This window comes from Ceratotherium simum, chromosome 18 (genome assembly GCF_057802395.1).
Source record: "Ceratotherium simum simum isolate JZ-2026a chromosome 18, ASM5780239v1, whole genome shotgun sequence".
NCBI classification, from domain to species: domain Eukaryota; kingdom Metazoa; phylum Chordata; class Mammalia; order Perissodactyla; family Rhinocerotidae; genus Ceratotherium; species Ceratotherium simum.
The window spans coordinates 14698560-14770648 of NC_141917.1; the positions used below are offsets into that span (position 1 = coordinate 14698560).

The 72089-nt window shown below is 39.7% G+C and overlaps 1 protein-coding gene across 2 annotated transcripts; it reads left to right on the plus strand.

Moving 5' to 3' along the window:
- Window positions 1-2531: 2531 nt before the first annotated feature.
- BASP1 (brain abundant membrane attached signal protein 1) lies at window positions 2532-57819 on the plus strand. 2 transcript variants are annotated; one of them, XM_004422692.3, is made up of 2 exons: window positions 2532-2701; window positions 56219-57819. In XM_004422692.3, the coding sequence occupies exon 2, from the start codon at window positions 56228-56230 to the stop codon at window positions 56918-56920; it is 693 nt and encodes a 230-aa protein (XP_004422749.1). In that variant the 5' UTR covers window positions 2532-2701; window positions 56219-56227; the 3' UTR covers window positions 56921-57819. The 2 variants fall into 2 exon arrangements, with proteins under 2 accessions (XP_004422749.1, XP_087299285.1); XM_087443159.1 differs by lacking the exon at window positions 2532-2701 and adding an exon at window positions 42232-42318.
- Window positions 57820-72089: the final 14270 nt, after the last annotated feature.

Below are 72089 nucleotides of genomic sequence, written 5' to 3' on the forward strand. Positions count from 1 at the left end.
GAAGACAAAATTGAGGAAATCTGCAGTCTCCTTGGTGTAAGATTTTGCCTCCTGTTTCTACGGTAACCTGTGATCCCTATTCCAATCACACTTTGAAAGGCTTGTTTTCTCCATCATGAAAATTTAGCTAGAAGCACTGGGGGTACCGAACTTTAATTTTTATGTTGTCTTTTTTTTTGGAAAAAGAGAAAATAGAAAGAAGATAATATCCAGAGGCTTATCATGCAAACACAATAGGAACATATATTTACTAATTTTAAGATGATTTACATGCCTGGAAGGTCAAGGGCTAAAAACTGAATGCTAAATGAAATAACTACTCAGATACCCTGACAAATACACTCAGTAAATGTCTTGAGCATAAAATTGCAAATGCTCATCTAATTTGATGGGATAAAAACTTAGAGACTTGCTCACAATGGTTAAAAATGTTATAGCCGAGTAATTTTCAACCTGGAGTAATTTTGCCTCCCAGGGGACATTTTGGATATTTTTGGTTGTCACAACTGGTGGTATGTATGTGGTGGTGGTGGTGATACTGGTGTGTGCACTCTCGTGCTACTGGTACCTAGTAGATAGAGGCCAGCAACGATGCTAAACATCCTACAGTGCACAGGACTCCCTCCATGATAAGAAATTATCCCCCCCAAACAGGAGGCTGAGAAACCCTGCATCAGCCTCATAGATGGTGAGCTGGAATGACGGACATATTTTGAATATATTAAATTATTGAACATTTATGTTCAAATAAATAAAATGCTTTGGAGGCAACCGTAGTTGTAACTTGCTTCCCTGTTCTTGTACCATATTTACTTCTCTGTTATTTTATTTAAATGGCAAAAAGAAAAAACGAAAAAGAAAACAAAATCCCCACAGTTTTCTTACCACCCTTTGGTTAAAATAGGAACAATTCCCAGCTGCATGCATTTGTCTAATCTGGTGCCGCTGCATATGTACTGTAAATACCTGTTCAGTCGGGTAGTCAGGTGTTCCCACTGCAAAATCTCTAGCGTGGTAGTATTGAGTTGACATTGCCATCCCGCTTAATTTAAATATAGTTAAGTTCTAACAAGTTTTTTTTGCTGTTAACCGAAAATGGACTTACCTTTCCCCAGTTGAATGCGGATGCACTTGTCTTTGGCGTCTGTTCCCCAAAATGTCGTTACATTTTGTCACCTTGATTTTGGAGGACAATCCTACCCCCGAATCCGCGCCCAGGTCAGGAGGGCAGATCCACCCTAGAGGAAAACCTGTAACAATCGTTTTTGTGCTGGGATGTAGGCGAGCATGAAAGCGATCCACACACAGCCAGAGGGCGCCAAAATGCTGCAAATGCACGTTCCCAAGGTTCAGACGTGTTTTGCGGGAAGGTAATATTGGCTTTTGTCTAATGAAAGAGCTACCGTTGTAAACGATGTTATGTTATTTTTTTTCATTTGCTTCTTGCCAACAGACAAGGTGAGCACACCTCCCCACCCTGGTGGTTATTTTGTGTCCTGGTGTTAAACAAAGTGGCAGCCCCCCAGGGTAGCCGGACACGCCGTAGCTGGCCACGGCTTTGACCCGTGCGCTTCTGAGTAGCGCCGTGCGGGTTTCCTCGGATAACCCAGGCTTCCCAAGAACTGGTGGCCTCGATGAAAGCACAGACATCAAAAAACCGACGGTCCCTTTCCTCGGGCTCTTGTTTTCCCTCCTTCCTCTCCCACGTCCCGAGAGCATCCTCGCAGGGGCAGCGCCGTCCGCCCCGCCAGCTGGACCTTAGCGGTAGCGCTTGCCCAAAGCCACAGCCTTCCCGGCTCAGCCCACGGTGTGCGGGGGCCGCCCCGCCGAGCGCGCCTCGTCCGGGGGGCGCTGCCCAGACGCGCCTGCGTTTGGAGGCCACCCTCCACCCCGCGGACGTCTGTCCTGATGCGCTGAGGGGAGCCACCAGATCACCCCCCACCTCACTGCCAGCCTGGGTATCAGAATCTTAGCCGGACGTTGCGAGCGGACAGGATTGGGGTGCTGAGAAGGGTAGCAGGTGGCAGGGGGCGTCATTCATCATCGCAAGGCAGCCCCTTAAGTCTGAGCGAGAACCCGAGCACTTCTTATCCAACCGTTCCAAATAAAAGAAAGAGAGAGAGAGAAGTGCCCCTGGACAGCCCCGGCGCAGCAGCGGAGGGGGAGGCGGCGGGGTTGGGGGGAGGGGCAAGGGAATGGAGAGGAGTGGAGGGGAGGTGGTGGGGGGAACCCGCATAGAGGGCAGATGAAGGGAGGCACAAGGATGGAGGGGAGAGGAGGGGGAAAGGGGGGACCACCGTGATGGAGGGAAGAGAGGTGGCAGGGTACTGGGATGGAGGGGGTTGAAGGGAGGCGGGCGGGGCACGGGGATGGAGGGGAAGGGAGGGGGGGAGGCGGGCGGGGTACGCGAGAGGAGGGAGGCTGGGCGGGCGGACGCGCCGGGGGAGGGCACTGGGCAGGAAGGGGAGGGGGAGCGCGAGCGCGAGAAATGCAGAGGCTGCAGCGGCGGCGGCGGCGGCAGTAGCGGCAGCGGCGACGGCGGCGGCGGCAGCGCTCCAACTCGCTCCTCGCTCCGGGCTCCGCCGTCGAGCCGGGGAGAGAGCCTCCGCCAGCGGCCAGGCACCGGGCCGGACGACGCCAGCGACCCGGGGCCCTCGGCGGCACCGCGTTCACCCAGGGGCTGCACAGGCACCCAGAGCCGGTAAGGAGGGCGCCCCGGTGGCCCCGCCACCACCGCGGACCCGGGGCGCCGGCTCCCCGGGGGCCTCCGTTCCCCCACTGCACCCCGCCCCACCCCCGAGGCCCTTCGTTCTCTCTCCACGGCGCAGCGGGGTGGAGGGTGCGGGCCTGATCAGACGACGGGGGGCGTGGGATCCCTCCATGAGGGCCCCGTCGCACTTCGGGGATCTGGGGTGATGGGGGCCCCGAGGTGGGTGTCTTCAGCCACTCACAGGATGGGGAGGATGGGGAGGTGGCGAGTCTGATAAATGGAGTTGGGGGTTGGGTAGCGGGAGGGAAGCTGCTGGTTAAGGAGAAATTGCCGAATGAGAAACCCCTTAAGCGCATTGAGTCCCGAAGAGACAATTTTGTGGGTCTGGAGGGAGCCTATGTCATCGGAACCGTTCGCAGCCAGGAAGAAAGCGCTTGGTGCCAGGGGCGCAGCGGCAGAAGATGGAGGGCGGGGGTGGGGTGGGGCGGGAGTAAGGGGGAGAAAGAATACCGGGAATCTGGTGTGATCAGAAAGAAGGAGGTGGCTTTTTGGTTTAGCAAATGGGTTTCCTTGACCCGTGGGACTCCTGAATCTTGGCTTGGGGTGGCCAAAGAATGCTAAGTTCACACGACAACGTGCCTCCAGAAGCACGTCTGAGAGGATCAAAGCCCTAGCCTCGGACGTGGCTGAATTGCCTTCTCACTAACCTGTGGGCTACCTCTGAGCATTTTATTTTTTGGAGTCTTCGGTTCAGAGAACGCGCCGGGCGCCCCCACTCGTGGCCCTGGCCCGGAGGGTGTGAGCTTGAACCTGACAGCGCGCGGCCCCTAACGGCCCAGCGCCGCTGGGAGCGAAGGTTTGGAGTTTAGCAGGTTTTCCCTAAATCGCTAACCCTGAAACTCCACGCCCAGTTCCTGTTCCCCCTCCGACTCCCACTGGTCCCCCCTGCCCCGAAAAATAAAAACTGCAGAATCCCTGGATCCGATCGCACACAGCGCGCGGCTACAAACCGCATTCTTTTCATGAATATTCATCGAACGCTTGGCTCGGCTCCTTATCTGCTTCCCCAGAGACATTTCCGCCTTGAAACGAACTCCGTGGACGGCCTTTGCCTGTGTAATTTTCACCCTGCTGAAATTAGCATAGCGCACATGGGTGCATTTTTAGTACCTAGAACACGGTTGACACACCTCGGTCTCCCGCGAGGCCGCTAGCACATGTGTGGCGGGTTAAAATCTAACACTAGCATCGAGGTGGTCTTCCTGCTATAGGGGTGTGGATCACCCCCCTCTTTCCCCTGCCCCCCCTCCCCGGGACTACAGCCAGGGCTAACATATCCCCAGTACTGCGGGCAAAATGAATGAATCCGGGCTGTAATTACCTATTCCTTTGTCTTGGCCTCGCGCATGCGCCGGAGAGCAGGGTGTGGAGGGCCCCGGCAGCCCCATCTGATCTCTCCATCACCCACCCACCCAGTCCTTTCCCAAGCCGAGGAACAAAGGCGTTTGCCCTAAATGTTGCGTGAGACCCTTGGACGCAAGTGACAGTCGCTTCCGCCCCCCGTGTGTCTGTTTCTTCTTTTCCAGGCTATCTTTCATCTTTTGCCTTCTTAGTGATTTCAACTGACGAAAAATAAGATTAGCCTTTATGAAGAGAGCAAACTGTGGATTAAATATTTTTTGTAACCGCACACTCTATTTTCCTTTCTAGAGCCCTCCATTGTTCTTTTTCCTGTAACATCTTGCACCGCAGTGATGGGGCTCTCTTAATTTGCATCAATTAACCGTTTGTCTGACAGATTTTTGCTGCGGGTCATTTGATTAAGGGACATTGATCTCAAAACTGGCAGTAGGTATTGCCCCTAGTGTCACTACTTGGAAAAATTAAGACGTTTTGGCGATTATACGAACAAGATGGCCTACAAACCCGGAGCAGAGAAAATGGTTACCTTGTCAGCATCCTAACCCTGTCTATTTTCTCTGGATTTCTATCTCATTGTTTCATTAGGAATCCCAAAAGGAGAACCCCGTGGACATGGAAATCCACTGATAGGGGAAAAAGAAGGCTGCCAGGGTGAAGATCGTTGATTAAGTTCATAATGCTTGCTTTTCTTGGCAATGTCTGACAGAAGCCTGTTTGTATATGTACCTTTGATGGCTGATTTTCTTTCCAATGATATATTACCCAGGACATGGCCCTTTAGATTCCTTTTTGGGCTAGTTTGTTCTACCATCCAAAAGGAGACGTTGTATATATAAAACAGGAGCTAAATATTAATATTTTTGCAATAGTACATTATGCTTAGAAGAATTTTATGCTTAAGTATTCTCAGTATACCCTGGTAGGACAACACATGGCAGGAAAATGGAAATCGTCTCTTTTGTTCCTTTTAATAAAAATTTGATATTGACCAAGTTTAATATTTCAGGGCCTATACTTGGTGGAGTCGCTGCCTGGTACCCTCTCTATTCCTTAGTATTGAGTGGTTTATTGTGGTTTAGAGGGCTACACGTAGTTTTTTTCTTATTTCTTTTCTTTTAGGTTATGTTTTTGAGGGAGGGATGAGTTGGACTACAGACCAAATTCAATAGCAAATATATACCAATATTCTCCATATTCGATGAGTCTTATGTTTTTGAGCGAGATAATTTTTAAATGGAATTAAAAAAATGATCAGTTACCTTATTCTTTTATCCAGCTGGCTTTGACAAGCTGTAGCAGGTGGAGAAAGGGAGCTAATTGGGCCTTTTGACAAAATACGCCAACAATGACTCCATGGACAGTGGCATTTCTGTCCTCGACTGGTGCTCATGCTTTCATGGTGGCATGCAGAAGAAAACCTTCTCTCCCACCAGACCCCCTAATTTGAACGTCCGATGGAAAAGCCCTAAGGGCTTTGGCTTCCTAATCATGGAGCCATCTTTATAATCTTCCTGGATTTACCAGAACAAACCATATTCTGGTCTAAGATGTGATGGGTTCGGCCTCTTTAGTTTTTTAAAAAATTTCACATCAAGAACAATTTCAAACCATTTTCATTCCATGGTCAAGATAACGAGCATGAAAAACTTAGATTTGGGGGAGATTTGGTCACTGTAAAATGGATGTCTGTGTTATTCACTGTAGTTTTGTGAAAAATCGCAAAATCCAAAACCATTTTTTAAAGCAATTAAGATACCATGTATATACACGTGTATACACACACATATATACATATATATGTATATATGAACGTGCTATAAAATAAAATCTTATTAATGATAAGAAAGTAAACTAGTTGGTATGGAATATTATTTTATAGTGCTTCATATTGGTTTTTGGAAAATAATCAATTTTATTTCTAAATATGTATGTAAAAGGCAGAGCCTAGTTAGTCTGCTAAGAAGCTCATTTCCAATTTCTACCCGTGTCCCCCTAAAACAAATGGATTGCATTGAACATCTTAAATTAAGATGTTCATTTACAGGCTTAAAAACTCACATGAAACACTACTGAACTTTAAAAGCTGTAATAAACAATGCTTTCTAAATAAAGGATTTATAAAATTGTTCTGTCTTATTTTTGTTATCCCTTGTAAAATTCTGTTTTGAAAAATATCAGAAAAAAGGCCTGTCAACTATTATTTGTCACAAACAATTGCCTTTGGTGTCTGATTCTGTTGAAAGAAATGCTTTGATTTGCCTAGACCTTGACTTTCTTATGTGTAGTTTTTACCTACTCATTTTACACCTTCTTTACCAAAAGATTAACGTCTTCTTAATGATTGTTTTAGCTGGTAAACTGGACCAGGTAACTGTTGAGGAAAAACCCTGAGTATAGAGATAAGTGGTACATTCTCAGGGGAATGGGTGCAGAATCTGTCATTTTATCAAGTTTTCTCAACTCCCTCAATCCTTTCCATGTATTCCATCTCTGAAGACTAGATAATCCAATGCAAGATGAACTTTACTCTTTGGCTTAATTATGGTGGAGAAACATCAGGAAATAAGTTTGAGGTTGTGAATAGTCAGAATTTTTTTAAAGAGAAAATACTCTTGAAGTGTTTCGGGGAGGTGTTTTTTGGAGAGTTTTCCTAGGGCATAGTGGAAAGAAACTGGGTTTGAAAAATATCTATGCACTGACTAGGCCTCTTTGGGCAAATTACTTCAAACTTTTCTGAATTTCACTTTCTTCAGTTGTCAAATTGTGATGATAATTTCTATTTTCAGGCTATAATAAGGACCACACATTTGTCTAAAAAGTGCTTGAGTGCAATGGCTGGCTCTCATTGGCCCTTTGACCTCAGTCTGCATTTTCAACGTCAATGAGATTGACATCACTAACTAATTTCTGTATATTGAGCTGTATTTTTGTTCCATGTTGATTTATCAAGATCTGAGGGTTTCGGTGTATTCAGTCAGAAATAGAATATCTCAATCTCAAAGATGCTCCAATATCATAATTCCTACCTCCTGTCCTCGTGTATAGACGTGTTTGAAATTTTGTCAGACATTGTATGGGAATTGCCCAAAACTGGATGGAATGAAGCCAGGATGGCCACCCTCATTGAATTGCCCATGGCTGCTTATGTAACTCAAGAGATAATTTTTTTTTTTTTTTTTTTTACTTTTGGGAAAATACAGGGGTAGTCTTAAAACCACAGAAGTTCCCAGCCTGCCAAAGGAAGGATTTTGTTAAATGCCATTCCCTCCACTGCTAAGACAGAGATCTATTAAGTGTCACGTGAGAAAAATTGTCCAGTGAACCATATCAGGAGTAAAAGATAATCATATAGAATCAAATTCTTACCAGGATATGGTTAAATTGTAATTTTGAGAAGACAAAAGTCTAAGAGGCACTGTGATTAAACAGCATTCTCTTTTTCCCTCTGGAAGTCGAATGGGATGCAGAGAGAGTCTCTGAGTGTGTTTTCCTTCTTCTGCACCCTAAGGTTTTAAATAACTTAAAAAATCAGGCTTTCCAAAGGTAATCGATTTTTTGCACAAAAACAGGGAAAGCAGAGGTGTTGTGACTGACTAGAGGGGAGGTTGCGATTGAGCAGGCTTAGAAGTCTAGGAATAAATTCCTGAAAGCTTTAGAGATTTAGATGTAGAAACCATCTACAAGCACAGCAGGGACCCAGGGCATAAGGAAACATTTGACGATAATATAGGGAAATGGTGTTCGGTGGGGAAGGCAAAGCATTTACATGACGTTTCCTCCTTATTTATGAACTTGTTTTTGAGTTGATTTGCTTTTCTTGTACATTTTGGATGACGGAGGAAGGGCTAGGCTTCATTGGTCTGTTTTTTGAACTTTTCTTTGAAATATATATTTCAGCCATTGTTTGTACATTGTATAGGGAGTATGATGTTTAGAAATTGTGATTTCTAGGGCTGGGTGTGGTGGAGTTGGACTTAGGAGCCAGATTCACTGGGTTAAGAATCTTGTCTCAGCCATTAACTAGCTGTGTGACCTTTGGCAAATTGCTTAGCTTCTCCGTACCTCAGTCCTCATCTATAAAATGGGGGTTACGATATAGAGTTATTGTAAGGATTAAGTGAAAACGGCAAACACTTAGGATAATGCCTCACACATATTCTGTGCATGTTAATAATGCCCATTCACCGTAAAGTGGTGAGAGGCCCAGCTTTTTACTTCATCCTTTATGTTTATAGCTACTCATATCACTGTTTCAAAGAGGTCATTATTGCAAGACTGGCCAGTGGTGGTGCCTTGGACAGGAGCCGGTTGAACACGGAAGTCTGTGGTTTAGAAAAATCCTCCAAGTGTGTAGCTATGATACCTTGAATATGTTGCCAGGACACTTGTACTAGTTTCAAAAGTCCAAGGTGGATACAACCCCAGCCTCCATACTGAATTGGTATTAACATGAAAAAAGAAATGTGAAAGTCTTTGGAACTTCAGAGACCTTGAGAGAAAAGTTCCCTGTTTTGATATATTGAGATCTGGACTCAACACTGTGACCTTGGATTTAACTGTATAGACATAATTCATTCAGATTCCTAAAATTACTTGGCTTTCTTGTGTCCTAAATCAAGATGCATTCATTAGCATTTGAAAGGAGTGTCTTAATCATAAGTACTAAGACTGACATGTGTAAACCAATTTAGATATTTAAAATTCTAAGGACACAGTATACCCTTTCACCTTCCCACATCCCTAGCACCTCCATCCCAGGAGTAAAAGTGAAGCTTGTATTATGAAGGAATGTAAAGGTGATGTCACCTGTTGACAAAATCTTTGGAAGTAATTGTCCCCATGAGACCTTAGTCACTGTAGCCTCTTAAAAACAAAAAGAAGTTTCACTGGAATTTCAGATATTGGGGATTGATTGATCTTGGAATCAGTTTGAACCTTTCAGGTGTTTAGTTCAGGGATCTGCCCAAATGATTTGTTTTTGGCTTTCTGGACACTGGGTTTTGCTCTTGAATGAAAGTGAAGTCATTCTCATTTTGGTTGTTATTTTTTTAATAGTTTCTTTAAATGAATTTTGAATCCTATGGATTCAGGAGGGAAATTATATTCTACTTTATCTGTCAGGCAGTCACAGTAGGAAAGAACTTTTGCATATGGTGGTTGTATCTTTTAAAAAATTTCCTCCATCAAAAGGTGTTTTTTTTTTTTTTTAATCTGGAGAAGTTAAGGGATGAAACTGGACATTTGTTGACTATTTATTTTATGTCATATGCTCCAATTGAATTTTATCCCCTCACACAAATTGTAAGATGCATTTTACCTGTGAATAATTGAAAAATAGAGGGTTAAATAATGTACATAAGATCCTGGAGCAAATAGAAAGTAGTAGAATTCGAATCCATGTCTGCTGGCCCCATTGTGCTTGCCAGTGCTACATTGTACTTCCCATAAGCCTTGGCTGTTTTATCTTACATAATATGGACATTTGAGGATAAAATGGATAACTTTCTAACACATTAGCATCTTCAGTATTCATTTAGAGAGAGTTGTACTAAGTTCTTCAATGAAAAATTATTTATCATAGAAGAGAGACAGTGTAGCATAAATATTTAGTTAGTAGATACATTAAGTGACCTATAGATTAGAAATGCTTTTTGTCAGGGTGAACATGGGCTAATATCCTTAAGTCATTTCTTTTCTAGTGTGATGATGGTGATGGCTGCTCTTAATAAGGTATATAGATGAAAGTGGATTTGGATGGCTCCTTCACTGTTCTCATTACACTTCACAGGTGGAAGGAGTTACTTAAAGGCCTTACCTGTAATTCTACATTTGAGACACTAATCAGAGATACTTGTCGACCCTCTTCCAAGCTATGTAGTTAGGGCTGCCTGATTAGAAATACACCGAGTCCTAAATTTGTTAACCTGTTTTCATTCTGCCTCCATGCAGGATTCATTTACAGAAAGTCGGTGGCTGCTTTTAAATACTATCCTAACTACAACCTCAGTCGTTTGTAAATACTTGTGTCATCGTAACGGAAGGTTTGAAAGCTCATGACTAAAACACTTGTTTTGGAACTCAAAAGGGTCTCAGAAAAGTTAGTGGCTTACTCAAGGTCCCATGAGCTGGTTTTGTAGCTGAGTGGAAACCCAGGTTATTTCCCAATAAGGCCTCATTCCTACTGCCCCTCCCTTCTGGCTAATTGAGTCAAACTCTTACTCATTGTCTGCAACTTAAAAAAAACATTCCTACCATTCCTTTACCCTGGTACCATTTTTGAAAATCCAGTCCTGATCGTGTGTCTCTCCCTGCTGCCCTCTCCCCTGTCGTGCAGAGAGAACATCTTCTGCCTTTTGATACACCACAAGTGTCCCTTGTCTCTGCTTACTACGTGCTACTGCTTTATCTACGAGCCATCTTTCACCCTCAACTTATCTCTCTTTGCTTCTTTATAAGCACGTGATTTCCTTCGTATGTCAAAGAACTTACGACATGCGTTAAGTGAACTTTGTTCATACAACTTAATTTTTGTGTCATATTTTTGTTTTCCTCTTAAAATGAACAGCGGTGCAGGGTTGGGGACTGCAAATGGAGGGTACACGTTTGCACAGACAGCCAGTTGGTTTCAGACTAATTTGGGGGCTGTAGAGTGAGTGGAACAGTCAAGCGTCATGCCCTAGAAATGATCAGGAATCTCTTGGAAGATCCAGCATGCACAGTGCGTGGAGAGGTGATGGATGGACACAAGCTTTTATGCCGATCACTAGTGTTGTCTGGCTCATGGGTTTGACAGCTGCATAAAACACAAGGTTTAATCTTTTTTCTTTAGAATTATGGTTTATAATATTTGGGCTGATTTAGAGGATTAAAAGAGCTATAAGTTTCTGAAGTAGCCACTAAAATAGGGAACTTAAAGTACTTAAGTTGTTAAAAATTTGACAGTTTATAAAGCTTAATATTTGGATGTTTGAAACTGATTTTAGCAGTGTAAACTGTTTATGTTCATTGTATTTGGAGAAACAGTGAAAAGTTTAGTTTTAGATGAGACACAATTTTACTTTCATATTTAAAATGATCTATTTAGACATTTCAATAAGTGGAGAATAAGCTTTGATGAATTTACGTTTTTCCAGGGAAACCTGCAATAAATAAATGACTTCACAGTTTTTATAATGCTTTTAATTATTACAGTTTTGCAGGTTCAGAAATGCGTATATTCCTAAAATAAACCCAAATTAAAATCTCTTTTTTAAGTTTATGAAGAAATAGATGTTAGAGAACAGCTTTTCCTGGTTGAGGTTTCTAAATTACAAGTTTCCTGGATTGCTTGGCATAGTGATTTTGAAAAGATCTACATAATTTACCTGTTGACAGCTGTTCAAAACACCATTACCACGTAGACTAATAAAATAGCCAAGTTAAGTAGTAACAAGATCTAATTGGGGAAATAGTATATCAAAAGGGAAAACAACAGTAACCATCTTGTAACTATGAGAACATCCCTATTTCTTAAGGAAATATGGAAGAAAGTTCTCTTCAGAATTGTTGGGTCTTCATGGAGTACTTGTCTTAAGCTTCTTTGAGCTTATCTTGGAAACTGTAGGGGCTATAGGAATATTTTGCTGTCTTTGACTTTTACAAATGTCCTCAACTGTTTCAGTAGAGGATAACAGTGTCTGTATTTGCCTTAGGCATATTTAAAATCATTGGGGAAAAGGAAAATCTAGAGAAATCAGTTATTTACAGGTGGGGAGATTCGAGATGACTTTGTCCCTTCCTCTATCCTGCATTTGGTCAAGAAGGTAGGGTGAGGTTATGTGGCCACTTGAGTGTTTACTAAAGACATTGATATGGTTAAATAAGGTGTTCTGGAAGCTCTGAATGACTCATTTTCCTAAAGAAAAAAAAAAGAATCTCAATTAACAGTTGGTGGTAACAGTAGCTCTTGGGGCTTCTCATGATCCCCCAACCTCAGTGAACACCACTCTATTGACAGGAGGTTTATCGTGGCACTAGGGTTTTATTGGTAACCCTGGTGATCTTTTGTTGAGACCTCAAGCTTTGAATTCCCATGGCTCACCCAACTGGTCTTTAGAAACTTGGTTCCAGAATGTTCGGTGTTTGGTTTTCAGACAAACAGTCACAAGTGTTTGTCCTGATGTTCTCCAGAAGGTTGTTAATACAAGATTGATAATGGTTCCCCAGGTATGTGTTTCTTCATGGGACTCACATCTGAATGTTACTTTTCTGCCTCATCCAATCCAATGGTTGATTAACGGAGGAGACAAAAATGTTAATAGCTTACTCCATTCACCTCCACTCTTTATATTCTTACTTGTTTTGTTTCCACCATCTAGAGAGCTTAGCTTTGATTTAATCTGTATTAAAGTCTCCTGGGTGGTTGGGTATGGGGGGTCATCCTAGGGGAACGCAACTGGCAGCAGTGCAGACAGAAGTAGCTATACAATGGGATTATAACACATGATTTCACTAAGGGAAGAGTTGTAGTTTTCAATGGAATAAAGGAATTCTACTAATATTTCTAAGATATTATTTTAAATTTACTACTAACTCTGAATGCAGAGAATATAACAAAAAGTGAATTTAACAAAGAAGTGAATTTAACTGTCCACAGGCTTCACATCTCTCCCCCTCACCCAACCATGTTAATTAGCCCTTCCTGCTTAAAAATTATCACTTTGTAGTACTTTAAACTTCCATGCTGTCAATAGTAACACATTCTTTGACCATATCTTTGTTTCCAGCAACAAATATTACAATGTTAAGGGGAGAAGGAAGTGGTGGTTAGCGGGAGCAGTTGGCAAATTAGGACAAATGCACTCATGGTACCCATTTAACTTGCCTTCTTTAGACCAAGAGCTACTATTTGTGGGTCTCATTCCTGAACTGATCCCCATTGGCTAGGCATACTACCAAAGGAGGATCCTTTGTCGTTTCTGTAGTGAGATAGCCAAGCATCTCAGATAAAGGGCAAAGAAGTCCAGAATGATGTAATACTGCAAAAAATGCTACTGCTGTTTCTAAGGGGAGGGGAAAACACTCAAGCCACTTTTGAGTTGGGCATGATTCCCAACTCAAAAAGGGTGGAAAAGGGTGTGAACTGGGGGAGATATATCTAAAAAACAAAACAAAACAAAACAAAACCCAAACCCTTAGGGCATTTAGACAGTTGTTAGTATTAGTAGCACACAGCATGGGAAACCAGCAAGCCCTGACATGTTAGCAATTGTTTGCATAGTTTACCTGGTAGAGAAAATATCTAACTGCTAGAAATATGCACTGTGGTTAGTGTGAGGTTTCATTGGCTGGGCACACGTTTCTATTTAAATCTGATTCTGATAACACATTTAACTACCTCCCTACCTAATTAAACAGTCCAGTCTTGAGAGAGGGAGAGGCATCTGTGAGCAATATATTTCTTGTTAAAGATTGAGGTTTGTAAAACCCTTCTGAAAAGGAGGAAATGGCTGCACTTGAGGGAAGTGTCAGCACCGTAATTGTGCAGCCACGTTTCTTTAGAGAGAGAGGGGGACGCCATTCCTTTCTGTCCCCAGGAGTGTCTGGATTCCCCTTGTGTGGGCAGGATTTCTGGTAAGTACGATACAGGAAGCAAAACTACAGGCAGCAAAACTACGTTGTTCTAGATTAGCAGTCAATGACCTCTTGTTTCTCAGCCCCACCCCTCCTCCCTCTAGTGTTTGCAGGGAAGAAAGGAGAATAGAGCGTGAGAGGAGGAGGGGAAGGGATAGGAGAGGGTGGAGATGCACGTGCAGTGATAGAAGTGGTAGAAGGCAGCAGTGCCTGTTCCTCTATTAGTCTACTGGAACTGCCATAACAAAATACCACAGACTGGGCGGCTTAGACAACAGACAGTGGTTTCCTCGCAGTTCCGGAGGCTAGAAGTCCAAAACAAGGTGTTGACAATCCTTGGCTTGCAGATGGCCACCTTCTTGCTGTGTCTTCACGTGGTCTTGCACCTGCACATGCATCCTTAGTGTCTCTTCCAGCGTGTCCTGATCTCTTTTTATAAGGACACTAGTCCTATTGGATTAAGGCCCACCCTAATGGCCTCATTTTAACATAATCACCTCTTTAAAGGCCTTATCTCCAAATACGGTCACATTTTGAGGTACTGGAGGTTAGGGCTTCAACACAGGAATTTTGAGGGGGACACAACTCAGCCCATAACAACTCATGTTTCAAGTTAGGAAAGGTGGTTTATGGTGGAGAACATTTGAAGCTCCTCTACAAAACGCTGCTTCGCTTGTCCCTGCCCCCAAGAAGACGGGAGTGGGGAGAATCAAAAACACTTGAGCCCCTGATTTAATCCTCACAAACCCATGTGGGGCCAGCGTAAGTGTCCCCATTTGACACATGAGATGTGATAAGTTAATTTCCCTAAGAATCACATCACTAGAAAAGGTGGATCCTGGTATGAGATTCAAAGTCATGTTTCTGTGGCTCCATTGTCCTGGAGATGGCAAAGGGTGTATGCAGGCACCATTCCCTCTGTTGTACTCAGGATGGACGTGGGTACATGGAAGAGGCTTCAGAATCCTCAACACAGTGCTCTAGGCAGTCACCAGCAATCAATAGGCATTGACATGTGGTGAAACCTATTTTTCATTGTAGCATTATATTATTATGCTTTCCCTCTGCCTGAAGACTTTCCTGTTTGGTTATCCATATACCCAAATATTACAAGAGAGTGAATAAAGGAAGAGAGAAGGATTTACTTAGTGCATGTAGTATAAAGAACTAGCCAGTCTTTAGTAAATTAAAATGGAATTATTCTGGGAAAGCCCATTTTAAAATCTCCTACCAACAGTAGCAATGGTAAAGAGCCCTTTTTATTCTAGATGGTAGAGTTGACCAGATGTGTAGGCCAGTTTAAAATCCTATTCTAGCATTTTTGCTTATTGGTAGGGAGTCACTATACAGAATCTTACTGTGGGGAAAGTTTTATTGGATGGAGCTTGAAGACATTAGAAGACAGAGGCTTTAACCAAAGCAAATGTGGGAGGAGTGGTTGGAGTTTTAATAGGTTTCTACACAGTGAGACACTTAGGAGTGGGAAGTAAGTAGTGTTGGGAATTATGTGAAGTCTTTGATGACCACAAAAATCAAGGCTAATGAATTTTTGGGCCTTTCCAAGCAATAAAACAAGTAGTGATACTTAAGGGTTTCTTCAAGGGGCATTCTCAACAAATGTGGATGTGGGTATGTCTATATTTAACACTCTAGAGAGGCTCTTTTTTTTTTTGTAAATTGGTTTTTTTTTTTTTTGAGGAAGATTGGCCCTGTGCTAACATCTGTTGCCAATCTTCCTCTTTTGTCTTTTTTCTCCCCAAAGCCCCAGTACATAGTTGTGTATCATAGCTGTAGAATTGTAGCTCTTCTATGTGGGATGCCGCCTCATCATGGCTTGATGAGCGGTAAGTCCGGGCCCAGGATCTGAACCAGTGAACCCCGAGCCGCCGAAGCAGAGCATGTGAACTTAACCACTGTGCCACTGCACTGGCCCCAAGAGGCTCTTTTTAGAAAAGTAACTCATGGTTTTTGAGGGTGCCCTCTCAGATGATTCAATCATTGCTTTTCTGTTACAAATTTCAGGTCACGTCCTGTTGTGTTAACTATGGCCATAAAAATATTACCTCATTAACACACAGTCTAATTGAATATAACAATTCAATTTTACTACACCAGATAAACCACTGGCCCTAAGATAATTGAAAGTTGGTTCTATTTAATATCTTTCATAAGAAATTTCACTGGTAAATTATTTTCTGCATAGAACATGTAACGTGAGATCTTGTAGAATTTTTTTAACTCTTTAATTTATGCTACATCTAGTTTCAAGCCAATGTCATGGTCCTTTTTTTGTGCTCACTTTCTTGGTCAATTGCACCTGCTTCCATTCATTTCAGAAAACTGGGCTCTTCCTGGTAATAAAGCTCTATCAAGTCTACCTTGTGATTATCTCTCACATATGTCCATTTCTCTCTATTCTAAGCCATGAACCTGGTGAAGCTTCTCTCTCTCTCCTTGATTACTCTCCTTGATCATCTAAATCTAAGTATGGCATTCCTGTGCCTAAGACTTTGCATCATGACTTTCTTTTACATTTAAAATAAAATATAGTCTCTTACATTTAAAATAAAATATAGTCGTGCATCGGTTAACAACAAGGATACATTCTGAGAAATGCATCGTTAGGTGATTTCATTGCTGTGTGAACATCAGAGAGTGTACTTACACACAGCTAGATGGTATAGCCTACACACCTAGGCTACATGGTACTTAATTTTATGGGAGCACTGTCACATATGCGGTCCATCATTGACTGAAGCGTCATTATGTGGCACATGACTGTTTCAAAATCCTTTGCTGATCTTCCAACTCTTCAGCCTCTTTTCATCCTCCCTCTCTCACCCACCCTCTGTTCTCTAGGCACGTGGCCCGCCTTTCAGTTCTCCCAATGCTCCAAGCTCTTGCCTACTGTTCCTTCTGCCTGGAATGTTCTTTTTCTCACTGTTCAGGTAGTCCTCAGCTTCAATGCCACTTTCTCAGAGATGCCTTTCTTGACTGTCTCCACACCTCTCGAAGCACTTGGCATTTTTATTGCTGCATTTATCAAAACTGATATGATTATTTAGTGTCTCCACTCCTCTCGATGAAAGGAATGAGGAGGCAGGGATGTGTCGGTTTGTTGACCCATAACAGTGCTCTGTAGCCTTCTGATACCTACCAAGCACTCCATATTTGTTCAATGTCAAAGGTTGCCTACAGTACATTATATTCATGGAGGGCACATGTCTTCTGAAAGTCACCTTTGGCAGCTGAGATGACTTCCATTTATGGACACTAAATTTCACCTCATCATTTGTGCTTACCATGAAGATAAATATCTGATGAACTCCAATTAGTGTAATTATTCTGTTTCCAGGCAGTAACCTTAGTAATAATTGTTCTAAAGCCCTGAGACATTACACGTAATTAGTACTAATGGCTCATGCATCTAAGCTTCCTCCCAAGGTAGAGTCTCCAAGGAAGAATGAAACTGTGTATTATTTGCGGGAAACAAGTAGTGTTACACTGGGGGATCTTTTCAGAAATAAACCACAATGAGTGACAGCTGAGGCTGATTGTAGTTCCGGGCCTCATCCTTCTTCCAAGTCACTGAATATCATGGGTCCGCTCCAAATCAGTCATATTGAGCAACCTAACCAATGCATTTCTGTAACAGCCTTTGTGAAGTTGGGAGCATTAGGCCCCCTGATGTGCATGTGGTTTTAAATCTTTACACGTTAGTGGATTATAAACCTAATGAAGTAAATATGAATCTAGTCCTGGTTCTGTGCTGTGATGACTTACTCTAAATTGCGAGTTCCTCCACGTCAAGATCTTGCTTCGTTCATCTTCAGATGTCAGTTTCTAGCACAGAATCTGTGGTCCAGTAAAGGGCTGAATGCACAGAAGGGCATGTTTCATGGCCATTTGACATCATGCTATGCAAATAAGGCATATTTCAGAATGTCATCACCTGCCTTAGTTTCACATCCGGGAACCAGCTTGTCATGAACCTTAGCAAACATCACAGTGTTTTCTTTGGGGGAGATAGACACAATTACGACAACATTTGTGATTTACTCCTCCCACCCCCTGTTTTCATGCACTCCTTGATGGTCAGCATTGAGCTATCATTATCTTGTCCTTGAGTGTCACTGGCCTTAGTTTGAACTAAAATTATTAGAGATAAATATTTTCGTGTCAACCCTGAGATCTCTCACAGGTCAGTGTCTAGTTTTCTCAAGTCGATTCGTATCGATGGAATGCTTATTAAATAAAAAAAGTTTGTAATTTTTACAATGATATGAAATTGATTTCTAAAGTAACCTGTACTTAAGAAATAATAATGCAGGTTTCCAGTAAACAAGTCTAATCTGGCGATACAATTTACTCATTCTAAAACATTTCTAGATATTGATATTTCATTTGCAAAATTCTTATTTTAATAGATTTCTTTTTTACATATTAAAAGTGTAGTTATATTTGAGGTGATGGCAGGGTCTTTGTTAATAGTTTGTATCTGTGAGTTGGGTTGGGATATAAGACATTCTTGTACTATCTACATGATTTATACCAAAAACTCTTGCTACTTTTACTATTAAATGGTACTTGTCTTAAATTACTTAAGTAATTAATTTTAACAAATTTTAAATGACTTAAAGTTTGTCTAAAAATTACTGTTTGTCTTAAAATGGTCTCATTTTAAATGACTTCATGTTATGAACTATACCCAGTGGCGTTCCCTGCGGCTGTGACTCCTTTAGCTCCCATTTGCATGTCATCTAAAGGAGCTAGCCATCAAGAGAAGGGGGAGCACAGCTATGGATCATCTAATCTGTAGGGTCATGTCCATGTGATTTAAATTGGGTGGTAGAATAGAAAGGGCAGTGATAGTTCTTTGCAGTTAATTTTTTATCTTATGCACTATTTATCATCTCTAAATCACCATACTCATTGCTGATTTCTCACATACCAGACTTCGTGTTCTGTTTTGAAGCCTTGGCCCAGGTTGTAGATTACGTACTTGGAATATGTAATTAGCTGGAATGACATAGTATCAATGGTTGAGCAGCAATTTATGACACAGATGAGTAACTGGATGACTGATACACCTTTTGATGTGTATTTCTAAGCAGTTTACTAGATGATATTTTCCTTCCTTTAGTTTATTTAAACTCTCTGATGTGATTTGGCTAGGGTGAAGGTGTCATTTTTGTCTTGAAATTGGGGAATATAAACAGAAAAGTTGCTGTGGCTGCAATAAGAAAGCCCATGGCATGGTTGGTGTAGATGTTTAGATTTCTCCGTCTCTGAACTCCAGGGAATATTCTACATGGGCCTCAGTCTTCTGCTGTTGAGGGCACATGCTTCACCCCTCTTCAATTGTGTGAAGATTATTCTATTTCTGCTCTATAAATACATTACTGGGTTGGACACACATAATGTACACTTACACATTTAAAGTGATAAGTAAAAAAAGAAAATAATTTTATCTAACTAAAAGGTACAAGTATTGCTTTTGTGATGGATTCATTCTTTATTTAAAGACCAGTAGCATTTGTAAGCATATTTCTAAGACTAAGCTTTTTAAAAGCAATTCAAGTGAGCAGCTGACGGGTTTTTCTATTCTGTTAAATGCAATGTGGGAAAATACAAACCACATTAAAATATTGCAGAATTAATGTTTCTTCATTGAACGAGCTGGGAGATGCAAAGACCTATTTCTTTCCTTTTAAGGAGCTTATGGTTGGTGAAGACAAACAAGTATAGTACCCAGTAATTATAGGGAGACACGTATTGGTCTGTAGATATGTGGGGTAGACACATTAGCCAGCAGATAGTCATTACGTTAACTGTTTGGATCAGTCATTACCTCTGTCCTTTCTCTATTCTGCTGCCTGTCGGTAGATCCTCCTCTTTCACTTGACTAAGCCATGTGAGATATTCCAAGTTCAATCAGCAATTATTTTAAGAGTTTTATGTAAATATCACTTTTGAGAATATGGAATTCAGGGTTGATTTCATTTAGTTCAAAGGTCTTAATCCCTAGATAGAAAAGTCATTTACATGTCTGAAATTTCTCTCTAAACAAAGTACTTTGGGATTATAAATGGAAGGAAAAGCCTTCTAAGAATAGTTAGTTCTTAAAACACAGTAAGAATATGCTTTGGATCTCGGGCAGCATCCTTACAGTAACTGAAGGACTTGGGGAAATGTCCTTCCTGCCAGCCTAACCGTCTGAAGACAGGCTACTCAGCTTGAGAAACAGAGAGAAGAATTGCTGTTGCTCCTGTCTTCAAGATTCTAAGAAAAGCACACATGGTTCGCAGGATCCTTCAGATCTTTATTCTAGGGAGGTTACTCCTTGAATCTAACGAATGGATGGTGTTTGTCCTTCGTTCCAGAGAGAGATGTAATCCCTAGGCACACGATGAGGATGTATGGAAATGACTGAAATTGTCTCTATACAAAGAAAACATTTTATTTGGGTAACACCTGCTTTGGAAAGTGTTAATTTCAGAGTTTCTTCATGGATTGGGTACGTTTGCAGCGTTAAGTTGATAACACATGATTTTTCCAGTAATGTTTTGTCATAGGAATTACATTTCTCTATGTATCTAGTCCTGTTTGTCTTAAAGTGCTGGTTTCTCTTGACTCCTGAATTGCACATAGCTTACAGAGGTAGCTGGGACTCGAACATGATTTTTTTTTTTTTTTTAAGTAAATCTCCCATGAAATTTAGGGCAAGAGTAGTAACCAATCTCTGATCTTTCCTCTAGCCTTCCCTTCTAGTCTGATGTGTGTTACCCATCATCTGTAATGGCTGATTGACAAAGAATTACTTCTCAACCTTACAGGGAAACTCCTTGGACACAGGAGCCCTGTCTGCTTGACTGTTGTTTTTCTAGAACTCCAGGCAGTAGTCAGCCCAGAGTAACTGCTCAATATGAATCAATGTATTCATCTTCCAGATTATTCTACCTTGGGGGAGAAATGCAAAAATGATTTATTATTACATGTATTTAAATCAGTGTATACATTTGTGGGGATTTTGGGCAAATCATTTAGAGAGCTAGTTTCCTGGTTGATAAATAGAATTAAAGTCTTCACTCTTTGTTGATGTTCTATCGTATGTTGATGTTCTATGTTGTTCTAGGTTGATGTTCTATCGTAAATAATTAAATGGCTACTGAATATATGCTGAGAGTATATCCTAAGAGTTTAGTTTTCATGTCATTGTTTTTTTAAAACAGAACTATTTTAATAATAGGAATTAAAGATTTATTTCAAGTCCTGTTATCCCCGATATCTAAAAGTTGAGTAGTTCAAATGTGGTGAGTAATGCATACTTTTAATTAGATCCTTATCTTAAGAAAAAATTCTTAATAAGCAGTCTTGATGTAAATAAATCACAATTCTTCCTATCAAAAAAGCTGCTTGTGCTACTGTATAATTCCCCTGAAATTCTTAAGAGCTGGAATTTTTCTGTATACCTTTGAAAGCTTGTTAATGGAATCTTCCAGCCCACAGCTGCAGGAAACAAGCAAGAATTCTTTGTGGAGGTGTTGTAAGGAAGACTGATAAGGCTGTCTGATTAGGGACAAGAAGAATCTTCCTTGAGCTCTCCGGAATGCTTTTCTGAATTAAAACACAGACTAAAGGTCTGTGCTTAACGTTAGTGACTTGCCGAGTTTTCATTTCGAAGAAGGAAAACTGCTTAAGTCTATGGTTGAACTTGCAGGTGCACAGGTGTAGATTCTGGAAATGAGGTGTTTTTAAATGAGGGTTCTATAACCTAGCTCTTAGGTGTTCCCTGTTGTTGCTTTCTAAAGTCATTCCTTGTAGTGTCACCAAACCGGGACGAAACATAATGTGTGTGTGAAGAGGCCGTTTAATAATATAAATGCTTATTGGGGGATTATTGTCTTTTCCTAGTTCTCAGTCACATTCTCTTTTGGATGGATCTAAGCAGTTCGACACTTCTACTGACACTTTATTTGGTTTGTGACTTGAAATATTTTTGTGAATTATACCCATTCTATTGTCTAGGTGCCTTTTTATTTTCTCTCTATTTAAATTGCCTCCTTTTTTCAGAACATCACTGGACTTTCCTTCTTCTTAAAATCTTTCTAGATTTCGTTTGATTCCTCTCATCATCTCAGCCTTCTTATACAGGAAGAGTGGTCACTATTTTCATCCAACTCAATTTACAGAGCTGACTATCTGAATTTTTATTGAAATCAAAATAAAACTTCAAACGAACTGGAGAAGCTTGAGCCTCCCTTCTCTCTCTTTCAACTAACACCTACTGATGTTTATTTGGAGATAATTTGATGTTTATTTGATGAAACACGTAGTCAAGTGTTAATGGAGACTAATGTCAAGCTTCAGAACAGTATGCAGAAACCATTAATATTCTATATTGAACATTTGATACTTTGGGTTTCCGTGAAATCCATGAAAGTTAGGAGTAGAAATGCACACCTGGCCCCTAAATAGTCTCAACGGAACGTACTGAAGGGTAGTCATAGCCATTCACATCTAAACTTGACCCACCATTTCTTCTTCGTCTCCTGCCTTCTCTTCCTCCTGCCTCATGCCATCTCCAGTTTGTCATCCCGTTTTCCATCACCGTGAACTGTTCATAATTACTGATGAATATCTGAAGTGTGGCATAAATGATACGACTAAACATGACTCATTAGGAGTTGTATTTAAATATTGATATAACGATGACTTTCCAGAGGATATGTGGAAATTTCCCTTTGGGTGTAAACTATTACTCATCTGCTTTCTGTTCAACTTGGCTTATCTTCGGTGAACTTTTAGGTATCTTTCTACTCAAATGAGGACTGCCCAGCTCTTGGATAAACACCTAGAAGAGGAAGATTGGTTTAGTGCTTGTTCATTTGGGCCATATAAGAAGCCAATTTAGCTAGCTTCATCCAATAAAATGTATAAATGGGTTGAGGATTAAAGTCACACAGCTCCTTATCCTTACCTGAATAATCAATCAACACGACTAAATATTACACACTGCCTTTAGCTCTTTCTGAAAGAAGGTACTGCGTATATGAAAAGTCTCCTTATTCACTTTGTTTTTTCTTGGAAAACCATTTTTGAAGTCACCAAACTCAGGGTCCAAATAAAATAGGCCAACGTTAGTACATGTGACAGAAGGCCGTATATTGATGATAACCATTGACCCCACACTCACCCTGGAATCTAGGCCTCAGTGCCCTGAAGGATGAGTTTAGCTAGCCCAGGCCATTGATTAATTACAGCTTCATTTATCTTCCTTTCAGGGCCTTGAAAAGTAAGGCTGATCCTAGGTAGGACCCCGTTAGGAATTCAGAGATGTGTGGGGTATTTGCATCTGATAAGTCCTTTTATGGTTGAAAACACAAGCTTGTGTTAGTGAAGCAAAACTCATCTAGTCTGGATTCCCTCCAAATCTGTGAATTTGTACTTATTCAAAATCCACTTTACTGGTAACCACCGTAGTGGTAGTGGGGTCCTTGGAAGTGTCACCCCAGTAGCATGGCATTGTTTGCTTTCTCTTTTTCAATCTGTAGTCCTGTAGTTGGCACTGTAAATAGGGATGTAATTTCAAAGACTCTACTAAATAAAAAGCCTGGATTGTTGTGATTTTGATTCTAAGTTGATAACATAAAACCATCATTACAGGGAAGGCGAAACTATGCAAAGATTTATTTTTTAAATGGGCATTTCACAACATTTTGTGATCTCTTTTAATTATAATATTGCAGAATAAAACCTTTTAGTCTACAGAACTCAGGCTTACCATGTGCCAAGCAGATAGTGTTGCAAGCTTTACAAAGATTGACATTTTAAGATATAGCAACCTGATGAGGTGGGTACCGTTGTTATCCCATTGTACAAATGAGGAAAGTCAGGCAGAGAGAGATAAGTAGCAGGTCACGTAACTAGTGTGACTCAGCCCTTCTTGGTCTACATTCCAAGCTCTTAACTTGCCAGAAGCATTCCCAGTCAATAAAAAAATCTTAATTTGTTGCTTCCAATTTGGGTAACTTTTCTTTGACTTCTTTCAGTAAGTGCTGAACATTGGCTGCATTTGTTGGAAATGAACGAGATTCTGAAGCTTTCATTGATGGGTTTTGGAACTGGAGCAGAGCCAGTGTGTACAGCGGTCACTGTGCCTGTGAGCCCCTGAGGGCCGCCAGTGTCCCAGACACTCCCTCCAGTCCCTTTGACTGCGCTGGGTGGGAGCCGGGCCTGTGGGACAATTCACTAAAATAAAACAGAGGCTGCAGACCCACTGACCTGCCAGGAGTTGGAGAAATCCAGCTGTGAAACCAGTACATGGAGCCAGCATGCAAACTTGGGGTTTTCTGAGACTCAAACTTACGGTTTTTTAAAATAATTAAATCAGAGGACTCTTAATGGAGATATTGAACCATACTGTGGTCTCCCCACAGAATCTGAGGTATCTGCATTTTAAGGGTAAGTGGTTATCTCAAGGAAAATGACAGCTCTGTCATTCACTCACATTCTGTATGCTTTCTTGAGTAGCAGACAAAGGAGTCAAGTCTGAGTAAGCTGCTCTCTTATTATGCAGCTCCTTGGAGTAAAAAGGCATTTTTGATGCACCATTAATAGTCAGCGATTCCTATCAACTATTTCGAATGCATAGTTCCTTTTTTCTTTTAAATTTTATTGATGACAGTTAATGAGAAAGTAAGGAGAGGGAGAAATTTTAGTATACATCCATATCTGCAATGAGTGGGTATGAGAATGATCCTGTGGCTTTGTCTGTCTCTCTCTCTCTTTCTCTTTTTTAATAGATTTTTTAGAGCAGTTTTAGGTGCACAGCAAAACTGAGCACAAGATTTCCCATATACCCCCTGCCCCCACACATGCATAGTCTCCCCCACTACCAGTATTACCAAAGTGGTACATTTGTTGCAATCCATGAACCTACGTTGACCATCGTAATCACCCAAAGTCCATAGTTTACATTATGATTCACTCTTGGTGTTGTATGTTCTATGAGTTTGGACCAATTTATAATGACACATATCCACGACTATAGCGTCATAACTTTGTCTTTTAATAAATGCTCAAGTCAAGACTTCTCATTTAATTTAAGGGGGACTAAGTGATTGTAGGTTCATTTGTTATGTCACTATGACTATTATTAATATGTTTTAAAATCTTTAAACAACAAAAATGATTAACGTTATTTGTAATAGCACATATTTGCTCAACTTGTTCATATTCCTATGGAGTGGAAGTTTAGAAAAAAAAATCAACCCAGTTAAAAAAAAAAAAAGGTAAGCATCTTTTCCCGTACTAAAAAGAATTTTTTTGGAGAGGAGGGCATATCTTTAAATAAGTGAACATGTGCTTATAAAATGATGTTTTCATAAGCCCTCCCATCCCCAGAAGTTTGCGCCTTTCTTGAAATCTGAGTATGAGAGCAGATGGTGTACGTAAAGGGAAAGAGAACATTTTGCAACACCTGTAGCAAACCATCTCCACCAGACCCACATGATAGGTGATGAAAGGGCATCATGATAGATCCACCTGGACTTAAATCCTTGTTCTATGCAATATTTATATCAACATTGGCTTGGGTCAATTCCTCCAACCTTCTTAGCTTCAATTACTTCTGTGTCTGATTTGACATGAATGATCTACCCCTTGTTTGTAAGGATTCTCCAGACAGAGTAACCCCTCAAAAAAGGGTGGCACTTACTGTCACTCCGCTCCCTGCTCTAATCTAGATCTTTGTTTCCATCTAATGTTTATGACAAATTGTAACTCTTTTGTTTGTGAATCTTTCTTCTTTGTTCATGGACTGTCTTATCATATGATCTTATCGTTGGTGAACCTGTCTTATTTGCGTGTGACTCTGACTATCTCCCTTATTAGCCTGTAATGTAAGCTCTACGCTACCAGCCCGGGGTCTGTCTCATGCATGGCTGGATTTCCAGCTCCCTGCACCTTGTACGTCCTCAATGAATATTCATCCTCTGCCAGCAGAAAACAAAGCACTGGCGCTCTTGCCAAAGTGTTCATTAGACACAATTCCTCCAGTGCAGTACCTGCTGGGTACTGTGTGAAATCAGATAGAGTTCATTCCTTGCAAACATATCCTTACGCTGTAAACTGTAAAAGAGGGTTGAAGATTTCTAATTGATATTTTAGGATCTCAAATATTAGAATATAACTTTCTATTCGGCAGGAATCTATATATTAAATATTTCCAATGTATACCTTCTTGATAATAACATATACATTATACATTCCCCAGGTCTGGAGGACAGAGTAATTAGGTGAAAGGTTGGTCCAACATCATATGCTTTTTAAATTTTTTTTCAAATAAGTAATTGAATTCATGCCAGTATAATTGGATTGAGGCTTATGAGGGATCTGCTTTAACTTCAGACTGGATTTTGAATAGTGTCAGTTTTTGTTTGATTGGCTTTATGCGTACAGGTAAAAAATGTATTGAACCTCAAATATGAATAAAACATAAGAGTATTGTCCAGAATCAGGAAAACACATTCTGGCTTAGGAGTACGTTATCTATGAATATCTGGGGACCTATATTCTAGTTAGTAATTCCTGCCCAGTTGGGGTCTGACATTAAATCCTGGGAGTCATCTCTTCCAACTCCCCATTTTAGGAATGAGGGAGCTCATTGACAGAGAGACTATGGGTTACCCATAAGTACACTGCTATTGGGTTTACTGTCAGATCCTAAGGTTACTTTTTAACCTAAATGAGACTTCATAGTACTATAGGCATTGAATATGTATTTGTGTTTATGTGCATTGAAGATCCTGTAATTATAGTTTTTTAAAAGATAGTTAAATGTTAATATTAAAATAAGACATTTTTCTCTGTAGTGGCTACCAAATAAATTATATTAAATTTAACATTTAATATTGAATTTTAATATTTAAATTTTTATTTTTAAAAATTTAATATTTAGAAAATGTTAATATTAAATGTTTAAAGATTAAAATTAAAAAATTTTAAATTATTTTTTGCTCTCTCATTTTGAAGATGGAGTTTATGTTATCATTATTGATACTGTTTTGTCTCAGTGGAGCTATTCTATTAACATTGGTTTCACTATTAAATTATAATTACTAACAAACATCTTATAATGCTAAATCTAAATGCCAAATATATGATATATTTGTATATAAATTTATAAATATTACTTTGCCTCCGTTATTAATTCCGTTCCTTTTATAAACGTTCTCACCTCAGCAATTTAATATATGAGATTCTGAGATTCATGATAAATAAATTTTACAGGCCTTTAAAAATTACTAGGCTCTGCATAGAAAGTTACATAATTTTTTCCCCCTAGGCAGAAAATCTCCCAGATCTTTACTGTTTGTCTGTAAAAAGAAAAAATACATAGAAAACTTGCCAGGGTGGGAGAAGACAAAAATAGAGAAAGGGATGAGGGAGAGAAGAAGAAAAAGGAGAGATGGAAGGAGAAATTGAGATCAGAGTGCACACACACATTGCTCAGGATAACTCCGGTATTAAATGGAAGCACCAGGATTCAGAACTATGTGTGTGTCATGCTTGAGCTTGCGTGTTCAATTTCATGGAGTCAAAACGTAAAACTAGGGGACAGTAGTGAATTACTGATAAGTTGAATAATATCAATGAAATGTATATGTAGGGCAAAAATGTCAAGAGGACTCTAGAAAAGGAAAGAGACAGATATTTTCTAGAATTTTCCAGGAATTTTCTAGAATTATTGGAGAAGGCTTCATGGTAGAGCCCCATCATACTCAAAGGTATTTGGAGGAGGTCTTTCAGCCAGAAGTAATAGCCACAACTTGGGTCAGCTTTGAGTATGGGCTTAGCCTCTTCAGAGGACAGTCTTGACCATCTTGATAAGAGCAGAACTCTCTTTGTAAAAGACCTTTGGAAAGGTATCGATTCTAGATCACAGGCGTCACGACAACCCTGAAAACTAGGTTGAAAACTGAGCCTGCATGATGTCAGTGAGGAGCCAGTGGGACTGGTATTTCATCTGAGCATGAATACTTATTACTGAACAGTGCTGTGGTTCCCAGATCTACAGGTCTCCAATGCATGTTGTTGGGTGGAAGGAGGGCAAAGAAGCTCATGTCCCAGGAGCTAAACTACATGCAAGCTAGTCAACATGAGAGGGGATTTTTAGATTTAGAATGGGGTCTTGGCTATTATTTCAATTATTGCTATTTAATTCGAACTTTGTTAAATACAACTCGTTATTAGAGAAATGGTGATATGCTTTGGGTCAACTTACATTTCTGTAACTAGATACAGGCTTAAAGGATATCTGTAGCTTGGAGAACTCTGAAGGAGAGGCCTCATTCCCTAACTGCCCATTTTCACAATTTGCTTTACCAAACCCTTCTGTAAAAGATCTTTTTCAAAATTGCATTTTTGCCCCCTCTGTGCCTCTGTGGATCTGAACTCTGGCTGTGACCCTTGAGGAGAATCACCCAATCTTCTATCTGTCATCTTGTATCACCTTATAAAAGTCATTTAGATTTCTGAAAGTGGGGTTCATCTTTTAAACATCATTTGGATTTCTGAATGTTAGATTCTTGGATTAAAGTTCTGAACTCACAAAGTCCTGGCCACTGGATCTGAGAGGCTTTTGATCCAGTTGCTCACAGCATGAGAAAGGGCTGCAGAGACTCTCTAAAGGATCCAGATCCTGACTTCATACATACAGCTACACATTGTGATGTTTTCATTTGGTTTAGTGGATTGAAAAACATAAATGTAACTATATCTTCGAAGATTCAACTACAGAAGAAATCAGTTGAATACCAAACAGCCCAATGGATGTGTGTTCCATATACTTTCAGGCTTTTGAGACTGATCTGAAACTGTAACTCTTGTCAAGAATGCTGCTTCTTCAAAAGGTACCAGTGGTTGGGAATCAACTTTGATGTGGCCTATAAAGTTCCTGGGCCAGCACTTAAGCCTGCCTTTGATGGAATAACCACTCAGTCAAATTTGAGAAATTGTATCTCTTTCAGTATAAGATGGCAGCAGGAATGAAGTACGAGTATGGCTATATAAATCCTTTGGCACTTCACATATCCTAGATTTAACTTGAAAGAATCGATAGACTGCGTGTTATGAGAATCAAAGGATAAATAAATTGCAGAGGATTTGGAAAATATTTAGCATTTTTGTGGTTTCAGTGGCAGTGTCCTACTGTTTCCTGGAAAAAGGGCATTAGTGATCAGAGAAATTGTGAATCTCTTTGCATCTGGTTCACCATAAAGCTGTTTTGGTCATAGACTGGCCAATAGCTACAGGGTCATGAGGCTTCCTGTGTCTTGTTCTCAGTTGGTTATGATTATTTCTGTTCAAACACTTAAATATTCCAGATCTGGGATAGTGAACATAAGGTTTCATGCTAGTCAATATTTCAGTAAATATATTTTAGACTGTTGCCTGTAGTCATATTGTGGGAATTCTCACTTCAGCTATAAATGCAACAATTTCTTTGGCACACAGTTAAATTTAGCCGCTGTTTGTAAACTGTTACAATGAAAGGACCAAATTCACATCCAATGTCTGCTGCCTGGAGAAAGTGATCAATAAGTGTGCATATCAGAGCAGCCTCTGTTGTGACCTTAATCTATTGATATGATGTGAAGACAATTATGTCATCCTTTAAAGTAAAATGTTATTTTTTCATCATATGCTGTTGTCATGTGTGCTGGAAAAGGATTTTGTAACTAAAATTTATTTCTGAATGTTGGTGCATGTGTGGCATGAATTCTGTAGTTGACTGTGCTGCGTGAATTTAAATGGGAGGTCACTTCAACAGAATCATTAAAAAAATATCTGCTTCTGCTCAAATTAGACATTGCTCTGGAGTGTGGTGGTGTTTAGTAATCATTGCCATAAGGATGGTTCAGTGTTTATTCTACGACTGGACATTCTCATTGCATAAACTTGAGGATTAATAAAACCAAGTTCAGTCACTGAAGTGTTGTTTCAAACTCAGAATAAAGAAGGAGTGTTCCACTGTAGGATGGGAGTAGCTTCTACCCCCTAGTATAGCAGTGTCCTAAAACGAGCACATTTATGGGTGCCCACATTAAACAGGAGGGTACTGGTTGAATCTTAACACCATCATACATGCCACATTGCAATTAGGCTTTTTTATAGCTCTTAAAGCACTTTTACATGTTATTATACTTATTTTAGGGCTTCTTGATTGCCTTTTTCTGTTCACATACCACTGTTCCATGGGTTCTAGCATCTCTTAATTATGGAGGGCTTACTTCACATCATATTAAACATTAAAACACTCGCATCACATCCCAAATTAGATATAATTTGCATAACTATAAATCTCTATGTGTTGAATTGTAGAAGCTCATTGGCATAACTGTTACTGTAAACATTTGTCTCAGTCCATTTGGGCTTCTCTAACAAAATACCACAGAGTGGTAGCTTAAACAATAAGTCTTAATTTTACTCAGCTTTGGAGGCCAGGAAGTCCAGGATCAAGGCACCAGCAGATTCAGTGTCTGGTGAGGGCTTTCTTCCCGGTTCATAGAGGACCGTGTTATTGCTATAACTCATGTGGCAGAAGGGGCAAGGAGTTCTCTGGGGCCTGCTTTATAAGAGCACTAATTTCATTCATCAGGGCTTCAACCTAACACCTCACAAAAGGCCCTACCTCTGAATACCATCACACTGGGGATTAGGTTTCAACAAAGAAATTTTGGTGGGGGCAGGGGCACAAACATTCAGTCTATAGCAACACTCAAATACTTATTAATTAAAATCTGAGGTCTCCTTTTTGTATTTTGGAAGCACTATTTTATTTCTTTGAGATCTCAAACTTTTAGACTTTCCAGGGCCCTTGTGAGCTCTGACACCCTTGCCCCATGCCTGCAGGACCTTACGCAGGAGCCGTGCCTGTTGCTGGCCTGGCATTGCTTCACCTCTTGGTGGATGAGTCTGGACTTTGTGGGGTGTAGTAAGTGTCAGTCTTCCTGAAGCCTTGTTTTTTACCCAGAAGAAAATTTGGGCAAATGTGGGGAGCGATCTGCTCCTCTCTTGTGCATGCCTGTAGCAGTCAGTCAGAGTTTTTATCTCCTTGAATTGCAGTATGCAGGGCCTTCTGCATGGCAGCCTCCTGAGCTATGGGGCTAGCAAAAGTCTAGATGGATGTGATTACCTGATGTGGAATCTGAAACGCCAAATTTAGTTACAATTTCCATGAAACCTTTCCAGTCCTATTCAATCAATGCTAGGGTGCTTTCCCATCATGTATATATTTTTTAACCCTACTTAAAATCACTTGCTACGCGCAGCCTCTTCACCTTTTTTAAACTTCAATTTAGACTCTATCATGTTCTCTGTAAGTGCTCTTTTCTCATGTAGTAACATTTCTATATCTTTGCTGGCTTTGCACCTTCCTACTTCGTTAATTTTTCTTCCATCCACAACTTGATCAAAGTCTCTTTTCTTGACAATCCCTAAGTCTTCTCATTCAAATGTATTTTTAGAGTTCCCTTTTGCTTTTAATTGCTAAAACTCACTCTTGCTAGGGCTGTTTTGTCCATCTATACTAAAATACACCTTCTATTTTAATTTGATGTGTGTTTCACTTGACTATAAAAAGTCACTTTGTTCTTTATAAAAACTTTGCACTTTATAGAAATTGTGTACTTTAGTGTGTCTCTTGTGAAATTATCTGCATTGACTTTATAGTATTAAAAATTAACTTAATTTTTTGTTACTGTTTATTTTTTACAGCATCAGTAATATTTTATGTGGACTTTTGGTATTTTCAAGTGACACTAATAACTGAGAAATCTGTGTGTTTGAGAGATGGTCGTGGGTGGGGCTGGGGAGTCATACAAATGATTTATTGCTAAATGTGTTGAGATATTTTAACCTAAATTTTTGGTTCTGGAGGAGTGGTTTTGAGAAATCTGGTCTCTGTTAGAATTAGATTTTGCTGCATAGATAGAACAGAAAATCCAAAATTATAATGGCTTAAATGAGAGGGAAGTTGAATTCTCTCTTACATAAAATTCCAGAGGTGATGTGGCAGTTCATGGGTGTTATCAAGATACCAGGCTCCTATCTTTCAGCTCTTCCATTCTCAGTGTTGATTTCTGTCCTCATGGTTTACAATGGCGGATGGAGCGCCAAGCTATCTTTTTTCAGAAGTACATACAACACTTTAGATGGTATTTGTTTGCTAGCACTTAGCAGTGGAGTTATGAACAGATTTTAAGTGGAAGAAGGACATAAGCCATTGGATGCGAGGGTGGTGGTGGTGGTGGTGGTACAGTTTGGTCCAGAAAGACTCTCACATTTCTTCCTAGGCATTGGAGTAGATGGTGGTTCTCCTAGGCATTGGAGTAGATGGTGGTTCTAGTCTCTTGGATGGGAAAACAGGAAAAAGAGTAGGTTCAGGTGGGTGGGAAAGGTAGCAATAAGCTTACTTGGGGAAATCTTGAGTTTGAAATACCCAAGGGATGTCCATGTTGGGTCAGTGGTATACCAGTGTGTGCATGAGTCTGAAGCTCAGGAAATAACAGTCAGTAGGCTGTAGACACTAGACAAAGGAATCCTCAGCATCCCAGAACGCTCTTGAAACTGTGCAAGTGGGTAGAAATCCCACAGAAAAGCAAGACGACTGAATTGATGAAGACCAAGGGTGATGTTCCCATGAACCTTTGAAGGAAGTCATGGACAGAAGAGAGGAGCTTAGACTGAGGCTTGAAGATGAGAAAGACAGGTCCAGGGAAAATTAAAGGGAAGCAACAGCTGTGTTTTCTTTAGCCTCACTTGCACCATTGAACTATTTTTTGGTATTACGGAAGCATCGCACAGTTGAGCATTTTAACTTCAGAGAAGGCCAGGCGTGATATAATCTGAAGGGCGCCACAAGACCACACTGTCTGCTCAAGAGAAGCGTTGAAGTCTTTATTGTCTTATTTAATTATCATAAATCCTCTCTCACGTAAAGGTATGATTATCCCCATTTTATGCTTATGAAAAAACAGACTCACAGAGGTTGGGCGACTCTATGCCGTGCAACAGAAAGGGATAGAACACTGGCTTGGTTCCCAAGCAGGTTTTTCGGTTCTGGTCTAGATTTTGTGTTGTAACAGCATGCCTCCTGAGACGCTCAATGACTTGTCCAGAGTTTTTGACCTGATAAGTACTGTGTTGATACTATAACCTAAGTCTCTTTGCTCGGAGGCAGTCAGAATACACAGAGTATTGTGTGATGAGAGTTAAAAAAAAGAAAAGACTATTTTGTTTCCCAATCTTTAAACATTCCCATGTGACATTCTTCTTTACTGATAATATTATTGCAAACCAAAAAGAGCCTGATTAATCTTTGTAGCATCTTTTAGGCTTGAATCACATTCTCATCTGATAGTAGGAACTGAGTCACTGGTTAAGTATGTCCGTCTCAGACTCTAGGCAGGGGTTAGGAAACTTTTTCTTAAAAGATCAGATAGTAAATATTTTAGACTTTGCCAGCCATACAATTTCTGTCAACGACTCAACTCTGCTTTTGCAGCAGGATAGCAGCTGCAAGATGCAAATGAATGGGCATAGTTGTGTTCCAATTAAACTTTATTTTCAAAAACAAGGAGGTTGCCCAGTTTGCCGACCCCTGCTCTAGAAGAAAGCTAAATTCTAGAATTTCTGCTTTTAATCCTGCAAGTAAAATTATCGTGAAAACAGTCAATTGTTCTTTTTCATTTCCAGAACTCAAAATATTTAGCTAATTTTTTTTAATTGATTTGTCTCTATAATGATCTTTTATAAGTATAATGACAGTTTTGGGAGAACAGATGCAAAGTATTTTGTTCTCTATTTTATTTTCTTCTGTGTAGTCTTGATGGAATTCTGAGTTATCAAGCCGCTTCCAAGTCTTTCAAAATAATCCATAGCTTTCACGTCAACCCCTAAATCATGGAGAGCCTTGATTACCAAACCGAGACATTGAGTTGCTTTGATCGCATCTATGTGTTCCCCAACATCTGTGGGATTACAGACTGGAATCTGTGGATGAGAGAAAGCTTGGATTTCTGCATTATTAGTGAAGTTTCATGCATTTTCTCATCAATGATAAGACCAGTAGCACATTTAAGAGGCTTTTGGAACAAAAAAATTTTTCAACATTAGTTCCTTTATCTGGTGTTTTAAAATTTGTATTATACAGATGTACATAGCTCTCTTAGAAAAACATTATAAGTAGAATTTGCCTACTGTTAGTTTTCCAATATGCTCAAATTGCAAGTCCACATTTGTACCGTCTTTGAGAGTTTTTGGTAATATGAACTGCACTGGATTTTTAAGGGAAATAACTTTTTTCTTATAAAAGAACAAACTAGGAAGACTTTAGCATCTTGTAGGCAAATAAGTGCTAATTATGACACATGAGTATAATTAATTTGTAAAAGAATCATAAGCAGGTTTTCTATTCTTTTTAGCAGTTAATTTTCACTTATTTATAATTGAAAAAGTAAATTTTTGCTAAAATAATTGTAATTCATCCTTTGTGTTTATTTAAAAGTGCCTTTTCCCTTCCAGGCAGGCTGCACGCATTGCAGTAACACAGGACGCACCTTTAGCAAATGTCCCCTTCACTGTGATTGAGTACTCTTCTATCTGTTTGACCTATGGTTCTCTTCATGACTTACAGGAAATAAAATATTTCTCCTCCAGCAAAAGGTCTTTTGAAGTTAGAGTGACTGGGAAAGCTGCTAAGACTTGACTGGGTTTGGGGAATCCTATGAATCTATGATTGGGGAATCACCTATGGCAGTCAAGTTTCACTAATTCCAAGGAAAAAAGAGCTTTGCCTGACTTACAGGATGGTTCAGATTTTAGCATTGTCTACTTTCAAAGCTACATTATAAACAGAATAAATCTGTGTGAATAAGTAAAGCGAGGTAAATTTATAAAAACGTTCAATTTGCAAGGGATCTTCAGTGTGAGTAAGAGCTCAATGATAGTTTTAAATAACTATGTTTATTTCTCAGGTTTTAATTGGATAAGAATTGCAAATCCGTGTTGGAGTCATCACAAAGTGTGAATTGTGTGATCTAGAATAAGGAATTTTTACTGTACATCATGCTTGGTACTGATTCTTAAGGCATTTTAGGCTTAAATTAGTAACAGGTCCAATATAACCATGGAGACAATGAATCTAAAAGCACCATCTATGTTGGGAGTCCCTATTTCTGTATATAGCACACTGGACAGCCTATTTCAGTTGAAACCCATGGAAGTAACAATGTTCTGACACTGATCTTTGTCTTAATAGATGGGTGGTCTTAGGTAATTTAAGTTCACCCTCTGCCTTTTAACCTTCCAACTAACTGAAAGTATAGCTTTGATTTTTCTTCATGTTACACGATAATTTATTTTAATTAGCAACGTATTTATGTATTTATTTGGGCCCATTGTTTCAAACATGTAAACAGTTTGGGACATGCAAATTTTTCTATGTTGGTATTTATTGTATTAGTGTTTTAGACACATGAAATCTTAGAGATGAAATAGGTTAATCCCTTTGTTTTATAGAAAAGTCTTGTAAAAGGTCCAGAGATGTCAGGGACAGGTGTACAGTCACAGGAGCTGGGGGATGCTGTTCTAACAAAGATTCTCCTTCCTTGTGGTTCAACTTAGTCTATTTTAGGTCCCATGGTAATGGCATAGTAAAATAACTTACCCACTTAATACTATAATAAGTTCACTAGGATTTTCCCCATTAAAATAGACTCATGAGTCATAGCGTAGTGTTAGTTTCCAAGCTTTTCTTCTGTACTTTCCTTGCATCTGAGAGTCATATGGAACCTGTAGCACCTGTGCCAATCTGTGGCTTTTGAAATCTCTTGCCCCACACTGATGCCTCGTGCCAATCAGGAGATGTTGTAATTTGTAACGCACTACCCCTGATGCTGTTACAGGGTAGGAAGTGGTGGGAGGGCAAGGCTGGTGGCGGGAATGAGTGCTAGTTACTGAGGCCGAGTTTCGCCAGCTTGTATAAGTCGGATAGACGTTGTCATGTTGAGTACCTCCTCTATCACTTCCACCTTCTGTTTTAAATGGACAAGATGTTTGCCTTTGACTTTTCTTATTAAGATAGTATGCCTGTCCTGAAATATATCTGTCACAACTTCAGGATTGCCTAAGACTCACGCTGTCACCGGTATATTCCATTTAGCAACGTCCTACAGACCAGAGTAGGCTTATAGACGGAAACTCCAGACACCCACATGTGGGAGACGTGGGTTAAGTGAGTAGGATAGGACTCTGGTCTGCTAATCAGAAGGAATTTGTGCCTGACTGAGTGAGTCTTGAGGTGTCTGTTATTGACATCTGAGGTTTCACTTGTTCCTCTTTTGTTTGGTATCAGCATGACTTCCCACGCTTGCTTTTCAGCACCCCACTTTTAGCAGTTCCCACCTTGGTCCACGTCTCAGACAGTGCACAAAAAATTTGAAAGACATCTTAAGGAGAGCCCACAAAGCCTCATCAGGAAAGATCTGGGTCCCTGCCTATGTGTTTTCTGTTCTAACTCTTGCAAAATAAGTCGATTTGCTGTTGTAGTGTACCTGTTAAAATTGTGTAAGCCATACCGTCAGAATCCAGCCCACAGGCCAGCGTTTTCTCTTCCCTTTGACCCTTTTAAGAGGCATAGTTTTCCTATGATCTAGACTTGAAAGATCTGTGGGGGATCAGAGTTAACCTAGGACAGTACCTGGATGTTTGTGGCATTTCTGAAATAAATGCATAAGTGGATTTGAGTGCTCAGTACCATCTAAATAAATACATACATTATTATTGCTCATTTGTGTAAAGACTGAAAATTATAGACCTAGGGGATACAATTCTAGTCATTTATATTACAAATGAAATAACCAAGCCCTGAGGAGTTAAAAGTGGCTGTCATAAGCAATTAGTAGTGGCTATGGTGACACTCAAGCCCAAGTTGAACAGATATTGTTTAGAGATTCAAGTTCATGAACTCATGTACAACGAATGGTGTTAGTTCCTCTTGTAAGGAGAGTGATTCGAGTAAGTTATCGTGTGGCTTGAACACACGGAGAAGGACTCCACTGAGGCATTAAATCGATGCCCTGTTTTCAGTTCTACATGTTGGGGTGGCATTTAGCACCTGGTCAGCAGGCTGAGTTACCAGCGTGATATTTTTGTGGCTTGGAATGCCACGTTCCCTACTGGCTCCCTAACTGCAAGAAAACTGCTCATGGATTCGGGCAATTGGGTTTTCCTGACTTGCTTTTCTAAGCCTATAGGGAAAAATAGAGAAGTGGCTGACTTCTTGCCTGAATTTTATGCTAAGATTGAGGAAGGATAGCTGGTAATTCTTTCCTTTAATTTGTGTTTGAATATATTATTTTATAGCTGTAGATGAAAAAGAAAATATTCCTAGGGAAAAGGTTTATTGATATTTCCATCTTAAAACTATTATTGAACCCCAAACACATGAAATGGGCAAAACACAGTATTGTGCCTGGCCCTTCGCCACAACTTCTCAATCTACTTAAAGCAAATAAGATGGAAATATAGTTTGGAAAAGATTCTCTCTTTCTCGAGGTTGCTTTAAAACACATTATGAGGCATGTTCTCCCTTTCCATTTTCCCTGGAACGTTTTCCTGTCGTGTATGCTGGACTCACTTAGTCATTTGGTGTTCCTGGTTGGCATTCATCTTTTCCCAGCGTGAGGCGTCTGTTCTGGTCATTGTAAGATTTTGCCCATTTAGTAACATTTACTTGCTCTTAAAATCTACAAATTATATAATGGATATTGCAGGCTTTAATCTAGAAATTAAACGTTAAGGTAAGTGATTATTGTTTTGATTACAATTGAATCAATTTCTCTTTGTTTGCTTGTTTTGAATAATTTGTTTGCTTGTTTTGAACAGTAATTTGTTCCACCTCTGTTTTACTTAATCTTGAAATTCAAGGTTACTCCATATTGTATATTAACAGGGCTAAGAAATGGTTTTAGGTAAAGGAAGTCAATGAAAATTTACTGAATACCTACCGTGTGTCATGAACCATATCTTTTCCTGCAAATAACTCCACTTAATGCTGTAACAACCTCCTCCCCTCTTGTTTCTTTTATAGGTGAGGTTGAGTTTGCTGAGGCTAACTTCCCTGCCCAAGTTCACACAGCTGAACTTGGCCTGCTGACCCCATCGCCCATACACTTTCTCCCACAGACTGTATTGGATCAGGGCTCAAAACTCATTGGCAGGCCATCAAAGTTCCATTTGAACTAAAGAGAAAAACCTGTTTTCTGAAACTTGCACTCTAATTACATAAAGTGGATGCTTCTGAAAACAGTATTGTCTCATAGGGCAGGCTGTAAACCTTGAACAACAATTGAAGCCTCAGATTATGTAAGAAGGGAGTTTATGGAGCCCAAGGGCCACTGTGCTATTTCCCCCAACAGTGAGAGAAGTTGCTGGAGTGACAGGGCACCCGCCTGAGGCCTGGTGTAGGCATGGGGCCTTCTCTGCAGCTGGTAAAACTGCTCTTTAATCAGGAGCCTTGTTCCTCTGTGCAGGCTGCTTGTGCGGTGCCCCTTCTGTGGCTGAACGATGGCACTAATGAGGGGGCTGGGTGGGGAGGGTGGTGGAGGGGTCTTGGGGGCAATTGGCTGCTGGGGAGTTTCTGGGAGGGAGAATGAGCCTTGATAATTGTAACGTATTTATGATTCTGGTAACAGAGAATTCAAAACAAAATGGTTCAGTAGTTGATGCGATTTCATTGGGGCTGACACCACCCTGTTCTGTCCATCTTTACGCCAGGTGAGACCCAGCAAGGTGTTCTTCCATGCTTGTTTTCAGCCTTGTAACCACCAGTAATCACACTGGTCTTGGGCATTTTCATGTTTCAGTTTTTACAGATCATGCAAAAATCTTTAGCTGACTCACTGTCGCTGCAAACTCCATGTGTTTGTATTTTTCAATGAGTGGCCTCTGAGCCACTGGCTTCTGCTCCACTTGGTCAACTTGTTACAAAATGGATTCTTAGGACCCACTCTAGACCAACTAATAATGTCTGGAAAGAGACCCCTGATCTGCATTATTAACAAGCTCCTCAGATGATCCCTGTATACACAAATTTCCCTATTACTGTTTGACATATTATATCCAACTATCGACAAGAGAATTTGAATGACTTTGCTCCAGATCACATCATGATTAAGGGACAAATTGGTATTGAATTCTAGCTGTTTCAATTAGAATTTATTCCCATACGTTCATACATTGAAAAGATATGTATTGAGTTTTTGCCATATGCCAGCTCTGGGGGTAAAAGAGAGACTTTCTTCTCTAGGCGTTCCATGGTTAGGAAGGAATACCCCTTAGTTATGTTTTTAAATCTCATAGCACTATGGACTCAAACTTTCCATGTTTCTTCATTGCTTAACACCTCATTAAGTAGCCAAGAGGGTCAAATTTGAAGAAGGCAAAAGTGTGAAGGAGAGTGTGAACATGGACGGCTTGGGGTGGAATGTTTGGTTGAGAAATTTTGAGAGAGATCTTTGGATTCATACGGAGGGAGCTGCGTTACAAATGACATTAAATGTTAAACTGTGTTGTTTAAACTCAACATTGCAGTCGCCTCTTGATGCTAGACACAGCACATATATTCATTCCCCTGTGCATTTGGTACATTTTTTCCTAATTCAGCCAATGTTTACTGAACCCCTATTTGTGCTAAGCATAACACCAAGAAAAAAAGCAAATTCTTTGTTTAAAAATCAAGGACACATGTAAAGAATTATAGAATGGTTTTCATTGGAAGCGATTAAAATATGAAATAGCTTTAGGACTAGAAATACTACATTTTCTATTGGTGCCAGAAAAACAAAGACACATTAAAATGTCAATATGTGGCAATTTCAGGTGTTCATAAAAAGTGTGAACCAGCCCTTTATGACTGGAGATAGAAATCACTGGAAGTGAAATTGCAGTTAGTCTCGGCATAGGTGGGCCTTCTCTCGGCCACCAATCTGTAGCTGTTGGGTGGGCTACATTGAAGGAGTCTCTTATGGTTCCAAGCCCATGATGGTCTGTCTAGTCCATTAATAAGCAGCAAAAATATCTCAACTGCTAGAAGTTTTCTCCCTGTTCTTTATTTTAATTCTGTCTTGAGGGTTCTAAATTAGTTGTGGGAATAAGACATATTAGTTTCCTGGGTCTGTGGAGGACAGGAATGGTCCAGCAGTGACCTCAGCAGCTTGCATTTCCTGAGCTGGTTGTGGTTTACTTACTAGCTTTATTGACTAGAAGAGCAGGTGATTCACATAAAGTAATATGTTAGAATGCTACAACCAGTGCTTTTGAAAGGACCACCCGTTAAGTGCAAATAATGATGTGAACGCACAGCAGACTCTAAAAGTATACTAGACTATTGATGAGAATGAATAATACATGTTTTCTGATAGTGTTTGCTGCATGTGGCAGGATATTTTAAACAGGAAAAAAAACCCTCTGCATATCTGCATTCAGTCAACCTTTATATTCAAAGACAAGCTTAACTGTCATCTGCCATATTTATAGCAGCATCATCAATTTAAAGTCTTGTGGTTAAAACTTGTAGAATCAATTAGGAGATATACTTTGAAAAACTGGTTTCTACAATATGTGCATAGTCACTTAAAAGGAAAATGTCTTGTCAATGTTATTGCAGTGATTTCTACATTCTCTTTAATTATGTGATGGGTCCTAGTGCCATAGAATTTGCCATCATGGATGATCCCTGGAACTTGGCCCTGTCTCATTTAATGGAGTGGAAATTTCAGTTATAATTTAGCATACTTATTTCTACTGCTAAGTGAAAATTGAGTTTATATAACTCAATTTATAGTCAGGGTTGTATTGACTCTTACATTTTACAAGTTTATAGTTTGAAAATTGCATGTTTTGCTGTGTATGAGTCTGCAATATTTATCAAGTACCCATTGTGCATTAACAACCGTAAAACAAAATCTCTGTTCTGGGGTCATCAGATGTATGCTGAATAAATCTGAAGAAAGGCTTTAGGTCACTGTTCAAGTGAGGCTACATCTGTTTTACTGCTAAAACTCCCAACACAATACAACAGAATATAAAAGAGTTAAGTCATGATGATACAGATAAATAACCAAAGGTGGATGGCTTATCTAAAGACCAAGACCAGATTTCAGAATAAGGAAAGAATGAGGATAGTAAAGGAGTTCTTAAAAATTAAGATCCTTTTTATATTTACATTGAGAATACCTGTCTAGCTACCAACTATGCATTCTTTTATTTTTTAAACCCCTTTATAATGCAATGAGCTTATTTGCTTTACTTTTGCACATCAGACTGTTTTACAGTAAGACCTCTCCAGGTTTGGTGGTCACTATGCTAATTCTTTAGCATTGTAGTTGATGAAACGTCTGTCCTTTTCCTCCCTGTACTTGAGAAATCCTAAGTGTTGTAATATGAAAGAACCTGAGAAGATAAATGACTGGACAAATAAAGACCTAAAGTACTTAAAGATAAATGACTATTTCAAAGTCACATGATCTAACATTTACTATAAAGAGATCTTATTGAGTTTTTTGTCTAGAATAATTCAAATTTGACTTTATTCACTTGAAAGAGTGATGCCAATGCCAAGTCTGGGAACAACCGTTGGGTTTGGAATTATCTCACTCTTTTCTCTCTCTCTCTCCCTTCTATACAGTAAGTGTCACTCTTTACCAAGCTTAATCTTGACTCACCTTTCTGAGTTTTCCAGAACCTTACCCTATCAATTGTTTCTCCCTCCTCTTTCTGCTTTAGTTTCTCTCTTTATTCTTTGTCTCATTCCATCTTCCCATATATATTTTCACTTCTTCCAAATCCTTATAAACGAATAAACAAAACTCAATCTTGACAAAATTGCAAGTTCTTGCCTTGACTTTTGCCTTCACTTTACCAGCACTCTTTTACGTGGGCTATGGTGGATATCTTTTCTGGCTCCTCATATGCTCTTTGAGTCTTTCCAAAGAGGCCCATGTCTTTACTCCTCTACCTGAGTCACTCCGGAGTCGGTCGTTGACAGCTCATCACCAGATCAAATTGCACAATTTCTCTTCTTATCTTTCTTAACCTTTTTTGCAGCAGCTTCTAACTCCTCCAAAGTGCTTCCTAAAATTGTCTCTTCTTTTGATTTCTGAGACATCTTTTTTTCTCTTTCTAACTCCTTTAAGAGCTGGTTGTCTGCTTTCTGCCATCTAAGTACATTCTATTAGGCAACCTTTGTAGATTTATATTCCATCATCCCTCCCTCCAGGTAAATGTGTTCTCACCTATCTCCTAAATGTAAATAGAGTTTTCTTGTCATCTTGACTGGAGTCTTCCTGTTTGTTTGCTCTGACATAAACACTTTCCACTTCCCCATCTTCCTCTATAGCTTAGTCATCTTTCAAGGTAGTTTATCATGATGGTTAAGAGGCCTCACTCAAGAGTCAGAGTGCCTGGGTTCATACCACATCTCCAGACTACTCGTTGTACGATCTTGGGTAAGTTATTTACCCCCGATATGCCTTAGTTTCCTCCTAGTAAAGTGGAGATAGTAATAATTCCTTCCTCATAGGATTGATGAGACAGTTAATGGGTTAATATATGTAAGGATTAAATAGTACTGCAGTCCTAGGCAGAGTAAGTGCTGTGTGTATAACTACTTTTGGTATTTCTACCATCTCAAACTCCACCTTCTCTATAAAACTTTCCTGATCCCCTGACTCCAACTAAAGATCATCTCTTCTGGGAAAACTCTATTGTTTTTCACTCTCTTATGACACTGAACTTGCTCTCATTTTAATCATCTCTGTATGTCTTGTCCCTCCTGCTAGACTACAGTAGGCTTTCTGCTCACTTATGTCCCCTGTCATGGCTAACACTTAGTACCCACTTCAAAAAAGTTCTTTTCCCACTAAGATCAAGTCTATTTTTCTAGACTGACTTCTGAACATCTGAGGTTCTTGAGTACTCTGCATGTTGGATTTTTGTTGAGAGATCCCCAACATGCTTTGAGGATGCATTTGTGGGTCTAGCCTGGACTTTGTGAAGGAGAATAAGGGAGAGGTCATTTGTGATTAATGTTCTTTTGTATTGGAAGTCTTTCTGACTTTAGATCCAACTTATCTTAATTACCTCTTTGGGAAAATTGAGTTGTAGAAGTGTGAGTGTGTGTGTACTTTTTTCCAAGTATTTCTTGCACATTTTATAGTACATTTTTACAATGCTGAACATTTTTATTTTGACAAGGGAATAAATTGTCTTTAAAATGTTTTCTCTACAATTTTACTCATGGTATTTAGTAAGTTTGCCTTAGAAACTTAGACATGGACTGATAGTTCTTACCATAGTTCCTTCTCCCCAAAGGACGTTCCCATCCCCTAAATGTTGGTGATGTTACAGTTGCTGAATAGAAGAAGTTTTGACTGAATCAATAACTCCAGCAATGGAAATTATCACTAGACATTGATAAAACCTGACAGCAAATCATTGTGACAGAGCACATCCTGGTAGGAATACAAAAGTTACACATAGGCTATATTATCTTTGTTTCATTTTCCTCTTTTAGAATGAAAATTTTGACTATTTAAAAGAAAAGGTCCAGTCATTTATTGAAAATAGAAATTGTTGGACGTAACCAGATGTTTTAATTTCTTTCCTCTATTATTGAAAATATTTATTGAATTTTTTGTGTTTCTTTATTCTAAGTTCTTTTCTTAAGGCAAATTTTTTTGTCCTTTCTCTTCTCCTTTTCCTTCAGCTAGGTTTGACCAATAATTTGGGTTCTTTAGACCTGAATAATTATAAACCCAACATGTCTGGTGATGAGTTTGTCTGCAGATGCAACTCTTGAATCAGTTCTAACTTTATATGTTACCTGAAAAAAATCAATAATGGGTTGCTTTGTGTATAGACCTGTTGAACCTTTGTAGCCCTGAAGTGACAATTGCTTGTTCAAGAATACAGTTAATATGCTGCGGCCACATATTTACCTTTGTCAGGAAACATTGATTCATTCTCAGCATCCTTGTGAGGCAGATACATTTTCTTTTGCTTATAAGGTGGAAACAGAATCAAAAGGAGACTATTTCTTGCCTTGATCACATCATGAAGCAGCAATCAAACCAGAAGTAACACTACAGTCTCTGACACGTACTGTTGCATATTCATGCTGGGCTTTGCTGTAGACTTGGAGTCATCTTCTTCATTGTAATCTGTATGATATCATCCTTAAGAACTCTGTTCTCCTAGTTCTAGATGAAATGGTTAATTAATCCAGATTTGTATTTTCAAAATAGAACCTTGGCAATGGATGGGACCTTTGTATGATTCAGTATGATTCAAACTATCCTATACAGAAAGTGCCTAGATATTATTAATGCAGAAACAGAAAACATAAATAGGAATAGCACGTGAAGTCATAAATGTAGTAACTTTTGGATTATTTGAGAAATTCTATATCACTCATTTTCTTGTTTTGTTTTATACACCAGTTAATGTATGTCAATGATTTTCATTGTCACAGAATCATGTTGTTCTTTGCCAGATTAACAAAAATGTAAAAATATGCTAGTGAGAAATGGAATTGGGAGGTGTCATGAGTGTGTAGTAATTGTAGGAAGAATACAGTGTATGTAATCTGCCATGGTTTTGAGGTAGTTATTGCCTGGAAACTGTGTCATTAAGCAAGGTTGCATTTTCTGAAGAGGGACAGTGCTATAATTGGGGCTTTCATTTTTCATCCAAAGATTTGGGCAACACTAACTAATGGATATAACCAACAGAGTGCTACCAAAATGAAGATTTAGCAATTACGAGTGGTGATCCTCTGCATGTCAAAATATCTAAAATTCAGTACGTGGGCTGAGATAAACATTAACATTTAATTACCAACAATTTTGCTTGTCACCAAGATGCAGAAGAGTTCTTGAAAGCTACTTGGATGACCCAGGTCTCTAGAAAGACTCTTCTAGGATGCCTGATGGCATGCTATTACTTAGACCTGCCTCAAAGGGCTGAAATCTTATAAAGTTGGTGATGACAATGCTATTGTTTCTACTACTCAAAGCTTCTTTTGCTCCAACATTTCTCTGTTTCTTCCTCACCTATACCCAACTATTTAGTAAATGTTTTATTTCAAGGAGTGAAGAAGGGAAACAGTAAATGATAGCTCCCAGAAACCTTACGTTTCACTGGAATGTCATAAGGACAACTTCCATAAGGGCTAAAATATTGATTAGATGCCATCCGGGTATGTAGGGCTGTGCCTTCCTATGTCTTGAAACGCTGGCCATTTTCTTGACCAAAACCAAAGTCGATGGGGCTGAGCTGTGTGTTTTCCATAGGATTTGAGAACCTCAGTCTCTGGAAGGGGCAGAACTGTCTTCCATAGAGACTGCTGAGGACCAAGTCGCCTCAGGGGCTCCACTCACCACACCAATTGGCGTCTGCCAAATTGGGCTCCTTTCTTAGCACTGGAGAACAGGGAAACAATTCTGGTGGCCTTTCTGATTCATAATACCATTGCTTTAGGTTTGGTGCAGAATGGAGTCAAGGTTTAAATCCTATACTGCTGGATCCTTTCATTCTTGTGTGCCTTTGAAGGTGTCCTGCTAGAGAAGCTTACAGGATAGAATATTTGGCTTCAATTTCCGTAAGTTTAAAATGTAGAAAAAGATTGGATCTGGTGAAGAAGTAGATTTTCAGAAGAAGCAGTATAGGGAGGGTGAAGAGAGACTTTATTCAAAATGAGAAGCTTTCTGTCTCCTGTCTCTCTCATTCTGTCTCTCTTTTGCTTTCCCTCTCTCTTTTATGTGAGGGTAATGAATCTTTGCCCTTACCATGTTTAAAGTCATGGTGACCTTGTGCTGACATTCCCAAAGCAAAGCTGCTGGCATTTAAGACCTATAACTGGCCTGGAACTCTTCCCCAATTTATAAACTCCAAAGAAAACATTTTAGAAGTAAGATATTGCATCTCAATAGCTCTGTAAAAATGGTAATATGTCTTTGTTTTGTTTTCTGTAGCTTTTCCACTACAATGAATGTAGAAATGAATTATCCCTTGACTTTGGAAAAAATGCAATTCATGAGAGATTTTTTAGATAAAACTATTTAATCAGGTTCTGAACATATAAGAGAAATCATGAAAAGATATGGGCTTTTATGAACAAATTAAAATTTTTTTTCATTAGAAATGTTCAATGTTTCTGGGCTCAATTAAAAACAAAACAAAAAAATGGTTTTTCCCAAAATAAGTGGTATATTTGATTGGTGATAATAGTGCTTATGTGTTAAGCCCTTTAGACTTGTCAAAGGAAGGAAAAGGGAATGAGTCCACAGCTAAAACCTTCAACTTTGGCAACTTTGACCATTTTTGTGACACTAGACAATCTTAACATTTATTCTGTCTCAGGAATTTAATCTACTTTCTTCAAAAAATTCAAGGCACTTTATCTTTTTTTTTTCCATGAGAAGATTAACTTAGGTATAAATAAAATTGCCATGAGGGGCTGGCTCCATGGCCTAGTGGTTAAGTTTGGTGTACTCCACTTCAGCTGCCTGGGTTTGGTTCCTGGGCATGGACCTATACCACTCCTTGGCGGCCATGCTGTGGCAGTGACCCACATACAAAATAGAGGAAGATTGGCAACAGATGTTAGCTCAGGGTGAATCTTCCTCAGCCAAAAAAAAAAAAAAAAATTGCCCTGCCTATTTTAAATATCTCTTGCCAACTCTTGAGGAAGAAGGAATCTGTGGTTAGAAACTTGAGAATTTTAGCATTTATGGAGGAAGAAGTGAATCTCACCACTGCTTCATGCCAGTAGCAAGTGGGTGAAAGCTGGTTTCTGGCAGACAAAATATGCTTTGTCGGAAGGCCACATGTGACTAAGTGCTGAGTGTTAGAGTCCCATGAAACAGCACGATTTTGCTTTAGAAGAAAGCAAGGCCTCCATTTGCACTGATCTTGTGTTCCTGAAGGATTTGCAAACACCATTCACAATATCAACTAATTCCAGATGAGATAGTGGAGACCATGGTGGCAAGAAAATAATTTCCACATTGTGTGAGTTTATTTATGTTTTAAAAGTGGTTTTTATATATAGGAAAACAGATTAATTAGTTTTAGATTATTAAATACTGAATTTATATGTTTAAGTGGCTCTCACATGATACAGGGTGGGAAAAGGAAATTGTTTTAATTTGACTTTCCTGGCGTGGTAATTGTTTTATGTCATTATCTTTCTATTTAGGTTAGAAGTTGCTTTTTTTTTTTTTTTTTTTAAAGAGTGTGAGGTGGATATATTGTTCTAGAAATTTTGACCTGAGAACTCTTCCCACTTGGTTTTTCTCAGCATTTCTACACAACACTAAGCTGAATGTCATACTAGTTTGCAAGAATTGTGATGGGTCCCCCATAGATTGACTTAAGTTGTATTTGAAATGATAGTTTTAAAGTACTTTCAGCATGGCATAAAAGGGAAAATAGTTAACATTTGATTGTTTTTAGGAAACACTCTTTCTCAGAGAGTTTGGGCAAAGGGCAAATCTTGCCAAGCAGGACCAAGGGTTGGTAAATGACCCATCAAAGTAGATAAAGGAGAAACAACTGAGCATCTTCTGTAAACACAACACTCTGAAACAGTTCTGTATGAGCAAAGCTAATGACACCTAATTTTTCTGACAGTCATGTCTTCAGTGTTCAGTTTCATCTCCACTCATTACTTACAGAGCTGACACATTATTCTGAAAACATTTTCTAAATGTAATTGAAAACATCAAAAAAATCTATTTTTTGATAAATATTTGGATGTTGTTTCACAAATTGTTATTTTTGATTTTTAACAAGCTTCCCATATGTTGAAATTATGTACAAAGATGTCCAATCATAGCAATAAACCAACTGGTTGTCAGTTTAATCTTAGGGTGCAAAATAGTGTAAGTTTTTTTTTTTTTTAAAGCTTCACTGCATGGTTGTGTATCTAGTTGTTAGTTTTTAGTTCTCTATGTGAGCTGCTGCCACAGTATAACAACTGACAGTTGGGTGGGTATGGTTCCACGACCGGGAAATGAACCTGGGCTGTGGCAGTGAGACCATCGAATCTTAACCACTAGACCACCAGGGCTGACTCTAGTATAAGTTTTTATGATAATAATTAGCAGGAGTATAGAACTTTATTGATTGTCTCTTCAGACTGCTATAACAAAGTATCATGGACTAGGTGGCCTATAAACTAAAATAGATTTTTCACTGTTCTAGAAGCTATAGAATTCCAAGATCACAGTGCCAGCATGGTCGGGTTCTGGTGAAGGCCCTTTTCCGGGTTCAGACTGCCAACTTCTTGCTGTGTCCTCACGTGGTGGAAGGGACTAGGAGCTCTGTGGGGTCTCTTTTATAAAGGCACTAATCCCATCCATGAGGGTACCACCCTCATGACCTAATCACCTCCCAAAGGCACAACTCCTAATACGATCACCTTGGGGGTTAGGTTTCAACATATGAATTTGGGGGGGGGCACAAACATTTATTGTATGAAAGCATTGATTGTACCACGTTTTTCTCACACATAGCATTTTATTTAGTGCCATAAGCATTCATAGGGTATATAAATATATATATCTTTACACACACACACACACACACACACACACACATATATGTTTTTTTCAGGAAGAGAATGAACTTGAATATCTTCATCTTACTGAATAGGAAATTTGAGACCCAGAGGGGGAGGTGACTTGCTCAGTCTTATAGCAAATTATTTTTTTTTTAGTATACAGGAGGTTCCTGTTTATTTATTTTATTTTTTTTTCCCCCCAAAGCCCCAGTGGATAGTTGTGTGTCGTAGCTGCACATCCTTCTAGTTGCTGTATGTGGGACTCGGCCCCAGGATGAACGGAGAAGTGGTGCCTCGATGCGCACCCGGGATCCGAACCCGGGCCGCCAGCATCGCAGCGCGCGCACTTAACCACCAAGCCACAGGGCCGGCCCTATAGCAAATTATTGACAGCTGGGACCAGCACTCAGCGTGCTTCCCATTTTAGCAAACATCATACTGACTGCTAGGTGGCTTGTTTTTGACACAAGTCTTTTTTTTTTAAAGATTTTATTTATTTATTTTTTTCCCCCCAAAGTGCCAGTAGATAGTTGTATGTCACAGCTGCACATCCTTCTAGTTGCTGTATGTGGGACGCAGCCTCAGCATGGCCCAAACAAGCGGTGCGCACCTGGGATCCAAACCCCGGGCCGCCAGCAGCAGAGCGCGCACTTAACCGCTAAGCCACGGGGCTGGCCCTGACACAAGTCTTAAAGAAAAGATTTGCAATTTATTTAAATTTTTCCTAAATGACATTTTGTCCTCTGCCCCTCTCCCTGCCTTTTCTCGAAATGAAAGACTAAATTTTAATTTGGTAGGCTATGCTGATAGATTGGTATATTTTAAGGTAAGAAAAAATTTTAAGTACATATTAGGAAAGTTCTAGAGGAGTTGATCATATTAGAGTCTGCAAGAATTGTGGGTGTTTAATGAAATTTGATGATAATTCAGTTTGTACTGAGGTGATTTTGGCCTAGTGTGTCCTGGGGGTTGTTTGTACAAAATAAAAACGATTTAGATGATTTGAATGGCTAAGAAACATCTTCCATGTTCCCTGACAGGACCAATGGTTGGTAATTCCTGGAGGGAAAGGAAGAAAGAATTAGAAGAACTTCGTAGAGGAGATCCTCTCTGTCTATGACAGAATCTTGATTACAACATAACATTTCAAGTGATTTCTTGCCCTTAATCCCGCAAAGAAATTTTTTATATAAAATTTAAGCTATCAACGTTAAGAGTCAATTTTTTTAGGTTTGCTAGAGTGGCAATATATAGGATCACATTTTTTTTTCTTTATAGATGTTATATATATAGTATTCAACTTCATAGTTGAACATTAGCTTGTAAACAGAATTTCCTTTTATAAAAAAGGAAATGCTTGTCAGCTCCAAGACTCAACAGAATCCTCCAAATATTTGCTTTAGAGAAAGAATTAAAACCTAATTTTTAGGCCATTTCTTATTTTAATTCATGTACTTATTTCTGAGGACAAAAAATCATCACCTTACCCAGACTGCCTAGCTAGGAAGTTGTTTTTTTATCTACCTTCCCATGCTTGAAGGTGTTAGAGATACACACCTTTAGAAGTTTCAGGAAAGTTCATAAATGCACACTCATTTGTTAAGAAAAGCCATTTGCTGCCAGTAAACAAAGAAAAGTTGTGTCAGAAATGAGTGTGTAGTGTAAACTAACAACAATGCTATGAAGTCAGTCTCGGGAGGTGGTGGGGGTATATCACGTGGATGCAAGGCAAATAAGAGAACTGGGCTGGCGGACTCAATAACCAGCATTGATCCTCCCTCGAACCTTTCTCGGCCTCCCTCCTATTTTTCCACTTCCCATCCCAGCTTGCTTTGATCAAATGACAGTACTGGAATGGCACTTTCTTTCCTCTCTTCACCAAAAGCCAGAACTGTAATTCTTCTGCAATATTTGTTTATAGCCAAGTGGGATTAATTAACTAGATAGAGGCTTGGTTTTATAAGATGGGGGGAATAAGTCACAGTTGTGGGCAACTAAAACACAGTATATTAGTATCTTAAGAGTATTAAACTGGGTCTTTATAAAAGAAAAAATTCATCTGTGGAAAGTTGTAAAGAAAAAGGCATTTGACAATGTTAATTTCCCTTATAAACAATTTCTGTTTAGCTTATTAGCCAAGATAAGGAGTAGATCAAGTTTTTTGCCTTTCACATATGTAGTATGAGGCAGTAAAGGAGGTTTTTTTTTTTTTTTTCTGCCAATCCTCCTCTTTTTGCTGAGGAAGACTGGCCCTGGGCTAACATCCATGCCCATCTTCCTCCACTTTATATGGGATGCCGCCTCAGCATGGCTTGACAAGTGGTGTGTTGGTGTGCGCCCGGGATCCAAACCAGCGAACCGCGGGCCGCCGCAGCGGAGCGCGCACACTTAACCGCCTGCGCCACCAGGCCAGCCCCAGTAAATGAGTTTTAACTGAAGAATTTGGATTCTTTTTCCATCCTGATGACTGAAATGGAGTTTTCTCTCAGTTCTTGGACCCAGTGATGAAGAGGTAATGGGAAGATAAAATATTTCTTCCATGATCACTCTAGTAGAGGAAGCAGATTTGATGACTAATCTATAATTTTTACTTCTGTCTGGAAAATGATTTCTTGGTATAATAGACTGTTAATATATAAAAAAAACTCTAACTTATGAGAATCTTTAGTACATAAAATGTTCAGATCAAAAAAGTAGACTAATTTTAATGTTATCAGTGTGGCGACAACAGATAACTGTACAAACTTCTTCTTTTCCACATGTACCCAGTCAGCAGGAGCATGCTTGGAACACACATACCACAAATCTCCCTTTTTTGCTCAGGAAGATTAGCCCTGAACTAACATCCACTGCTAACCTTCCTCTTTTTGCTCTTTTTTTTTTTTTTAAATACTATGTATCTTTTTTTGTTTTTTTTGAGGAAGATTGGCCCTGTGCTAACATCTGTTGCCAATCTTCCTCTTTTTCTTTTTTCTCCCCAAAGCCCCAGTACATAGTTGTGTATTGTAGTTGTAGAGTTGCAGCTCTTCTATGTGGGACGCCGCCTCAACATGGCTTGATGAGTGGTGAGTAGGTCTGTGCTCAGGATCCGAACTGGCGAACTCTGGGCCGCTGAAGTAGAATGCCCAAACTTAACTGCTATGCCACCGGGCTGGCCCCTAATCTTCCTCTTTTTGCGTGTGAGCCGCCACCACAGCATGGCCACTGACAGACTAGTGGTGTAGTTCCGAGCCCAGGAACCGAACCTGGGCCACTGAAGCAGAGCGTGCCAAATGCCGAACTTAACCACTAAGCTACCAGGGCTGGCCCCCAAAAATCTTTTTGAGGACATTTTTAAAAGTATTTATTTTTAAAATAGTCTTTTGATTATGGTGCTTCTAATGCCTGATTCTAGAACTTGTGTGTGTTTAGGTGTGTGGAACCTACGTTCTACCATTCTCTTGGGGTTTACAAGTACAGAATTATCTGAGAACTACAAAATTAAATGATGGGGAAAGAAACTAACATTTATTGCAGGCCCATGAAATGTCGAATGTTGTACTGATGCCTCTCATTAAATTCTCCAAAGATTGACATTTCTTATGGTACTGGAAATGGAAGGACAATGAGGTTAAGTTACCTGCTTAAGGATTCAGGGCAGGTGTGCTGTGGAGATGGGTTCATATCAACATCTTATGAGTCTACCCTGACGTGATGTGCAGAAACCCCATGAAATAATTCTTGTCCAGCATTTTCTGGATTAAACACAGTGAAGTTCTCTCTCTATTGCTGTTGATTGTTAGTTATTTTCTAGCCAATTTCAAGCCCGTAACTATATAGTTTTAGCCCTTGTGACATAGACTTCTCTTGTCTTTTTAAAAGACAACTCCTAAGTTTGCTTTCCTTTGAGATTTCGTAACCAAGAGATCAGTTTTGGTGTTTGGTTATTTTATCAACACATAGAGTTCAGTGCATCAGCATCGGTCTGAGTGTTCTTGCTGTGCCACTCAATGGCTCATGTATGTCCCAAATGTGGAGAAATGTAAAGGTAGTCTTCATCCTTGCACTGTAGTTTAGATTTAGTTTTTTTTTTTTTTTTTTTGTGAGGAAGATCAGCCCTGAACTAACATCCATGCCAATCCTCCTCTTTTTGCTGAGGAAGACTGGCCCTGGGCTAACATCTGTGCCCATCTTCCTCCACTTTATATGGGATGCCGACACAGCATGGCTTGACAAGCGGTGCATCGGTGCACGCCCGGGAGCCAAACCTGGGCCGTCAGCAGCGGAGCGCAGGCACTTAACCGCTGCGCCACAGGGCCGGCCCCTAGATTTAGGTTTAAGTGATTTTCAGAGTGGATTACTGGTTGCTGAATTTTTTCAAGTGCTTTTTTTTCTTTTTTTTAATTTAGAAATTCCAACTTCCAACTTTCTACACCAACTGATTTCTTTCAAAATTAGAAGTAATAGAAATGAAAGAACTAATTAAAATATATGCCCATTGCTCTCTCTTATTTCTTTAGGATCTTGATACAAAGCTCCACTGGTAAATGGGGTGATGAAAAGTTTAGGGGCAGAGAGTACCCTGAATTTCTTCTTTATCCTGTCAACTTCTTGAGTTCTAATTCACCCCAGGCTGCACCAACCTTGTGACCCAGAGTGGGTAACATTCCTGAGATGAGAGCTCTGCCCAGTTGCCAGCTTCTTAGTGGAGTTCCCTTTCACCTCGTAGATGGTGCCTTTCTGCCTTGCCTAATTTTGTTGGACTTGGCCTTTTGCCTATAGTACTGCTCCATGGACGCAGCTAGTTAGAATTTCCATATGGGTAAAAGGAGGATGCTAATGGTGTACTTACTACCTCATGGTACTGTTGAGAGGATTACATAAAATAACTTAATAGTGTGTTTAGGATTAGGATTATGCCAGGCACCCAGGTAATAGTTAATAGATTTCAAATTGTAATTTTAATTTACCTCTGGGTGGTGTAGGCAAGGTTTTCATGCATATTGTCTTGGGAAATAATCAGACCACCCTGCTTTTCCAGGATTCTAGTGGATTCTATAAGCCTTCCTCTGGTACCTCACTATAACCAACACAAGAAAATTAGGAAAAAGTAAGGGTGTTTATTAACTTTGTGTTTGCAAAACAAACAGGAATGGAGACACATTTTCTTACCTACAACTTGATTATGTACATTCATTGCCTACCCAGAAATGAATCGGAGCTGGGCTTAAAACAAAAAATAGAAAGTGGCCCTAACTGTGTTTCAGAAAACCGATTTTAGTAACGTAGATTTTAGGTTTGTAAACCAATGTGACTTTCAGCCTCTGGGGATAGCTATATAGAATTTCACGCTATGCATGTCGGAAAGCGGAACTCCTATGTAATGATCACAGTGCACACCACATTTACACTTTGTCTTCTATTCTGTAATTTCCAAGTTGGTGTATGGGTTTCTATTATAGAATTGAGAGAAGATCCTAAAGGCAGACCTGTCAGGTATCCTATTTCTTAACTCTAATCTAACGTAACAAAATGTATCTTGAAATATCAGAGCTGAAATGATTTTGACATACGCCATTCGTGCATACTGGCTAATTAAGACATAAAACAGTTATAAACTATAATTTAAAATACTGGTCTGGTTTATTTCTTTATATTTTCATTTACTGCCTTGTGATTGCTTGTAGGATAAAAGTATATTTAATTGTATTTTTACCATGTACATTTGCTCTCTCTTCTGAGGGACAAATAAACAAAAATTAAGTCAGATAGAGCCTCTTTGATGTCTGAAGTGGGTTGTGATCAAAAGCCACACTGTTTAAAAAAAAAGATAGGTAAGAGAAATTCTTTCTTTGGTAACATAATAAAAACTTTTCTTGAGAATAGGAACAATACTTTAGTCATCTTTCAGTTTATTGCTTTTTTCTCCCCCAACTATTAAAGTCATTGCAGACATGAAATTAGCATATAGAGTGCTGAGACAAATTTGGACTGAAGAATAGCACTCTTACCCAACACCCAAGTTTTAAATAAGATAAATGTAGATTATATCACTGTTATGAATCATGATTCCAAGAAGTGTAATGAATAAACAGAAACTTTTCTGTTCTAGATGGATGATATTTTTTAAAAAAACAAAAAAGGAGTCTGGTCAAGGAGTGCTTCATAATTCTGCCAGGAGTAGGCCCAGCCCTGGACCGGAACCAAGTGGTCTCACCGGTGCTTTATGACCTCCACAGGGGCCCAGGGCAAGGCTCTGTCTCTCTCTGCTGGACTTTTCTTATTTGTGGGAACTAAAGGGAATACTGGAATGTGATTTCTGCCATGATTTGTCAAGGAAAAGCAACCAATTTTCCTCTAAAGAGCAATATTTCAGTGGGTTCTCACTGGTATCCAATGCCATAAAAAGGCACTTGAAGAAAAAAAAAAAGCAGTGCCTGTTTAGTTCTGGCAACGGTTCTGGGCTAAATTTATTATTTATAAATTTATAATTTATTATTTATCTGGATTAATGCTTTAGTATCAGAGGAGAAAAATTCAGGAGTCAAATACAATCGGAAGTTCTTGTGCCAGAATCAAAGTGTCAGACTCCAGAAAGTTGGAGACTTAACTTTGAGTGAAAAGGGCTGTTAATGACCATTGAACTTGCGTATCTAGTTAGATTTCTAATCGGGAAATTGCTAATGAAGAACAGTTTTATATTACTCTGGAACTATTATTGTTTTTAAGCCAAATCACCTTGAGAAGCAATGAATACAAGTCTGACAACTAACAAACCAAATGTAACTAGAGACGCTCTGCTTTTCATTTCTTGGGCCACAGATTTCCTTTAACTGCTCTTTCTTAATAATGAGATAGACCAAATCCTACTTGCGTTTGGTCTTTGATGTGTGTGCTTATATGAACGTATATATGAATAACGGAGTTTGAAAGGAGTTTGTGGTTTGAGATTATTTTCTGGAAATTTGTGATTTGTGCTGTATGACAGCTATACCATTTCTCTGGAAAGTGTTTTAAAATTATGAAGGCTTTTACTAGCTACGCTCCAGATTGAAAATGGCCACGTCTGCCATTTTGTACCCAAGTGTTCAATACTTGGTGTTTGAGTCAGACGTTAGAAAGCAGATAAGAAACAAATACTGCTCCACATCTCTTTACGTTGACAACCTTAGTCTTTAATTACGAATTCTTTGATCTCAGCTTATTATTTCCTCAACTTACTGCTATTAGACACTATATAACTGAACACTTTGCTTTTTCAATGATTCACTGGTTTTTTTATTTTTAATTGTGGCAAAATACACGTAACAAAATTTACCATGTTAGCCATTTGAAAATGTGTAGTTCAGTAGTGTTCTGAACTATTACTTTGTAAACTGAATCCCCTTTTAGTTTTCATACTTGACACGTGTCTTTGTTGTGGCTGCTATAACAAATTACTGTAGACTGGGTGGCTTATAAACAACAGAAATTTATTCTGCACATTCTGGAGGCTGGGAAGTCCCAGATCAAGGTGCAGGCAGATTCAGTGTCTAGTGAGGACCTGCTTCCTGACTGGGGCTGTCTTCTCGCTGCTCTTCACATGGGGAAAGGGGCTAGGGAGCTCTCTGGGGTCTCTTGCATAAGGTTACTAATCCCATCCGGAGGGCTCCAGGTTCATGTCCTAATCACCTCCCAAAGGCCCCACCTCCAAATACCATCACATTGGGGGTTAGGATTTCAACCTATGAATTTGGAGGGGACACAAACACTCGGGCTAGAGCCACGAGTAATTCCTTTTTCTTCTGTTTTGTGTTGTGTTACAGAACTCCAAGATGGGAGGCAAGCTGAGCAAGAAGAAGAAGGGGTACAATGTGAATGATGAGAAGGCCAAGGAGAAAGATAAGAAGGCCGAAGGAGCAGGGACAGAAGAGGAGGGAACCCCGAAGGAGAATGAGACCCAGGCGGCTGCCGAGACCACAGAAGTGAAGGAGGGCAAGGAGGAGAAGCCGGAGAAGGATGCCCAGGACGCTGCCAACAAGCCCGAAGAAAAGGAAGGCGAGAAAGACACAGAGGCAGCCAAGGAAGATGCTCCGAAGGCAGAGCCCGAGCAGACGGAGGGAGCGGCCGAGGGGAAGCAAGAGCCCCCGAAGGATGCGGAGCAGGAGCAGGCGGCCGCCTCGGGTCCTGCAGCGGGCGGCGAGGCCCCCAAGGCATCGGAGGCCGAGGCCCCGGCGGAACCGGCCCCCACCAAGGCGGATGACAAGAGCAAGGAGGGAGGGGAACCCACAAAGACTGAGGCTCCCGCAGCTCCTGCCGCGCAGGAAACGAAAAGTGACGGGGCCCCGGCTTCAGACTCAAAACCCAGCAGCACTGAGGCTGCCCCATCCTCCAAGGAGACCCCAGCAGCGACGGAAGCACCCAGTTCCACGCCCAAGGCCCAGGCCCCCGCAGCCCCAGCAGACGAGGTTAAACCTGCCGAGGCCCCGGCAGCTAATTCCGATCAAACCGTAGCAGTCAAAGAGTAACAAGGACAGCCTATGGAAAAAAAAAGAATAGCGCTTAAAAACAACCTGTCTCTCTTTCTGTCTCTCTCTCTGTCTCTCTCTCTCCTACACTAACTTGTTTCAAATTGGAAGTAATGATATGTATGGCCCAAGGAAAAAAAAAAAAAAGGATGTTGTCCCATCAAGGGAGGGAGGGGGTGGGGAGAATCCAAATAGTATTTTTGTGGGGAAATATCTAATATACATTCAACTTTACCAATCAGTCCTGGATTTTAAAGATTAATGTCTGAAAGTAGAGTACATCTTTTGTACCTGAACTGCTGTCACGTGCGCTCTGCCACTAAGATCTGAATATCTTGTCTTCTGCAAGGGGAGTTGGGAGTGATGCGTTTGATTCTGCCCACAGGGCCTGTGCCAAGGCAATCAGATCTTTATGAAAGCAGTATTTTCTGTGTTTTCTTTTTAATTTACCGCCTTTCTTATTTTGATATTTTTTTAATGTTGTGGATGAATGCCGACTTTCAGACAGCCCACTTAGCCTATCCACATGTATCTCAATGCCAATACTCCATTCTGCCTCCCCAGGTATTTTCGGGAGTAACAAACATTCTCTCATCCTACTTAGCCTCCCTAGATTTCTCATGACGAGTTAATGCATGTCCGTGGTTGGGTGCACCTGTAGTTCTGTTTATTGGTCAGTGGAAATGAAAAAAAAAAAAAAAAAGTCTGCGTTCATTGCAGTTCTAGTTTCTCTGCCATTCTGTGTCACAGACACCAACACACCACTCATTGGAAAATGGAAAAAAAATAAAAATAAAAAAAACACAAAAAAATGTACACAATGGATGCATTGAAATTATATGTAATTGTATAAATGGTGCAACAGTAATAAAGATAAACAATTAAAAAGAAGTAATAAAGAGTATTGGTTTTCTTTTACTACCCCTTCCTCCTTGGTAATCACCTCGATAGAGAACAGAACACTGTATTGGGCATTTTCCTGGTATATTTGGATAGAAGTATAAAGTTCAAATTTTTGTGAACATTATTTGTTTAAAAAGTTAGCTGGATCAGTGTCAATAAATTATGTGGGAAGAGGCTAAACTGAAAACTTCCTATGTCTATGGACATGCGCCCTCTAAAAATGTGGGTGTGATTAATTTACTTAAAAAGAACAAATATTTTGAATAAAACACGTTAAAAGACAATAAACAGATTTGACCTTGAAGGCTGAGAAGAGAAGAATTGTAAGATTGTATAGAAACATCATATGTATGTAAGTTGTAAAACCACTGCTGATCATTTTGTTTTATCATAATTATCTTTATTTATCATATTTGTGCGAGAGCCTGGAAAGGGAACCCCAGTGTTGCGAGCAGGCAGTGAGATGGCAGCGGCGTGAAGGCAAGCGTGGACCTGGCCTTTATAGTGACCAGATTCCCATCGTGGTTTTGCACTAATGACTTGTGGCTTTTAAGCTGCTTCTAACCTCCAGCTTCCCTGCCTTACCCACAAGAGTGCGAAGGCTTTAGGATCTCTAAGGCAAGACTCCTTTCACTTCTGAAATATTTCGTAGTTTGTGTGTATTCCTGGTGACAATTTTATAGGATGGATAGGTATGTACTAACAGATGTGATGTCACCCCCATCCCTTGGTTTCTCCCTCAAAGTTTGAATAGTGACCTTCACTTTGCTCGGGTTCCGTATAGTCTGTACATGGGGCAGGGTTTGGAGAATTGGTGTAAGCAGTGGCTTTTACAGAGTGGCCAGGCATGGACATCAATTCTCTACAGTCAGAAAAGAAGGAATTGTCTCTTGGATCTCATGCTAGTAATTTGGGTCTATTCCCATTAGATATTAGAAGTCAAATCTCAAATATAAAACACTTGAAAATGAACTTCAGCCTAGCTACTACAAAGAATTCTCATGATTAAGTCAGTTAAATAGCAGGTTTTTGGGGAGAGTGGGATTGGGTGATAATTACCCAGAGTAACAAATACAATTTGGTACTCTAACATAGGAACTTTTCTATAGAATTTGTGAAGGGCCAGCATACTGGAATTAATTTCCAAAGGGACCTTAGCGATACAGTGGATGAAGATGAACCTGGTTTTGTTCTTACAGGTTATGTCACACATGGTTAAATAAACAAGGGGAAAAAATCCTCTCCAATTATCTTCTGAGTAGTCTGTACCACACCTAAGATGTTGCCAGTGCGTAATACTGGGGAAGAAGAAAATGTGAAACTGAATATTAGGCAAATATTATACCTGTTGGGTTCAATGCATGTCTATGATCACCTTTTGGCACTTCTAGTTCTTGTTTCTATAGTGAAATAATTTTGAACTCTTAATGCTTGAAAGCACAGCATAAAGAAATATATAAACACATTAACCACCAAGCAACTGTTTTAGGTAAGAAAAACAACAGAGGAATGTCCAGATTATTACCAACGTGTCCTAGCATGTATAAAATAGCTGGGGGGCGGGTTGTTATTGGTGGTGGGGAGATAACTGATTCTGTGAACCATGGAGAACATTTAAATGGTTACTAATGTTAAGTACCATGCATTTCTTGCAGATAAACGTGCTTGGTGGAAGTAATATGTTATATATTCTCTGTCTTTTTGTCCTCTTTTTTTAATTAAAAAATTCAGTCAACTTTTTGGTGATTAGAACAATCAAATCAGTCTCCTGCATTAGCATTTATTAATATAAATCGTTTTTTAGGGATAAATGAAACCAAGGAGATATTTTTCTTTATTTATGCTTAGATTTGTTGGGTAGGGTATAGGAGAATTAAAATCTGACCTATATATATTTTCTAACTCTATTAGAATTGTGTTCAAGCAATTAAATGTGGTCACCAAAATATTTAAATCAGAATTTTAACGTAACCATGGTTTATGACATTTAATTTTACCATACTTAAAAAAAGTTAAGATGTAGTTTGAAATGTATATTCAGCAGAAATTGTCATATGTGTGGGAGTGATTGGCTCAGCCAGGAAGGGAACAGCATTAAACATCCATGTTAATTTTGGATTTACCTAGATTGTTCCCTCTTCATAAGGGATCTAAAGTGAAAGGAAGGCAATGCATGGGCTGTGCTTATCAGGCAAGTCAGCACTCTTCGGGGACTCCCCACACACTGGCTCACTAACTCACACGTGTACAACATCTGTTTATGAAGAATGAAGAGTTCCAGGTCTAATACTTGTTGGGTATCTATGCGCATACTGCATGGAGGAAACTAACAGGAATCAAAATGAACTTGTCCAAGGTTACCAGGTTTGTCCTTCCACCTGGGAGGTCCTGTCCAGTAGCTGACACTGCCTCTGCGTGATGGGGATGGATCCAAATACCCAAGAGCTGGGGTGCACCACGCATCCCAGGGTGGCCCTACCTGGCCTCAACCCTAACAGAAGGCCATCTTCAGCCTGTCCCTGGCCAATGAGGCAGAGGTCACACATGGCCACGATCCAGGAACCCCATTCACCATTCTCAATCTTCTTTCAGTGTGGTCAAGACCTAGGTCTAGTGTACAATAGAGAATTGGTTGTCAACTATCTGTTGCCAACAAGATCTAGACGTTCTTTAGCTGCCTGTGTTGGGCAAATTATTAGGTGCCAGCAGCTACACAAAGTTTGTTTTCATACAGCATCCCGAAATCTTAACTTTCATTAAATGAAACATCATGATATATTGAAACATTATCTTCATTGAAACACACACTCAACATATCAATGTCCACTGTCAGAGCTGGCTTTGGGACACCCATCTTACGTTGTTCCTTTACAGATAGAAGGCTTTGACATACAGCACATTTCAGTCAAATTTCTTTTATGGGAAAAAAGTCTACTATTTATAAAATTTACTATTTTGATGTTATCTGACTTAGGATTGATGAAATTAATCTTGATCTTTTTGACTTCTATTTTGCTTTTTGAGAGTAACAGAGTAGTTAATTAATTTGAGCTTTATTTTTAAACTAATCTGCACAATAATGAAAACTGGATGCTCAGAAGTTAATTTTAAGAATATACCAAATAGCAGAATCACTCAATAGTTGTGCCATTAAGCAGATGAGCTTTCATATGCATCCTTATAAAAGGAGGCAAAATTTGCTTCATTTATTGCTGACACTGTTTTTGGTCTGCCATGTAGCTCATATTTTAAACATTTAGCTCAGGGACTGCTATTTGGCCAGGGTGTCACAATTTTTTTTACCTTCTCTGCTAATGGAAGAGTGAAAAAGGCGACATAGGGAGTTTTTCATGAAGGCATATGTCTTTGATCAGAAAAAAAGCTATTCCTTATCATGGATCTACATGCTTCATGCCTTTTAATGATAGAAATTTTGTTAGTGTATGAAATCTCAAAGTAAAGTCCAGGAATCATTGGTTTAGTACATTTCTCCAGTTTTTCTCAGTCTTCATTTTTTTTGTTTTGTGAGGAAGACCAGCCCTGAGCTAACATCCATGCCAAATCTCCTCTTTTTGCTGAGGAAGACTGGCCCTGGGCTAACATCCGTGCCAATCTTCCTCCACTTTATATGGGACGCTGCCACAGCATGGCCTGACAAGCGGTGTGTCGGTGCGCGCCCGTGATGCGAACCTGGGCTGCCAGCAGTGGAGCGCGCGCACTTAACCACTACACCACGGGGCCAGCCCCACAGTCTTCGTTTTATTAAGAGCAATTTTCCTTATGAAGTTATATCACATATATTTAAGTAAGTTAAGAGGGAATATCTTTTTGAAAAATAACTATGATATTTAAAAATAGTGCAACTGTACACATTGAAATAGAAAAATCAAATTATCATATATCTCTGTCTTATGTCCACTTGACCTTCATATTTTCCTAAAGCCCAAATATCATATTTGTTCCTCATTTTGTTTTCTTTTGAAGGGGTGGTTTTATATTTTCCCTGAGTTTTCCTCTGAATTAGGAAAATTCACCTTTAATATCACTCATCATCTGTAAATTAATTGGCCTTATCTAATGTATCCATTTCTTTTGTTTTAATCCTTCAGGTCCTTGTGGTAAATACTCAAATGACAAAATGATGGAGCATTATGCACCGACTCAGAATCACTTACAGAGCATTCATTTTTGCTTTCTTCACATATGTTTTTGCTTATATAGTCTGGGATTTAAGAGAATAAGAGTAAAGGGAGTCTCAATAAAAATGCTGTTTTGTAGAATTCTCATCTTAAGTATTGTTTCCCATATATTTGCCAAATTCTGAAGCAGTTTCAGATAATGAAAACAAAACATTGTTAGGCTACAGGCTTCCCCGAGGTTGTGCGTGTAGAAACATATACTAAAGCTTAAAAAGAAATCTATTTTTTAAAACCTAGGTAAATATTCTGATACATTTTTTAAAAATTATCTTAAAGATAGAGTTCCAGTCACTAGAAAGAAAGACTTATTGGCAACCTCAGGATCTTTTGACTTTTCAAGCCATGCATTTATTCAAGTAGAAAATATGTTTGAATAGGCACCAAAGACCCTTGCCTTATAATTAAATAAATTAATCCTTAATGTCGATTGGATTGTATTTAAGAGCCATATAACCAGAAAGTCAGGCCCATCACGTTGTTAGTCAAAGGAAAAAGGCACCCTGTTTACATTGAGGAAAACATATTCCCTTGCAATGCACTTTTGTTAACAAAAAGAGTGAGGAAGAAAAAAAAAATCCTCCACCCCTAAAAAGAAAGCAATCCTCTTAATGGAAGGGAAAGACTACATTTCAGTGCGTTACTGACAGAAACAGCCCTGTTTTGAGATTTGCCCTGAAAAGAAGAGGATGACACGTCTGATTACAATTGCCTTTTACACAGGTTTGGGAAATTTGATCTGACAGGTGAACCCCATTAAAAGAACCGACGAGAAGGTCCTATAGCAGCAGTGAGCAATTTCCATCCTACTCTGCTCAGCACAGACATCTAAGAATAGAGCTGCCTCTCAGCCGGAACCACCCACTGCAGCGCACCCAAGTCTGACTGGTATGCAAATTCCCCAGAGGGTGGTTTTTGTTTTTTTTTTTTTCCAAGCTAAGGATAATAGAGACTATATTTTGCTTGCTACCTATTTAGCTGCCTTCTCTTGCAGGACCTGAAATCGCCTTGACATTCAGAGCAAATTCTACCTTTTCAAAATAAAATATGCACACACACACCAAATAGTAAAATAACAAAACCAAAAATAACACAATTAGAAGACAAGCTAATTAGAGTGGCTTACATCTCTGATGCTAGTCAGAACTTCATTATAACTGTTTTGTCTTTTATTTCCTCTCTTCCTTATTCTATTTCCTCTACATTTTGTCTTTCCCATCATATCTGTCTCCTACTTCTACTTTTTTTTCTTCAGCTAATTAAATTCTAAGTAATATTGTCACTGTCTGCCGTCCCTCCCTCCTCCTCTCCCTCCCTCCCTGACCCTTTCCCTCCTTCCCTTCTTCCTTCCTTCCACCAACTTCACACTGAGGCAAATGCTTACACTGGGCCAGAACTACAAAAATTATATACATCTTAAATGTATAGTTCTTAAACACACTTTAAGTGCACTGCTCTTTCTGACTTTGCATAACCCTTATTATTCATTTGTTCAGGAAGAATAAATATAAATTTACTTGGAATTTACCTGTCCTTTACTCATCTCCCTCCCCATCCCATTTATCTATAAGGAAAACAGAGAGATTAAGAGAGGATCTATGCAGGATCTAAGATAATCTGAAATAGTCCTTGATGTAGAGTGCTTATTAAAAGAGAATCTTGAATGTTCCACCATCAGAAGCTCTATTCCAGAAGGCAGGGGAGTGGTTCCTAAGTGCCATACAAGCTGGCTATGTACGCATTTTCTTGGATATTGAAATAAAAACATCCGAGCCTCCAAGCCATGATTCTGATTCAGTAGTTCTTAGGGAAGGTGGGGGGATGGGAAGAGTTACATAAAACCCCTCTTTGGGAATCCACTGGGATAGTGTAACTTGCACAAAATTCAGAATCAGAGACTGGGTTAGAATCTGGGTTTCAAGGATTATTCTCTGATCTTAAGTAAATTACTTAATATCTCTGAGGCTCACTTATGTCCTTAAAATAAAAGGGAATAATAATAACAACAACAATAGAGTTGCTGTGAATATTTTCGATAAGACCTGGAAGTAACTGGCTCATGATATATACTCACTGAACCACAGGTATTCCAGAGGAAGCTTTAGTTCTTACAAAAAGCAGTACTGGTTTCTCCTAAGGCCTCGCTTCTTGGCTTGCAGATGGCCACCTTCTCACTGAGTCCTCACATGGTCTTTCCTCTGTGCAAGTGCATCCCTGGTGTCTCTCTGTGAACCCAAATTTCTTCTTCTTATAAAAACATTAGTGGGGCTGGCCCGGTGGCGCAAGCGGTTGGGTGCGCGCGCTCCGCTGCGGCGGCCCGGGGTTCGCCGGTTCGGATCCCGGGCTCCCACCGATGCACCGCTTGTCCAGCCATGCTGTGGCGGCGTCCCATATAAGGTGTGAGGAAGATGGGAGGAAGATGTTAGCCCAGGGCCAGTCTTCCTCAGCAAAAAGAGGAGGATTGGCAGATGTTAGCTCAGGGCCAATCTTCCTCACAAAAAAACAAAAAAAAACATTAGTCAGATTGGACTAGGGCCCACCATAGTAGCCTCATTTTAACTTAATCACCTCTTTAAAGACCTTATTTCCAAATGCAGTCGCAGTCGGAGGTACTGGGGTTTAGGACTTCAACATGTGAATTCTGGGGTGACATAATTCAGCCCATAACAAAAGTGAAAAAAATTTTACTTTTTTTTTTTAATATAAGGCACAGGAATGCATATGAGACATATACAGATATACAGTGTAGTTGTGATATTGAAATTTCATGGAGGTAGGGGACAATTAGGGAAGAAAATGACAATAAATCTCCTGAGGGGGAGTGAAAATGAGTAAAAGTTGAGAAACACTGGGTTGCAGCAATGGGAGGTTTGAGAGATTAAGTTTCTCTTAATTTCTGACTCATCAAAATGAAGTGATAATTTGATTAAAAAAAATCAAGATTGAGGGGGAAGCTCCTGACTTTGTAGATGGATACGTTTAATTTGAGGTGTTTGGGGAACGTAGAAGTTGACAGGCTGAGTAGCCACATGGATCTCAAAGGACTGAGGTGGACTGGGCCTAGAAAGGGAAGTCATCATTCTTTAGAAGGTAGTTGATACCATGAGCCTGATTAATATCACCTAGGAAGAAGACCAAGGAGAGAATGGAGTGGGAAGTGTGCCTCAGACTGAACCTTTTATTTGATGATGAGATAAAGAATCCTGAGGCTGCAAAGGAGATTGGGAAGTCATACACTAGTGAAGGGGGAGAGCTGGGAGAGCATTGGATGACAGCATGAAAGGAAGAGAATGTTTCTTTAAAAGAGGATGGGAAAAAGTGTCAAATGTTGCTAAGAAGTCAAATAAGATGAGGATTTTAAAAATGTAACCTAGGGGCATTGGCAACATTGATGGGAATTATCAGATTGGAGGGATAGAGGCTGAAACCAGATTCTAGCAACCTGAGGAGTGGGTTGGAGGTGAGGAGATTGTGCCATGTTTTATAGAAACTCTTTTGAAAGTGTATGTGTGAATGGGAAATGAGCGATAAGGCTGAGAGTCAAGAAAAGAAAGGACTTTTTTTTTTAGATTGGAGAGATTCAACCCAGTGTTTATGATGATGTAGAGAAATCAGTTGAGCAGGATTATTTGAATACCAAGGACTTAAGAGAGAGAATTGGTTATTTGAGATTCTTGACAGGCAGATAGGATCCAAAGCCTACGTAAAGGATGACACTGTGCTTCCAGAGCACATAATGGCAGAGTTTGGGAGGTGGAGGAGAGCTCAGCTGAGTGTGGGGTGAGGAAATACAAAGCATTATGGTGATGATGGAGTCTCAGCAAATAGGGACCCACTACTTCAGAATGTGACTGTATTTGGAAATAAGGTCTTTAAAGAGGTGATTAAGTTAAAATGAGGCTATTAGGGTGAGCCCTAATCCAATCTAACTAACGGTTTGATAAGAAAAAGAAATTTGGGTTCACAGAGAGACACCAGGGATGCGTGTGCATGAAAGAAAGACCATGTGAGGACACAGTGAGAAGGCGGCCATCTGTAAGCCAGGGAGAGAGCCCTCAGGAGAAACCAACACTGCTTTTTTTAGGATCTGAAGCTGCTGCTGGAGTAGCTGTGGTTCAGTGAGTATCAGTGACTGATGATAACTGGAGATGAGAGACATAGAGACTAGGCGTCAGCAGTCCTTTTGAGGACAGTGAACTCTGGCCCTAATGGCCAAAGTTCTTGATTTGCAAGACCTGAGGTGAGGTCCTTCCAAGCATTTGGGTAGGAAGGTGATTGTTTCTGCTCCTGAGCATCTCTGGGTGGTGACTTCTTGGAGGTTGATGCTACCCTAATGAGTAGAAGGGAGGAAGCCTTAATTTCTTCTAAGATATCCTCCGTTTGCCTCAGTAGATCTTGCAGGCTGGACCTCCACCAAAGCACAAGTGGGTGAACCTCCTGTACAGATCTGAGCATCTCAAATCTCTGTGATGACCTCCATGCCTTTATGGTCCTTGACTCTCCTTTCCTCACAACCTGCACTTAGGAGATGCTAGCAACCTCCCTGGTTTGAAGCTTGTCTCTGAGACTTCACGAGCTCAGTGACCTTGGGCAAGTTACTTGACCTCCTTGTGCTTCATCCTCCTTATCTATAAAATGGGAATAATAATATCACCCAAATCACAGAGCTGTCACCAAGGTCAAATGACACAATGGATCTAGAACACAGTACCTGGAACCTAGTAAGGGAATGAAGAAAATGTGCAGCCTTATTCTTCCTACTTCTTCCTCTCCCTACTTCTCTGAATGTTTCCTCAACTCCAGCCTTATTGGATTTTTCAAATCCACCTGTTATCACCGCTCTGTCTTTGAATGTGCCTGGACTTCTTTCCTTCACAATCCCCACCTCTGTGTGTTTTCTGTCTTCACCACCTCCCTACCACCCAATGTGCATCTATAGGTTTCTACTGACTCTCCAACTGTTACTTGTTCTGGAGCACTTCTGACTCAGGAAGATCAAAGCATAACTACTCCGAAGGTCCCTTGTCACTGGTGCACAGCTACTTCATAGCAAACATGAACTTGTATTACCTCAACTCATAGGCATGTATATCTCCCTCACTAGGCTGTGAGTGACTTGAGGGCACAGACATTTCTTCTCATCTTCTTATCTCCAGTAGTGTGATCAGTGCCTCATACTAAGTAAGCATTTTTAAAAGATTGGTTGAGGGGTCAGCCCAGTGGCATAGCGGTTGAGTTTGCATACTCCGCTTTGGCAGTCTGGGGTTCACAGGTTTGGATCCTGGGCGCGGACTGATGCACCACTTGTCAAGCCATGCCGTGGCAGTGTCCCATATAAAGCAGAGGAAGATGGGCACGGAAGTTAGGCCAGGGCCAGTCTTCCTCAGCAAAAAGTGGAGGATTGGCAATGGATGTTAGCTCAGGGCTAATCTTCCTCACCAAAAAAAAAAAAAAAAAGATTTGTTGAGATGTAAATGACTTAACATAACGTGACCTCTTATGTCCTCTCCCAGATCTATTTGTCTTTTAAAACAAGACAAAAGTTTTAACTAGAAATGACTCAATTGTCCAATTTCAAGTAAATGGTCAGGCAGAGGAGAGGTATTTATTTGAAGAAGAGAGGAGTGACTTTGGGTGGGCAGGACAATATTGGTGGTGAGGATCATCCTAGAACCACTGAAATTGTATCATGTGTGGCCATTTTTGACTTTCAATTAATAAGGCCAATCCTGTATTTGGTATTAACATAACTTGTTATCTTATTAATGAATTTAAAATATAAAGTCTCTTGTATTTGGAAAAGAAGGGATGTAAATGCTTGTCCTAATTCAAATATTATGAATAAAAACCACACATTTGTGAGTTACAGATTGAAGCTGAGCATTATTATTTTATGGAGATGCTGAATGAATTGCCTCACTAAGCTTCCTATCTCTGAATAGATTCCAATGGATCTCCAATAGTCCTCATAAGGGATTGGGCAGTAATTGAGCAGATGGCCTTACAGCGATCTAGCTGAAAATATTGTGTTATTCAATTTAAATTTGGATAAAATAAAAGCAATTATAGAGGACTCTATTTTGCTTAATATTCTTCAGACAAAGTAATATTTATTGTTGGGTTCTTCATGAGTTCCTAGAAATTTGACATCTGTTTTAGAATCTGAGTTTGAGCCTTGTCCTGAAGGTCCCATAGGAAGTTCAATGGGAAGTTCAACGCTGTAGACAGATTAGAGGAGCTGGTGTTTCCTTACCTAATTCTCTGTCTCTCCAAAGACAATTAATAATTGTTGAATAGCTTTATCTTTTTAAAACAAGGAACTAAGAGTTTATATACCAAGTCTATATTCAATCCATCAGAGTTATTAAGTAACTAGAGAATAAGTTTATTCTGGCAAAGCCCCTATAGTAAACTAACATAAGTGTTATCTTCTCTCTATGTCTAATGCATGGTGATTTGGTAAAATTCTAGTGGAAATATACATGATTCTCTTATAGATTTTCTTTTTACAAACCATGGTATTTTCTTTTCCCTGATGGAAAAAAATATAATGTGTTCATAATTTCCATAAAATATAGCATGTTAGTATACATATACCTATATCTTCATTATATTTCACTAATTAAAAAAAAACATTATTCTTCATTTATACAAGGCATACAAAAAGATGCTTCAGCTAGGTTACACTTTTAAAAAGAAAAAATCCTATTATACTTAAGCACGTTCAATTATCAAATGTCCAATACAATGAAAATAATCTGCATGAGCTCGTAAGGTATATAGATTATTCTATTTGTTCTGTTGAGCCTAAGGATACTTTGAATTTGAATTTTGGCTCATTTTTTTAATATCTTAGACTATGGCTCTGTGTCGTGCCTTGAGACAGTTTTGGGTTTATGGAAGAGGTAGAAGAGAGTCTTGTGTGATCTTTGAAGACTTGGAAGGTCAAGGTTCTGGGGAAATAGTTGTAGACAGGATAGATGCTTGAAAACCAACAGGGCCCAGAAAGGAGCATACCCACTGGGAACTAGCAAATCCATTGGAGAAGCAGCTGATAACCCACATAAGCCTCCAGTCAGTAGACAAGGTCAGAAATCAGAGATCTTTGTGATTTATGAAGCAAAGCACCCAACCACATGTGCATTTATCATGGATGCTCAATGTTTTCAACTTCTCCTCAGTCCTCCCAGGGCTTTTCCTGAACATGTGTGCTACCCTCTTGCTGCTTCCACCATTCCTCATCCCACTCGTATTTCTGATAATAGGCTTGCTGTGTATAAGGGAGTTTTCACCTTTTTGAAATGATAGAGGTGGAGGGTGGAGATAGGAAGTAGTTCCTTAGTATATTTACTTTCATCAATTATTAACTATCTTTAAAGATAACTAATGGTAGCTATGATGGAGAGTTTCTGCGTAAGAAATGAATGTAATTTTCTAAATTTTCATTACTAAGCACATTGAAAAGGGAAATGGGCTAGTATATATCTCAGAGTATTTCTCAAACTTGTGCATATGAATCACCCAGAGCTCTTGTTAAGTTGCAGATTCTGATTCAGTAGGTCTGGACTAGGACAAAGGCTCTGCATTTCTAAAACGCTCCCAAGAGATGTCTGTGCTTCCGATCCTCGCTCCACAAACTTGAGTAGCAAGGTCTTAAGGGCTTTCAAATAATTAATATTATTCTATAAAATCCGAGGGTGTCTATTTCTGAAAACGTATGTCACAGGCATGTATCTAATGTCTTCCGGTGCGGTACTTAAAAAATATTCTTAGTCTTTGTGCTTTGCTGTCTGTATCTGAATGATTGCTAGGCTTAAGTTGTGAAATGTTGAATGGATATTGCTTGGCCTGTAAAAACAGACAGCTAAATGACAGCTTCTGTATCTGTAAATACTTGTGGAGTTATTGTTTTCTTTTTCTCAAAAGATGGCTGATCATTCCCAGTGTACCCCTTGCCCCAAACATTCATATTGGACTAAAATAGAAATAGGGTTAAATTAAGGCTGCATAACTTTGGCTTGCACATAAGGTGAGACTTATAGAATGCTGGAGAGTGAATGAGTCTTCATTGCTGAGTGACCCTCTCAAAGAGAATAGACTCTAACGTAATCTCTGACCCTGAACAAGAACCACTGATTCAGAGAATAACTTAACAGATTTAGAAGTCTGGACCACTTGACCTCACAAGTCGAGATTGTTCTATGCAAAAATTGGAAGATCATACTGTCACTGTCCGTTACGTGAACAGCCCCTGCCAGGTTCTCATCCTATGAATCCCTCCTCTCCATGACTCTGGAGAAACCTCACTCCCCTATGAAGCCGCATCTTTGCCTCCAGGTTGGAGGACCATTAGAGAGTTTGGGGACTCAGGAACTTTGCTCAACATTGAAGTTAATAATGGTGCTGTGGCCATGGTCCTGAGGCCCAGTCCTCCGGTGGACCTACTTAGGGTAAGAGGATCCACAGCATATTCCAGAACCTATGCCCTCCTAAACCACACATCTCCAGAATTGAGGCCCTACCTAGACCTTGTCAGTCCTCTTCTAGACTGGGAGTCCTGGTCCTGAGTCAGTGGCCAGTGGCAGGATCCCAGCCAGAGGCCAACACAGGCTTCCCAAAATTTCTGCAGGGGCTTCCTATAGAATCTCTGAATTTCTCCTGTTTCTAGATCCCTTGTCTCTTTTACTTGTACAGATGATCCTGTTTTTGTTATTCCACCCTGTACATCCTAACGTCAACTACTTGCCTGGACTGGTTGAAATATGCCAAAATCTCTGAATACTGGGCTTTGTGCCAGGCTTGGCCCTATCCCTGAACTAGCAGGAGTCAGGGTGTTCCTCACATTGAGGGGCAGGCCAATTTCTGGGCCCTCCTCCACACTAATCTTTCCACCACCATGAATCTGACTCTGCCTGACAACATTCTGACATGAAACATGGGCGCCAGGGAGGTGCATGTTCCTGATGTTTCCAGGTGTTTGATGATTTGTCACCCAATAGAAGAAAAAAGTCCTGAAATTTTGAGACAAGGGTGTGATAGAAGTTTTGGGGAAGAGTTCTTTGTCTAATCTTTGGACAGTACCTCAGACTCATGAGATATATATTTCTCATTACTGTGAGGAATAAATCTCATTGTCTTCATACATAATTACATCTCTAGAAATGATTATGGAGTACATATATCGGATCATCTACTATGTTAACTCTCAGGAAAAAGCATTCTTTTCTGAAATAAAAGTTTTAAATCTTGGTACTATCATTGGGAATTGACAGCTTATCCTACAAAAAAAATAGACATTTTATTATTTTATTTTTTTTGGTGCGGAAGATTCTCCCTGAGCTAACATCTGTGCCAATCTTCCTCTATTTTGTATGTGGGTCACTTCCACACTGTGGCTGATGAGTGGTGTAGGTCCACGCCTGGGATCCGAGCCCGCGATCCTGGGCCACTGAACTGGAGTGTGCCAAACTTACCCACCTGGCCACAGGACCGGCCTCCCAAAATAGACATTTTAGATACTTTTTAGTTCCTAAAACAAAAGGGGGAGCTATTCTTTGTCAGACTTAAAGAGATATGAAATCGATCAGAACATACATGAATGTAAAAAATAGATATGTATACACACATATATACATACAGACATATAGAGACAAAATGTCTAATTAATTCAATGTTTTCTTTCAGTCACTCACATATAAATTTCATAATTTTGTTATATTCATGTAGCACTTGGACTTGTCTACTTAATGTTTTCTTCAAATTAGCTCACTGATTTATTTATTTCTTCTGAGACATATATATTTAAAAAGGAAACTTTATTTCACTATCAAAATGGAAAACCATTATAACTTGCCATAAATGGGAGATACCTGAAGACAACAAGTACTTGAATTCTAGCCAGGTAGTGTGGGCTGGGCTACCACAGGCACTGGATGGGAGCTGCAGTGGCTTGAGCAAGGAGATGAGTAAATGCCAGAGTGGGGATAGAGGCCTGGTAGACTAAACTGAGAATTTAACCTGGCTTTCGCCTAGATTGAACAGCACTGAAATGAAAGTAACTATGAGATTCA

Excerpts from the sequence above, each read along its gene's own strand:
- BASP1 (XM_004422692.3), top strand. The coding sequence starts at position 56,228 with ATGGGAGGCAAGCTGAGCAAGAAGAAGAAGGGGTACAATGTGAATGAT.